General features: G+C 41.1%; 4 protein-coding genes across 6 annotated transcripts in view; all 4 read left to right on the forward strand.

Moving 5' to 3' along the window:
• The first annotated feature begins 11,304 nt into the window (after positions 1–11,304).
• bag4 (BCL2 associated athanogene 4) lies at positions 11,305–31,786 on the forward strand. The gene is made up of 5 exons (XM_061986179.1): positions 11,305–11,609; positions 13,877–13,996; positions 16,607–16,831; positions 16,949–17,218; positions 29,938–31,786. The coding sequence occupies exons 1-5, from the start codon at positions 11,607–11,609 to the stop codon at positions 30,397–30,399; spliced, it is 1,080 nt and encodes a 359-aa protein (XP_061842163.1). The 5' UTR covers positions 11,305–11,606; the 3' UTR covers positions 30,400–31,786.
• A 3,434-nt stretch (positions 31,787–35,220) lies between these two features.
• On the forward strand, positions 35,221–44,694 carry LOC133623142 (dual specificity protein phosphatase 26-like). Its single transcript, XM_061986180.1, has 3 exons — positions 35,221–35,505; positions 41,151–41,362; positions 41,447–44,694. Exons 1-3 carry the CDS (start codon positions 35,327–35,329, stop codon positions 41,641–41,643), a joined length of 588 nt encoding a protein of 195 aa, XP_061842164.1. The 5' UTR covers positions 35,221–35,326; the 3' UTR covers positions 41,644–44,694.
• Positions 44,695–47,066: 2,372 nt separating this feature from the next.
• On the forward strand, positions 47,067–57,895 carry LOC133623143 (serpin A3-5-like). Of its 2 annotated transcripts, none has more exons than XM_061986181.1 (6): positions 47,067–47,120; positions 56,349–56,952; positions 57,028–57,098; positions 57,172–57,365; positions 57,439–57,586; positions 57,658–57,895. In XM_061986181.1, the coding sequence occupies exons 1-6, from the start codon at positions 47,082–47,084 to the stop codon at positions 57,850–57,852; spliced, it is 1,251 nt and encodes a 416-aa protein (XP_061842165.1). In that variant the 5' UTR covers positions 47,067–47,081; the 3' UTR covers positions 57,853–57,895. The 2 variants fall into 2 exon arrangements, with proteins under 2 accessions (XP_061842165.1, XP_061842166.1); XM_061986182.1 differs by lacking the exon at positions 47,067–47,120 and adding an exon at positions 52,445–52,595 and having other exon boundaries at positions 57,658–57,893.
• A 4,680-nt stretch (positions 57,896–62,575) lies between these two features.
• carnmt1 (carnosine N-methyltransferase 1) overlaps positions 62,576–72,089 on the forward strand; it is a 17,532-nt gene continuing 8,018 nt past the window's right edge. The window contains exons 1-6 of one of the 2 annotated variants that reach the window (XM_061986183.1): positions 62,576–62,717; positions 63,173–63,368; positions 63,466–63,600; positions 67,126–67,292; positions 67,425–67,565; positions 67,660–67,838. In XM_061986183.1, the coding sequence (XP_061842167.1) occupies positions 62,581–62,717; positions 63,173–63,368; positions 63,466–63,600; positions 67,126–67,292; positions 67,425–67,565; positions 67,660–67,838 (955 nt within the window). In that variant the 5' untranslated portion in view covers positions 62,576–62,580. The remainder of the gene's footprint in view (positions 62,718–63,172; positions 63,369–63,465; positions 63,601–67,125; positions 67,293–67,424; positions 67,566–67,659; positions 67,839–72,089) is intronic. The other variant, XM_061986184.1, reaches the window with a different exon arrangement.

Raw genomic sequence — 72,089 nt, forward strand, 5'->3', positions numbered from 1 at the left:
CGCGGGGGCAGCAGCCTAAGCAGGGAAGCCCAGACTTCCCTCTCCCCAGCCACTTCGTCCAGCTCCTCCCGGGGGATCCCGAGGCGTTCCCAGGCCAGCCGGGAGACATAGTCTTCCCAACGTGTCCTGGGTCTTCCTCGTGGCCTCCTACCGGTCGGACATGCCCTAAACACCTCCTTAGGGAGGCGCTCGGGTGGCATCCTGACCAGATGCCCGAACCACCTCATCTGGCTCCTCTCGATGCGGAGGAGCAGCGGCTTTACTTTGAGCTCCCCCCGGATGACAGAGCTTCTCACCCTATCTCTAAGGGAGAGCCCCGCCACCCGGCGGAGGAAACTCATTTCGGCCGCTTGTACCCGTGATCTTGTCCTTTCGGTCATAACCCAAAGCTCATGACCATAGGTGAGGATGGGAACGTAGATCGACCGGTAAATTGAAAGCTTTGCCTTCCGGCTCAGCTCCTTCTTCACCACAACGGATCGATACAGCGTCCGCATTACTGAAGACGCCGCACCGATCCGCCTGTCGATCTCACGATCCACTCTTCCCTCACTCGTGAACAAGACTCCGAGGTACTTGAACTCCTCCACTTGGGGCAAGATCTCCTCCCCAACCCGGAGATGGCACTCCACCCTTTTCCGGGCGAGAACCATGGACTCGGACTTGGAGGTGCTGATTCTCATCCCAGTCGCTTCACACTCAGCTGCGAACCGATCCAGTGAGAGCTGAAGATCCTGGCCAGATGAAGCCATCAGGACCAAATCATCTGCAAAAAGCAGAGACCTAATCCTGCAGCCACCAAACCGGATCCCCTCAACGCCTTGACTGCGCCTAGAAATTCTGTCCATAAAAGTTATGAACAGAATCGGTGACAAAGGGCAGCCTTGGCGGAGTCCAACCCTCACCGGAAACGTGTCCGACTTACTGCCAGCAATGCGAACCAAGCTCTGACACTGATCATACAGGGAGCGGACCGCCACAATCAGACAGTCCGAAACCCCATACTCTCTGAGCACTCCCCACAGGACTTCCCGAGGGACACGGTCGAATGCCTTCTCCAAGTCCACAAAGCACATGTAGACTGGTTGGGCAAACTCCCATGCACCCTCAAGGACCCTGCCGAGAGTATAGAGCTGGTCCACAGTTCCACGACCAGGACGAAAACCACACTGTTCCTCCTGAATCCGAGGTTCGACTATCCGGCGTAGCCTCCTCTCCAGTACACCTGAATAGACCTTACCGGGAAGGCTGAGGAGTGTGATCCCACGATAGTTAGAACACACCCTCCGGTTCCCCTTTTTAAAGAGAGGAACCACCACCCCGGTCTGCCAATCCAGAGGTACTGCCCCCGATGTCCACGCGATGCTGCAGAGTCTTGTCAACCAAGACAGCCCTACAGCATCCAGAGCCTTAAGGAACTCCGGGCGGATCTCATCCACCCCCGGGGCCTTGCCACCGAGGAGCTTTTTAACTACCTCAGCAACCTCAGCCCCAGAAATAGGAGAGCCCACCACAGATTCCTCAGGCACTGCTTCCTCATAGGAAGACGTGTTGGTGGGATTGAGGAGGTCTTCGAAGTATTCCCTCCACCGATCCACAACTTCCGCAGTCGAGGTCAGCAGAACACCATCCGCACCATACACGGTGTTGGCACTGCACTGCTTCCCCTTCCTGAGGCGGTGGATGGTGGTCCAGAATCGCTTCGAAGCCGTCCGGAAGTCGTTTTCCATGGCTTCCCCGAACTCCTCCCATGTCCGAGTTTTTGCCTCCGCGACCGCTGAAGCCGCACACCGCTTGGCCTGTCGGTACCTGTCCGCTGCCTCAGGAGTCCCATGAGCCAAAAGAACCCGATAGGACTCCTTCTTCAGCTTGACGGCATCCCTCACCGCCGGTGTCCACCAACGGGTTCTAGGATTACCGCCACGACAGGCACCAACTACCTTGCGGCCACAGCTCCAATCAGCCGCCTCGACAATAGAGGTGCGGAACATGGTCCACTCGGACTCAATGTCCAGCACCTCCCTCGTGACATGTTCAAAGTTCTTCCGGAGGTGGGAATTGAAACTCTCTCTGACAGGAGACTCTGCCAGACGTTCCCAGCAAACCCTCACAATGCGTTTGGGCCTGCCAGGTCTGTCCGGCATCCTCCCCCACCATCGCAGCCAACTCACCACCAGGTGGTGATCGGTAGAAAGCTCCGCCCCTCTCTTCACCCGAGTGTCCAAAACATGAGGCCGCAAATCCGATGACACAACTACAAAGTCGATCATAGAACTGCGGCCTAGGGTGTCCTGGTGCCAAGTGCACATATGGACACCCTTATGCTTGAACATGGTGTTCGTTATGGACAATCCGTGACGGGCACAAAAGTCCAATAACAAAACACCACTTGGGTTCAGATCCGGGCGGCCATTCTTCCCAATCATGCCTCTCCAGGTTTCACTGTCGTTGCCAATATGAGCGTTGAAGTCCCCCAGTAGAACGAGGGAATCACCCGGGGGAGCACTCTCAAGTACTCCCTCGAGTGAATCCAAAAAGGGTGGGTACTCTGAGCTGCTGTTTGGCGCGTAAGCGCAAACAACAGTCAGGACCCGTCCCCCCACCCGAAGGCGGAGGGAAGCTACCCTCTCGTCCACCGGGTTGAACTCCAACATGCAGGCTCTGAGCCGGGGGGCAACAAGAATTGCCACCCCAGCCCGTCGCCTCTCACTGCTGGCAACGCCAGAGTGGAAGAGAGTCCAGCCCCTCTCGAGAGAACTGGTTCCAGAGCCCTTGCTGTGCGTCGAGGTGAGTCCGACTATATCCAACCGGAACTTCTCTACCTCGCGCACTAGCTCAGGCTCCTTCCCCCCCAGCGAGGTGACGTTCCACGTCCCAAGAGCTAGCTTCTGTAGCCGAGGATCGGACCGCCAAGTGCCCTGCCTTCGGCTACCGCCCAGCTCACATTGCACCCGACCTCTATGGCCCCTGCTATGGGTGGTGAGCCCATTGGAGGGGGGACCCACGTTGCCTCTTCGGGCTGTGCCCGGCCGGGCCCCATGGGGACAGGCCCGGCCACCAGGCGCTCGCCATCGTGCCCCAACTCCGGGCCTGGCTCCGGAGGGGGGCCCCGGTGACCCGCGTCCGGGCGAGGGAAATCTGAGTCTCGGTTCTTGCATTTCCATAGAAGTCTTCGAGCTGCTCTTTGTCTGATCCCTCACCTAGGACCTGTTTGTCTTGGGAGACCCTACCAGGGGGCATGGAAGCCCCCGGACAACATAGCTCCTAGGATCATTGGGACACGCAAACTCCTCTACCACGTTAAGGTGGCAGCTCAGAGAGGAGCAACCGATCTATACCGCCCCAAAAAAAAACAATACAAACAATAATTTCCTAAAATGCATGGCTGGTTGTTTGTCTTTGCTGTTGGGTGAGAAAATTAATGTAAACAATAACTCATATATACAAAAGCACTTGTTCTAGGACCTATTTCGGACATTTTCTGAGAATGTTATCAAAACATGTCCATTACTTACATTGCTAACTATGGGATTACGCAACCGGTTGCAATTTTTGCGTGCGTAGTTTCGATGTGGAAAAATTATAATAAGTGGAATTTATGTAGTCTACTGCAGAGATCCCCAACCACCGGTCCGTGACACGTTTGCTACCGGGCCGCACAGAGACATTAAATAATTTATAACCGATCGCATTTCCTCATACTTAACTTTCGCCAGTCCCACCAGACACACCAATAAGCTTGATCATAGATGTATTATACAACTCCTGATACGAAGTCGCCATTTGCTATATTTGTTACATCTTTGTTACATGGGACAGTGCGCATTAATAAACATATACAATCTAAAGGTGCCAAATCGTAGCCAAAAGCTAGGTTCCGTCTGCAGTCCGCAGCAGGTTGATGACCTAAGATTGGGGCAGATCAGGAACAAAGTGACCATAGTAGTTAAAGTGCATAAGGCAGATGGAGAAGTGCTAAATTGTTGCATATAATAATTGTGCTGAAGTTAGAAAATACACATCTTCTTTGGCCTAGTAAGTTAAAGTGCTGCTACTATTGCACGTAGTCCTATTATACAAGTAGTTAGCAATAACAGATATATTTGCGCATGAAAAATTGGACCAAAAAAAGCTAACATTAATGTATCTACCATGACCACCCCCGAACTGTGAACCATCACTGTAGACACTTTTCACCTTTGATCACTAAATACACTTTAACTGCTGCTGTGACAAGGTCACCTCCATATTTATACTGTTGACTGTCAATCAGAATGTGCAATAATGTAATGTTACTTACTGTGCCTTGTATATACATTTTTATTTTTATTTTTATTTTTATTTTAGCTAAGTACTACTTGTTGAAGGGTGGACTAGCAAAGTAAGATTTTCCTTGTACGGCAAACTGTCTGTTTAACTGTGCATATGACAGTAAACAATCTTGAATCTTGAATCTACGTATGAAATATTCAATCAATCAATCAATCAATGTTTATTTATATAGCCCTAAATCACAAGTGTCTCAAAGGGCTGCACAAGCCACAACGACATCCTCGGTACAAAGCCCACATAAGGGCAAGGAAAAACTCACCCCAGTGGGACGTCGATGTGAATGACTATGAGAAACCTTGGAGAGGACCGCATATGTGGGTAACCCCCCCCCTCTAGGGGAGACCGAAAGCAATGGATGTCGAGTGGGTCTGACATAATATTGTGAGAGTCCAGTCCATAGTGGATCCAACATAATAGTAAGAGTCCAGTCCATAGTGGGGCCAGCAGGACACCATCCCGAGCGGAGACGGGTCAGCAGCGCAGAGATGTTCCCAGCCGATGCACAGGCGAGCGGTCCACCCCGGGTCCCGACTCTGGACAGCCAGCACTTCATCCATGGCCACCGGACCTGTGCCCCCCCACCCTCCACAAGGAAGAGGGGAGCAGAGGAGAAAAGAAAAGAAACGGCAGATCAACTGGTCTAACAGTGGGGCTATTTAAAGGCTAGAGTATACAAATGAGTTTTAAGATGGGACTTAAATGCTTCTACTGAGGTAGCATCTCTAATTGTTACCGGGAGGGCATTCCATAGTACTGGAGCCCGAATAGAAAACGCTCTCTAGCCCGCAGACTTTTTTTGGGCTCTGGGAATCACTAATAAGCCGGAGTTCTTTGAACGTAGATTTCTTGCCGGGACATATGGTACAATGCAATCGACAAGATAGGACGGAGCTAGACCGTGTAGTATTTTATACGTAAGTAGTAAAACCTTAAAGTGACATCTTAAGTGCACAGGAAGCCAGTGCAGGTGAGCCAGTATAGGCGTAATATGATCAAACTTTCTTGTTCTTGTCAAAAGTCTAGCAGCCGCATTTTGTACCAATTGTAGTCTTTTAATGCTAGACATAGGGAGACCCGAAAATAATACGTTACAGTAGTCGAGACGAGACGTAACGAACGCATGAATAATGATCTCAGCGTCGCTAGTGGATAAAATAGAACGAATTTTAGCGATATTACGGAGATGAAAGAAGGCCGTTTTAGTAACACTCTTAATGTGTGATTCAAACGAGAGAGTTGGGTCGAAGATAATACCCAGATTCTTTACTGATTCGTTTTGTGTAAATGTTTGGTTGTCAAATGTTAAGGTGGTATTATTAAATAAATGTCGGTGTTTAGCAGGACCGATAATCAGCATTTCCGTTTTTTTGGCGTTGAGTTGCAAGAAGTTAGCGGACATCCATTGTTTAATTTCATTAAGACACGCCTCCAGCTGACTACAATCCGGCGTGTTGGTCAGCTTTAGGGGCATGTAGAGTTGGGTGTCATCAGCATAACAAGGAAAGCTAACACCGTATTTGCGTATGATGAAATACTAAAGTGTGCAGGGCCAAGAACCGAACCCTGAGGAACTCCGCACGTTACCTTAACATAGTCCGAGGTCACATTTATATGGGAGACGCACGCACTGCATCCTGTCAGTAAGATAAGAGTTAAACCACGACAAAGCTAAATCTGACATACCAATACGTGTTTTGATACGCTCTAATAAAATATTATGATCGACGGTATCGAAAGCAGCGCTAAGATCAAGAAGCAGCAACATAGATGACGCATCAGAATCCATCGTTAGCAGTAGATCATTAGTCATTTTTGCGAGGGCTGTCTCCGTAGAGTGATTTGCCCTGAAACCGGATTGAAAAGGTTCACAGAGATTGTTAGACACTAAGTGTTCATTTAGCTGCTGTGCGACAATTTTTTCGAGGATTTTCGAAATAAAGGGAAGGTGGGACACCGGTCGGTAGTTTACCATGAGGTCAGGATCAAGGTTAGGTCTTTTGAGCAGAGGATGAATAACCGCTTTCTTGAATGCTAGGGGAACAGTGCCAGAGGAAAGTGATAAGTTTATAATATTTAGCACTGATGGACCTAATAATACAAAAAGCTCCTTGATAAGTTTCCCAGGAAGTGGGTCAAGTAAACATGTTGTTTGTTTTATCCCACTTACACGCCGTAATAGTTCCTCTAATGTTATTTCATCAAAAAGAGAGAGACTATTTTGTATTGCAGTATCCGTCGTAGATACAGTTGTATCTGTGTTAATAGAACCCAGTTGTAGCTGGGATGCGTTGTCTTTAATCTCCTTTCTAATGAGTTCAATTTTCTTATTAAAGAAATTCATAAAGTAATCTGCCGAGTGGGTGGAGCTATTGGGAGGAGTCCCTTGTTGGGTTAGCGATGCTACTGTACTAAACAAAAATTTAGGGTCGTTTTTGTTGAGGCGGATGAGATTTGAGCAATATTTAGCTTTAGCTAAGGTAAGCATGCGTTTATACGATATTAAACTATCACTCCATGCTTGATGGAAAACCTCAAGCTTGGTCGCGCGCCATTTGCGTTCCAACTTTCTACATGATAATTTATGAGCTCTGGTTTCTTCTGTAAACCATGGGGTGCGCCTTTTAGGGGCCCTTTTTTGTTTTAGCGATGCTATACTATCAATGGTTTTGCGCAGGGCATTGTCAAAGTTGTTAGTTAGGTTATCAATAGAGCCGACATAATTTGGGAATGGTGCCATTACCGAAGGCAGTAGGTCAGCAAGAGTCATCGTTGTGGCGGCATTAATGTTGCGGCTGCTATAGCAGTTATTATTATTATTAGTTTGTTGACAATGAGTCAGAACTTCGAATTTTATAAGGTAATGATCGGACATTACTTTAGTATACGGGAGTACCATAACTTTGGAGATGGTGACACCCCTGACCAGCACTAGATCTATCGTATTACCGTTGCGATGCGTAGGTTCATTTATTATTTGTGTAAGACCACAGCTATCAATTATAGTCTGGAGCGCCACGCACTGAGGGTCCGATGGGGTATTCATATGGATATTAAAGTCCCCCATTATGATTATATTGTCTGCGTGCGTCATTAGATCAGCAACGAACTCTGAGAATTCATTGATAAAGTCCGAGTAGGGCCCTGGGGGGCGGTAGATAACAGCCATATCGAGAGGCAGCGGTGCGACAGACCTTATAGTAAGCACCTCAAATGATTTGTATTTATTATTTAGGTTAGGGGTAAGGTTAAAGTTGTCATTGTATATTAGTGCGACCCCACCACCCCTTTTAAGGGGACGGGCAATATGCGCATTCGTATCGTTAGGAGGAGATGCCTCATTTAGCGCAAAAAAATCGTCTGGTTTGAGCCAGGTTTCGCTAAGACCAATGACGTTAAGATTGTTGTCTCTAATGACCTCATTAACTAATAACGTTTTGGGAGACAATGATCTTATGTTTAAAAAGCCCATATTATAAGTATTGGGCTGTTTTGACGAGTTTTTGTTTAAATTATCCGTAGTAGCAATATTAATAATGTTGCGTTTATTATACGTAGTGCACTTTAAATAGTTTCGACCATATCTAGGAATTGATACGACGGGAATTTTCAGATTGTTTGCTTGATGCTGCGATCGACTGAACGCATCATGATTTGCCACCTCAGTAGAATGCATATCTACCCTTGACACATTCACAACAGAAAACTCATTATGTGAGTTGTGTGTTATTACACCCGTCCATAAATATTGCAAATAAAAATGGAAATAAAAATCCACAGAAATATACTGGAACTAATGGCAAGTATTTCTAGCTTGATTGGCCCTGCGATGAGGTGGCGACTTGGTGGCTGCCCGAATGCAGCTGAGATAGGCTCCAGCACCCCCCGCGATCCCGAAAGGGACAAGTGGTAGAAAATGGATGGATGGATGGATTATACAGTATATCCATGCTTTTGTCCTTGGATGTGATGTATCACCTATAACCCATCAGATACTAAAGCCAAAAAAACCCTACTACGAGCAAAAACGAGTAAAAAAACAAAAGTCAATGGAGAGCTTTTTTGCAAAGGAAAAAGGCCAGGGGATCCCACTAATTCCACTAATGATTTTTTTCATGCATTCATTTTTCATGCACTTATTTGCTATATTTATCTGCCACACATGGAAGGCCGGTCCGTGAAAAATAATGCCTACATTAAACAGGGACCGGTTTAATGTAGGCATTATTGTTGCCTGATTTTCATTTCATTTCTTCATTTTTGTATTTATCTCCTTCATTGATGTGCATCTTTGATCGATAGACAATGAAACCTCAGAAACTAAACACACATTTACACACCAATGCCTGAGAAGGAGCGGGATGAAAAAAAATCTTATATTTTCCTGCCCCCTTCAACATAATACATAGTCTTATTCAATGGATATCATACAAACCAAACAAATATATCCAAATATAATGAAAACAAACAAAAAAAACACAACAAGTGCAAAACTTCATGAAGTACAAACGGAACAAAAAAAAGTAATATACACCTCATGGGATGATACAAAACAAATAAAAAAACAGACAAAAAAACAAGTAAATGAATAAATATTAAGCAAAATGTAAACACTTATGGCTGTCCATATGATCTTATTGTTCTGTCTTTACATATTTTTTTCAATTGGAATATATTTTTACAGTCTTTTATCTCATTGTAAAGAGAATTCCATAGTTTAACCCCCACCACCGATACATACATATGTTTTAAAGTTGTCCTTGAATACTGATGTTTGAAATGACCTTTTCTTCTATGCCAGTGGTTCTTAACCTGGGTTCGATCGAACCCTAGGGGTTCGCTGGAGCCTCCGCCACGGAGGTACAGACACATCCGACTTATCGTGTAAATAAAAACTTCTGCCTATCAGCGTATTATGTATACCCACAAACAATGTTCCCTCTAATTTTCCATCTGATTCGCAGGTTTTTTGATTGATCGATTGAAACTTTTACTAGCAGACTGCAAAGGAAGAGAACACATTATATGAAACAGTACAGTTTACACAGTACAGTACATATTCCGTACAATTGACCACTAAATGGTCAATTGTAAACATAACACCCGAATAAGTTTTTCAACGTGTTTAAGTCGGGGTCCACGTTAATCAATTCATGGTAATGTGTGTAAGGTGTGTAATTTGTTGTGAGTTCATGCACTGTGTTGGTTTTGTTCTTTGAACAAGGTGATGTTCATGCACGGTTCATTTTGTGCACCAATAAAAAAACATATGACTTTTTCATGAATTTGAAAAAAATATATATACATACTTGCCAACCCTCCCAGATTTTCCGGGAGACTCCCGAAATTCAGCACCTCTCCCGAAAACCTCCCGGGACAAATGATCTCCCGAAAATCTACCGAAATTCAGGCGGACTCAGCAGTCACGTTTTGGTCTACCCTAAAGCAGTTCGTCTGCCGTAAACGGCAATGTTGTGACACTCTTAAACAGGACAATACTGCCATCTAGTGCATTTGATGAAAGCACGTTTGTGCGTGCCACACAGCAATGCATCATCATGTTCAGCATGGTTAGAAAAATAGTGACAGAGAATAGAACAAGGATGGACAATTCAACCCTTAACTCAACAAGTATATGTGTAAATAAATGAACACTGAAATTCAAGTATTTCTTATATATATATATATATATATATATATATATATATATATATATACATACAATAAAAGAAATATATATTTATAGCTAGAATTTACTGAAAGTCAAGTATTTCTTATATATATACATATATATATACATATATATATATATATAATAAAATAAATATATATTTATAGCTAGAATTCACTGAAAGTCAAGTATTTCTTATATATATATATATATATATATATATGAAATACTTGACATATGTGTATGTATATATATATATATATATATATATATATATATATATATATATATATATATATATATATATATATATATATATATATATACATATATATATATATATGTATGTGTGGGGAAAAAAATCACAAGACTATTTCATCTCTACAGGCCTGTTTCAACAAGTGCAGCGAAATTGTAACAGCAGTTACAATTTCGCTGCGCTTGTTGAAACAGGCCTGTAGAGATGAAATAGTCTTGTGATTTTATTTCCCACACATACATATATTGCGCTCTACTACGGTATCGAGCACTATTTTTTGGATAACCTTATTAAGACATATATATATATATATATATATATATATATATATATATATATATATATATATATATGAAATACTTGACTTGGTCAATTCTAGCTGTAAATATACTCCTCCCCTCTTAGCCACGCCCCCAACCACCCCCCCACCTCCCGAAATCGGAGGTCTCAAGGTTGGCAAGTATGTATATATATATTATTTTTCACTAAAGAAGGGTTCGGTGAATGCGCATAGGAAACTGGTGGGGTTCGGTACCTCCAACAAGGTTAAGAACCACTGTTCTACGCTTTTCATTCTCAGAAGTGATGACAAACATTTTTTTGTAAATTTGCTGGTAATGTTTTACTATTAGCCTTAAACATAACACATAATGTCTGTAACTTTACTAGCTCCTGTAGTTTCAATAAACCAGAATCAATAAATAATATGTTAGTGTGTTCTAATTAATCTACTTTATGAATAATCCTTATAGCTCTTTTCTTATTATGCATTTATTATTTATTAAATAATAAATGAATATTCAAAGTAGTTATGGCGCGTCACTGGGAAAACAAAGATTGCATATAGTGAAATAATGATAACGTGCCTATTTTTTTCAAACGTGTTGGTATTTAGCCTAAGTTTTAAGGAAATACTATCTAATATATGTACATATATACACACATATACAGTGCTACTAGTTTTGAGAAACAAAAATAAGACGTATATACACATTTTGTTACGATGGAGCGTGTCTTCAAAAACGTCAGAGTGAGCCATCTCAGCCGCCATTCGCGATCTCCACAATGAACACAGTGCAAGCTAAGGCGAGCTCGTAGCCATTCAATCATTTCCTGAAATTCGACCAAGTGTTAAGCTCTCCTTCTGGAAAACAACGCGAACACCGCGGGTGTCAAGTATCCTCCAGGCTGCCGTTATAACAATTTGGGCAGTAGTCAATAAGCATGGCGACGGCCAAGGAGTGCGTTTAAGCGGGTTGAGTCATCTCCGTCAAAATACAGTGAAACCCGCCTGGCCCTTCCTTGACTTGCAACTTGATCGTAACCTCTGGAAACTGCCATAAGAACATGGTGAGTGAAATCGAACCATTTCCACATTGCCTTCATTTAGCCTGTAAGATGTTTATGTCCGCACAAAATGGACTATAGACTCTAATCCAGCCCAACAGCGTAAAGCTCTGTCCATGAGTGGCTAAGGCGCTAGCTGATGTTATGTAATAGCTAGCGCCCTCTGCTCGTTGAGCTTAGTTTGCAGCGTTTAGCTTTACGTGACGACATTGCTACAAATGTTTACCTGGGAGCTGAAAAACGGACGGATTTCTGATGCTAATGGTGTCTAATGGTCTCTGTACGGCCAAGCTACACTCTGTAGATCAGGCCTGGGCAATTATTTTGACTCGGGGGCCAAATTTAGAGAAAAAAAATGTGTCTGGGGGCCGGTATATCTATTCTTAGGAAAACTAATAGAAAACCTCACAATAAAGTCTGATTGAATGCTAAAAATGTTATGACAGACCGTCTTGAAAACGGAATTTTTCAATTTTTCTATGAACGATAAAACCCTGAATATTGACAACATATGAACGTTCCCTCTAAGGTGCGCGCCTGCGCAATTGCGCACTGCTCATGCGTCCTCTGCGCACAGCAAATATATGCAGTGCATTAGGGATGTCCTGATCCAGGTTTTTGCACTTCCGATCCGATACCGATATTGTTTTTGCACTTCCGATCCGATACCGATACCGATACTGGCCTATCCGAGCATGTATTAAAGTTTAAAGTTATTTAGCCTACTTAGTTGTCAGAATCATGTTGAAAAGGGTTTTAGTACTCTTGATAACAACTAGCCAGCTGAATTAAGGGAGTTTGAATAATACACAATGGTTGGTAACAAGAAACTGACCTGTTTATTCAAGGATAAACACAAAATAGACAAAATTATACATGACAAACAGAAATGGCATCATTGAACTAGGGCTGAGCGATATGGCCTTTTTTTAATATTGCGATATTTTAAGGCCATATTGCGATACACGATATATATCTCGATATTTTGCCTTAGCCTTGAATGAACACTTGATGCATATAATCACAGCAGTATGATGATTCTATGTGTTTTGATTGATTGATTGAGACTTTTATTAGTAGGTTGCACATACAATTGACCACTAAATGGTAACACCCGAATAAGTTTTTCAACTTGTTTAAGTCGGGGTCCATGATTCATGATACAGATATATACTATCAGATATATACTATCATCATAATACAGTCATCACACAAGATAATCACATTAAATTATTTACATTATTTATAATCCAGGGTGTGGAGGGGAGCGTTGGATGTAAGTGTCAAAAAGACAGCCAAAAGAGTTTGATATGAGAATAAATCTAAAGTTAAAATATAGGGTAGAAATGCACCCATTTGCAGGAAATGTAGTCTTGATTTTCTAAATTTTCTTTCAAGGCTTGCATGTCTACATTAAAACATTCTTCTTCATACTGCATTAATATATGCTACTTTTAAACTTTCATGCAGAGAAGGAAATCACAACTAAAAAAATCACTAATTTTTCAGACGGTGTTGATCTGGAAATGTTTGCCTCGGCATTTTGATGGTGTGGGCGTGTGGCACCGAATGGAGATAAGCGTCTCGACAGACGTTACAATATTTGAACAATGATGACGAAAACTGTTTTCTCTGTCGTGTCCGTGTGTCGAAAATTGTTATGCGCTTATTTTCTATTTGATTTTGTGCGTGCCATATAATTGCTATGCGCAAAGGACGCTGAGCAGCGCGCAATTGCACAGGCGCACACCGTAGAAGGAAGGTTGCTCGCACGGCTGCGCTAGCATCACAGCTAACGTTAGCCATGCTGCTACGTCTCTGCTGGGAGAGGACGTATACGTGTGTGATGTATTATGTGACGTGTGTAAGAAGGTGCGCTTGCTGTCTGTGAGAGGGAGACACAGGAAAGAGTGAGAAGAGCCTGTCGTGTAATGCCAGCAGCTAAAAGCAACTGCGTGAGAATCCACAGACCTGTGGATGTGTTGAAGGTGTGCTGGAAAATGCGGAACGGAAATTACGGAGCAGCAGAAAAGTGGAATGTATTATTTAAATCGGTGCGTTGGAAAACACGGACCAGAGTTTTTTTTTAAACTGGATCTGGATCGGCATTTTCCCATGCCTTGCCGATACGCATTTTTTGACATCATTGGCGGCCGATCCGATCCAAATATCGGATCGGGACATCCCTAGTGCAATCTACTAATAAAAGTCTCAATCAATCAATCAATGTAGTACCTAAACATATTGCTTGTGTTATTGTGCGTTCTCAGGACACTCCACAGTATCCAGGCTACCCTTCACACTACTGGTACCCCCAGTCCCATTCCACCGGACACTATGCAACTACCTATCCCTCTGGATCTGAAGGCCAGCCACCGTATAATCCACAGGTACACTTCACAATTCCAATGACTATAGAGCCAAAAGTGCAGGAGTCTTTTAAACACAATCCTTTTTGCAGGGGTAGGTGCTTTCAGCACTTATATAAACCTTATAAATTGCTGTCATTAAGCCCCTCTTAAAGAAGAGTAGACCTGATGCCACGGTACTGAACAACTACCGGCCCATATTAAACCTGCCATGTTTGGGCGAACTCCTCGAAAAAGTTGTGCAACAGCTTAGTGTTACTTTCCAATCAGGCTTTAGGCCCCACCACAGCACTGAAACAGCACTGGTCAAGGTGACAAATGATATCCCCCTAAACACAGATATAGGTAAAGTCTCAGGTAGAGATGTCCGATAATATCGGACTGCCAATATTATCGGCCGATAAATGGTTTAAAATGTAATATCGGAAATTATCGGTATCGGTTTCAAATAGTAAAATGTATGACTTTTTAAAACGCTGCGACGTAGAGAAGTACAGAGCGCCAATAAACCGTAAAGGCACTGCCTTTGCATGCCAGCCCAATCTCATAATATCTAAGGCTTTTCACACACGTAAGTGAACGCAAAGCATACTTGGTCAACAGCCATACAGGTCACACTGAGGGTGGCCGTATAAACAACTTTAACACTGTTGCAAATATGCGCCACACTGTGAACCCACACCAAACAAGAATGACAAACACATTTCGGGAGAACATCCGCACGGTAACACATAAACACAACAGAACAAATACCCAGAACCCCTTGCAGCACTAACTCTTCCGGGACGCTACAATTTAACTCATTAAACAAATCATCAAAATACAAATCGAAACTTTTTTTGTACTCAAATTAATCGATTTAATCAATGGATTGTTATAGCCTTATGCAATACCGTCACATTGTCTCTTCCAATAGTAATGAGCCTAACCATTTGAGTGTTGTTTCTGGAAGAAAATCGACAAGCAACTATCCACAACATTTTTCACAACGACATTGAAGATCATTAATCAATAAATCAAAGTTTATTTATATAGCCCTTAATCACAGCTGTCTCAAAGAGCTGCACAAGCCACAACGATGTTACCGCAATTTGTCCTTGGCGGTAAAAACGTGTTACGCCTGTCACCCACACATCAAACCAAGCTATTCTCATTTTGTCTGGCTTGCACCTATAGTGAGTCAGTGTTCATTTTGTAGGTATAATTTGATGTTGTGCTTTTCTGTTTTAGACATTAGTAAATGATAATAGCATTACATTACAGTATTAGATTACCGTATTTTTCGGACTATAAGTCGCAGTTTTTTTCATAGTTTGGCCGAGGGTGCGACTTATACTCAGGAGCGACTTATGTGTGAAATTATTAAGACATTACCGTAAAATATCAAACAATATTATTTAGCTCATTCACGTAAGAGACTAGACGTATAAGGTTTCATGGGATTTAGCGATTAGGAGTGACAGATTGTTTGGTAAACGTATAGCATGTTCTATATGTTATAGTTATTTGAATGACTCTTACCATAATATGTTACGTTAACATACCAGGCACGTTCTCAGTTGGTTATTTATGCCTCATATAACGTACACTTATTCAGCCTGTTGTTCACTATTCTTCATTTATTTTAAATTGCCTTTCAAATGTCTATTCTTGGTGTTGGGTTTTATCAAATAAATTTCCCCAAAAAATGAGACTTGTACTCCAGTGCGACTTGTATATGTTTTTTTCCTTCTTTGTTATGCATTTTTGGCAGGTGCGATTTATACTCCGGTGCGACTTATACTCCGAAAAATACGGTACTATAAGATCCAGTTTGATATTCAAACAATATGGATGTCTGTCAAAGACTACGTGGGACCATGTAAGTTCCACAGCAATTTCAGAGGGTGTCATTTGAACATAAAGCCCATTACGTGTTTTATGCAAAACAGGCAAATGAGGTGTGGCTATACTGAATATCTAGGGATGTCCGATAATGGCTTTTTGCCGATATCCGATATTGTCCAACTCTTTAATTACCGATACCGATATCAACCAATACCGATATCAACCGATATATACAGTCGTGGAATTAACACATTATTATGCCTAATTTGGACAACCAGGTATGGTGAAGATAAGGTACTTTTTAAAAAAAAATTAATAAAATAAGATAAATAAATTAAAAACATTTTCTTGAATAAAAAAGAAAGTAAAACAATATAAAAACAGTTACATAGAAACTAGTAATTAATGAAAATTTGTAAAATTAACTGTTAAAGGTTAGTACTATTAGTGGACCAGCAGCACGCACAATCATGTGTGCTTACGGACTGTATCCCTTGCAGACTGTATTGATATATATTGATATATAATGTAGGAACCAGAATATTAATAACAGAAAGAAACAACCCTTTTGTGTGAATGAGTGTAAATGGGGAAGGGAGGTTTTTTGGGTTGGTGCACTAATTGTAAGTGTATCTTGTGTTTTTTTATGTTGATTTAATAAAAAATAAAAAATACCGATGCCGATGATAAAAAACAAAACAATACCGATAATTTCCGATATTACATTTTAACGCATTTATCGGCCTGCTGATATTATCGGACATCTCTATGAATATCCTAATTATTATGTTTTCCTTTTAAAAGGTACTGCCTGCAGGATATCCGAATGGACATGCCATCTACAGCCCAGCACAGAGTCAGTATCCAGCTAGTGGTTTCCACCTATCCAACCCTTTCTACTGTGCTGACCCTCAGAGAGCACCCCCCGCTCCTTACCCCAACCAGAACTGTCCAGCAGAGCAAAGCAGTGGACCAGCTGCACAGCCACACTCCCAAAACCATCATTATCCTGGCATACATTGTCAAGGGGTAAGAACATTTGAACTCACACTAAGGTCCAACAGACTTTGGATGTTTTTTTTCCTCTTTTTCTTATACAATTTTTTATGTTGGTTTCAAATTTGTGTGTCGTCTTTCTGTGCTCAGGGTCCTGGATATCCTCAAGGACCATATTCTCACTACAGTGAAGGTGGTCATGCAATTCCTCCAAACAACCTTTATCCCTCTGGCCAGTCTCTGCATCCTAACTCTCAGGCAGAAGCTTGGGCACATTCTGGTGCATATACGCCCTCACAACAGCAGTGGCAGCCAGGCCAACAGCCTCCTCCGAACCATTATGGAAATCCTGTTCGTCCACTACACCCTCCAGCGTGGCCGGGGACTGGAACTGGTGCACCGCCACCTTATCAACCTAAGGTATGATGGAAGGGGAATATAATCTTTTTTTACATACAAAACGGCATAGGGGAACGATTTTGTAGACCCATTGCTAGGATGATGCTCGAACCCGGTTTTCCCGGTTGTTCGATAAGGAAAGAACCGAGACCTCGGACTCGAATCCCTTTTTGAGAACCGGTACCCGTTATCGAGACCACTATAGTAAAGAAAAAGAGTTGGTTCTTTATTCGAATCCCTTGGAACGAATCCCGTCCCGACAAGAAATGCCCCGTAGGACATCACAAGAAATGACGTCACGTAGCTCAGTCATTTGTCACGGTGGGGTGCAGCGTGCTACGGTTCGTTCTCCCCAGACGCAAAACTGACGGCTCCGGACGAAATCGTGCAGGTAGGAGATGATTTATTTCTCATAAATCATACACATTACAACACACAGGAACGAAACAAAAGGAAAGCGTGCCGTTCGCACGAGAAGCTAAAGCAAAAACTTACTTAGCACAGGAAAACTAGGAGCTAAGGTAACTTAGCACAGGAATCATGAGCTCGAAAACCAGAATGCCAACGTAACTGTTGCAAATGCAAACAATGTAGCCACGACGAGTGACCGGAAAATGCAGGCTTAAATAGAGTCTCTGATGAGCAACAGGTGCGCGTACAAGGCAGGTGAAAATCATAAGTAACCATGGTGACTAAAACCAACCCCCGAAGTGCACAAAACAACTAAGGAAGTCCAAAACTAACAGAACATAACTAAACAGAACATGATCCGACAAATATATACCGTATTTTCTGGACTATAAGTCGCAGTTTTTTTCATAGTTTGGCCGGGCTCCAGTGCAATTTATATATGTTTTTTTCCTTCTTTATTATGCATTTTCAGCAGGTGCGACTTATACTCAGGTGCGACTTATACTCCGGGAAATACGGTACATCATTTACTGACCTTTTTATAATAAAATATCTGTGAATGAGTATATACAACAGCTTTGTAATATGTAATTAATTAATTCAGTCATTATTAATATACTGAGATGAAGAATATGTTATTTTCAATAAGGTTGAAAGTATTTCTCATAATTCTTCTTTGTACTTTGTAAGCACTATTCATTTGAACAACCTCTTAAACTGGATCATATCAGTACAATGTTTAACTTCTTTACTTAATCCATTCCATCATTTAATTCCACATCAAATCATCTAACTTTAATATTTTTGACTCAATAAATAAAGTGTTTGTATGTTCTCTATATCCAACATTATGTATCAGTCTAATTGATCTTTTTTGTAACACGGTTAACGAATGTAGCGCACATTTGTAGTTATTTCCCCACATTTCTGCACAATAACTCAGATATGGTAATACTATAGTAGCGAGCAGTAGAGAATGTGAAGTGATTTGTTCAACCAAATTTTGTGTTTTTTTTCATATACAACAATCTATCTGGACTCGATAAGAGAATCAATAAGGAATCGGTTCGATAAGAGGATTCGATAATAGGCTCGAACTCGATAATTTCTTATCAAACATCATCCCTACCCATTGCTGCTTTAGTCATCTGAGATTTGTTCATGACTCAAAGCTTGTGACCTGAGGTGAAAATACTTTTTTCTGTTAGTGTCTTAATAGTAGGTCTAAAAAAAAAGATTAACTCGATAATTTTGCTGGCATTGATTAATTGCCGTGTCTGTCGTCTCTCACTTCCAAACAGGGTGCAAGAGGGTTCGCCCTGTGCATCACTTTTAGTACCTGAGCGTGTTTGGTCAATAGCAGAATGAAATGAACAGAGTGAACCCTCCTGTTATCTTTGTTTCTTTGGATGAAGGCGGGGCCGCTAGCTTACACACACAGGATGCACGGACAGCTACTTGCTAGTGAAAAGCACCACAAGGTAACAAAAATTAGGAGGAAAAAAAATTATTGCAAAGTCAAATGTCCAATGTGGGAATATTTCAGCTACAAACTACAAACCGAATGAGCCGCATTTGATGGAAAGTGATGGCAACAAAAAGAAACCACTCGACCCACTTTTTCCAACTCGGGGGGGAAAAAACTGCACTTTAAGATGTTCAATATTATTTGAAGAGCAATTTTTTGCTCACAGAGAATGAGAATATATATATATATATATATATATATATATATATATATATTTTTTTTTTTACTTTTTAAGAATATTTAATTTATTGACCTTCCAATTAGTATTATGGTCAAAATACTAATGAAGAATATATTTATTATGTTTGAAAGGGTTACTTTAATTATTATGATGATTTTATATATATATTTATAAGGGACGGCGTGGGGCAGTGGAAGAATGGCCGTGCGCAACCCGAGGGTCCCTGGTTCAATCCCCACCTAGTACCAACCTCGTCATGTCCGTTGTGTCCTGAGCAAGACACTTCACCCTTGCTCCTGATGGCTGCTGGTTAGCACCTTGCATGGCAGCTCCCTCCATCAGTGTGTGAATGTGTGTGTGAATGGGTAAATGTGGAAGTAGTGTCAAAGCGCTTTGAGTACCTTGAAGGTAGAAAAGCGCTATAAAGTACAACCCATTTATCATTTATTTATTATATTATGATTACACAAGTGGTTACTTTGGTCTCAAAATAATGCTGAGAAAAATATTGTTTATCAGCAATAATTTGCGGGACAATTTATTAACTTGCGAAATTTGTTTTCGGCCCAGGCCTAACTAATACTTAATGTTAATGTTTGCATCTTGTTATTGTGTGGAAATATGGGGAAATAACTACAAAAGTACACTTCATTCACTAACTGTGTTACAAAAAAGGTCAATAAGAATTATACATAATGTTGGATATAGGGAACATTCAAACCCATCCATCCATCCATTTTCTACCGCTTATTCCCTTTGGGGTCGCGGGGGGCGCTGGAGCCTATCTCAGCTACAATCGGGCGGAAGGGAATCCATAATATTGAAATTCAAGAATTTGGTGCACATGCAAACTATAACCTGCTCCCTAAGAATTCTTCTCAACAAAAGAGGATAAATATAACCTTCGTGCAAAATCTAACTTAAAACATTTGTAAGCATGTACAACACTTAAGACCTTTTTAATATATCAATATGTGGAATTAAATTATGAAATGGATTAAGCAAAGAATTCAAACAATGTACTAATATGATCCGGTTTAATAAACTGTTCAAACTCAGTGTTTACAAAGAAGAAGAATCCTGATCAACTTATTGAAAATGAAATAATCTTATTCATCTCATTATGTGAATCACAACTTACTTCACTATTTATTTGTGGGAAATGTATTATTTATTATTCATTGATTTAAATTGTGAACAAACGTGTTAGTAATTGCTATGAAGTGGAAAAGATATACCGTATTTTCCGGAGTATAAGTCGCACCTGCCGAAAATGCATAACAAAGAAGGAAAAAAACATGAAAAGTCGCACTGGAGTACAAGTCGCATTTTTGGGGGAAATGTATTTGATAAAACCCAACACCAAGAATAGACATTTGAAAGGCAATTTAAAATAAATAAAGAATAGTGAACAACAGGCTGAATAAGTGTACGTTATATGTGTTAGGATTTAATCAAGGAGATGATCCCAGGATGCAGAAACTGGAGGCAAGGCTGATTTACAATATGTTTAACAATTTAATACGAGTCCAAAAAGTGTAACAAAAGGAGATGGGGCAAAAAATGCACACCATGAATACATATAAACAAAAGCAGGTCCTTCAGTGGTCGGCAGGGAGAAAAGGCCAGGGCGCACTGAGCTCTACAAAAGGTCCAACAAGATCCTCTTCACCTCAGGAAGGCTAGAAGGCAAATAAAAAGAGGTGAGGAATTTAGATAACAAGAAAAGACAACATACCAGGCAGGACGACTTGAATCATGCGTATGCACGTGGAAGGTGCAGTAGACAATAATCGGCAGGGACCAGCTGTCGGTGACGAGCTTATATACTACTGGGTGGAGATTAGTTGCAGGTGTGTCTCGCTGGGGACTAATTGACTGAAGAAAGAAAACAGACAACAAAAAAGAGAAGGCAGGGAAATGACAAAATGCAACAGTACTCCCCCCCTTAATGGACGCCACCTGGCGGCTTACCTGGCTTCTCCGGAAAACGGTCATAAAATGCAGGTAAAAGTGAAGGGTCTAGTATAAGGGAACGCGGGACCCAAGATCGGTCCTCGGGGCTGTAACCCTCCCAGTCGACCAGGTACTGGAAACCCCTGCCCCTTCTCCTCACGTCGAGAATGGCCTTGACTGTGAACGCTTGGTGGCCATCAATAAGTCTGGGAGGTGGAGGAGGCACCTCTGGAGGACTCAAGGGACTGGAGGACACAGGTTTGAGTAGAGAGACGTGGAAAGAGGGATGTATTTTGAGAGAGTCCGGAAGGCATAGTTGAACAACTGCGGGATTGATGACTCGCTCAATGGGGTACGGCCCAATATATCGTGGTTGCAGTTTCTTAGATACCACCTGGAGAGGTAAGTCACGAGAAGACAGCCATACTTTCTGACCGGGCCTGTAATCTGGTGCTGTGCTGCGATGGCGGTTAGCGAGACGCTAGTTGCGCTCCGAGGTGCGTGACAGTGCAGACCGGGTATTCTGCCAGGCTTGCCGTGCACGGTGCAGGTGGGCAGCCACAGATGGGACGGAGATCTCTGCTTCCAGGGAGGGAAAAGCAGGAGGTTGGTACCCGTAGGCGGAGTGAAATGGAGACATGCCTGTAGCAGAGCTTACGAGTGTATTGTGGGCATACTCGATCCAAGGTAGACCAAGCGCCCAGGAGGCCGGCTGCTGGTGGAAAACGCAGCGGATGGCAGCTTCCAGATCCTGGTTGGTGCGCTCAGTCTGTCCATTAGTCTGCGGGTGGTAACCAGAAGAAAGGCTCGGTGATGCTCCCAACGACTTACAGAAGGCCTTCCAAACCGCAGAGGAAAATTGTGGCCCTCTGTCCGAGACCACATCCATCGGGATTCCATGTAGCCGAAGCACGTGGCGTACCAGCAAATCAGCAGTCTCGAGTGCTGAGGGCAACTTGGGAAGAGCGATGAAATGGGCCATCTTTGAAAAGCGGTCCACCAAAGTTAAAATAACGGTGTTGCCCTTAGATGGTGGAAGTCCTGTGACGAAATCCAAGGCCACATGGGACCACGGGCGGGAAGGGATGGGAAGTGGCCGCAGGAGACCTGCAGGTGCCCGATGTGAAGCTTTATTGCGTGCACAGGTGGAACAGGCGGATACGAATTCTGAAACGTCAGCTCTGAAAGTTGGCCACCAGAAGCGCTGGGATAGGAGAAAGGTAGTACGGTTAATACCTGGGTGGCAGGCGACCTTGGAGTTCAAAACTTCCGGACGGAGCTCTGGGATCACGAACAAGCGCCCCTGAGGACAGTTCTTGGGAGAGGAAATGTTCTTGAGTCCCTCTGTCACGCGAACCTCGAATGTCCCACTGTAGCGCTCCCAGCACTTGTGATGGAGGGATGATGGTCTCGGTCTTTACCTCTTCCTCCGGGCAGGCATACATCCTAGATAAGGCGTCTGGTTTACCATTCTGGGAACCGGGGCGGAAGGTCATGGTGAAGTTGAATCGGGCAAGGAATAGTGCCCACCTAGCTTGTCTTGGGTTGAGCCGTTGGGCCGTGCGAATGTAGGCCAGATTTTTGTGGTCCGTGTACACCACAAATGGGGTCTCCGAGCCCTCCAGCCAGTGCCTCCATTCTTGCAGCGCTAATACCACGGCGAGTAGCTCTCTATTGCCAATGTCATAGTTGCGTTCCGCAGGAGTCAGGCGGCGTGAGAAGAAGGCACAGGGGTGCAGCCTCTGGTCGGAGGTGGAGCGCTGGGAGAGAACAGCTCCCACGCCGGAGTCGGACGCGTCAACCTCAACAAAAAATTGAGAGGAAACGTTAGGGTGAACAAGTACTGGTGCAGAAGTAAACAGCAACTTAAGTTTATTAAATGAAATTTGTGTCTCAGAAGTCCACAAAAAGGGTAGTTTGGTGGAAGTAAGTCTGGTTAATGGTTCAGCTACCTGACTAAAATTGCGGATAAAACGGCGATAAAAATTAGCAAAACCTAGAAACCTCTGGAGGTGTTTTCTAGAAGTGGGTGTGGGCCAATCAACCACCGACTTTATCTTCGCGGGATCCGCTCGGAGTTGACCCCTTTCCACAATAAAACCCAAGAATTGAACTGACTCTGAGTGAAACACGCACTTCTCGGCTTTGACATAAAGACGATTCTCAAGAAGGCGTTGGAGAACCAAGCGAACATGCTGGACATGAAGTTCGAGAGTAGGAGAGAAAACGAGGATATCGTCCAAGTAGACGACCACAAAGCGGTCAAGCATGTCGCGCAAAACATCATTAATTAACCTTTGAAAAACGGCCGGTGCGTTGGTGAGGCCAAAAGGCATGACCTGATATTCGAAATGTCCAAGTGGAGTGTTAAATGCAGTCTTCCATTCGTCTCCTTGCTTAATTCTAATTAAATGATATGCGTTGCGGAGGTCCAGTTTGGTGAAGTATCTAGCAGTGTATAATGGGTTGAAAGTGGAGTTGAGAAGCGGGAGAGGATATTTATTTTTAACAGTAATAATATTAAGGGCGCGGTAATCGATGCAGGGACGGAGTGTCTTATCCTTCTTCTCCACAAAGAAAAAACCGGCGGCTAGAGGTGAGTTGGAGGGACGAATGAGACCAGATGCGAGTGACGTGGTAATATATTCCTCTAGTGCATCTCTTTCATGCTTAGAAATGTTATAAAGACGCGATGAAGGGAGTGTGGAACCAGGGAGGATATTAATGCAGCAATCATAGGGACGGTGTGGAGGTAACGACAACGCGCGGTCCTTGCTAAAGACTTCCTTAAGGACGTGGTAAGCAGTTGGCACGACCGACAAATCAATGACCTCCTGGGTTACAACACGTGCGGGACCTGTGCGAGGGCAAGCGGACAGAAAACCCCCAATTAATAATAAAAGTCTTGGCCCAGTCAATATGGGGATTATGTTTAGCTAGCCAGGTAAGCCCAAGCACAACAGGAGCCGAACGAGAGGGAATGACGAGAAAATTGATAGTCTCAAAATGGTTACCAGATAATTTAAGAATTAGCGGCTGGGTCTGATGGGTGACGCTCGCCAGGTGGCCACCGTCGAGGGATTGGACTGTTCTAGGTCTGTGTAATCTAACAACGGGTATAGAAAAACGCTTAATGACAGAATCATCAATAAAATTGTCATCAGAACCTGAGTCAATTAGAGCCATAATGTCCAAACTTTGATGCTTATCCCAGGAGAGCACGCCAGTGAGTTGAAGCCTTGACAGTGTCTGACCTGAAGATGGCAGTAGAGGAGCCGGATCGGTCGCTGGAGGATGTGCAGCTGGGGTGCGGCGAGGGGGTGGAGCTTGAGTGCGACGAGGAGGAGAAACTAGAGTACGACGAGGAGGTGGAGCTTGAGTGCGACGAGGAGGAGAAGCTTGAGTGTGACGAGGAGGAGAAGCTTGAGTGCGACGGTGGGCAGGACGATGAGGACAGTGGGTGACGCGATGCTCAGCCTCTCCGCAATATAGGCAAAGATGAAGTCTACGGCGACGATCCCTCTCAGCTTGAGTGAGACGATTCCCTCCAAGCTGCATTGGTTCATCTTCCCATGATATCGGCCCAGCATCGACAATGGGTATCGGGGCAGACGTAGCTGGATGAGCTCCCTGGCCACGCCCACTATATGTCGAGGTGCGCGGTCCTTGCCGTCTAAGTTTCTCTCTCTCCCAGTCTATGAGGCGATTTTCAATTTCCACCGCCAAAGCGATGAGCTCATCGAGGTTATCAGGAGTCTTGAGCGGGATCATCTGCTTCCGGATTCGATCGGCCAAGCCGAGGGAGAAGACGTCCACCAATGCGGAAGTGGGCCATCCGCTTTCAGCAGCCAGCCTTCTAAATTCGATGGCGAAGTCTGTGACGCTGCGCTGACCTTGCTGCAGACGTAGTAATGATCGTGCTGCCTCCCGTCCTGGCATCTCGCGTTGAAAGATGTTTTCCATGGCTTTGGAAAACGCGGCGTAGGAGGCACACACGGGAGATTGACGCCCCCATTCTGCGGTGGCCCAAGCGGAAGCCCGACCACTCATATGGGACATAACGAAAGCCACGCGAGCTCTTTCAGTGTGAAAGGACGCGGGTAATAGTTCAAAATAAACTTCACACTGGGTGAGGAAGGGGCGCACGTCACCTGACTCGCCGGAGAAGCGCTCAGGCTTGGAGAGTGGGGGACAAGGGGCAGGAGGAGTGTCGCTAGGCAACGGAACATCTGCGGGAAGTGGACGTCTCTGCTGGATTGATGGGTCGGCCGTAGGGGAAGTCATCGCCTGCAGTGCGGTGAGTACGCTTCCTAGTTGTCTCTCCAATGCGTCAAGACGGGCGTCTTGGCGTTCCGCCATGGCGTTGACACAAGCCCCAAGAACGCCAAACTGTTCCTCCTGTTGTCCCAGTCGATTAGCCTGTTGTTGTAGCGCCCTCTTTACCGGGTCAGTCTCTGCGGGATCCATGATATGGCCGATTATTTTGTTAGGATTTAATCAAGGAGATGATCCCAGGATGCAGAAACTGGAGGCAAGGCTGATTTACAATATGTTTAACAATTTAATACGAGTCCAAAAAGTGTAACAAAAGGAGATGGGGCAAAAAATGCACACCATGAATATATATAAACAAAAGCAGGTCCTTCAGTGGTCGGCAGGGAGAAAAGGCCAGGGCGCACTGAGCTCTACAAAAGGTCCAACAAGATCCTCTTCACCTCAGGAAGGCTAGAAGGCAAATAAAAAGAGGTGAGGAATTTAGATAACAAGAAAAGACAACATACCAGGCAGGACGACTTGAATCATGCGTATGCACGTGGAAGGTGCAGTAGACAATAATCGGCAGGGACCAGCTGTCGGTGACGAGCTTGTATACTACTGGGTGGAGATTAGTTGCAGGTGTGTCTCGCTGGGGACTAATTGACTGAAGAAAGAAAACAGACAACAAAAAAGAGAAGGCAGGGAAATGACAAAATGCAACAATATGAGGCATAAATAACCAACTGAGAACGTGCCTGGTATGTTAACGTAACATATTATGGTAAGAGTCATTCAAATAACTATAACATATAGAACATGCTATACGTTTACCAAACAATCTGTCACTCCTAATCGCTAAATCCCATGAAATCTTATACGTCTAGTCTCTTACGTGAATGAGCTAAATAATATTATTTGATATTTTACGGTAATGTGTTAATAATTTCACACATAAGTCGCTCCTGAGTATAAGTCGCACCCTCGGCCAAACTATGAAAAAAAACTGCGACTTATAGTCCGCAAAATACAGTAGGTATAAATAAAAGCGCTGCTTCTTCCTACTCTTCGGACATGTTGTAATGTGTAAATGGAAAAATGTGATGTGTATCACATTGCAACTGTATGCATATTTGAAATAAACTTAAACAGTGAGAAGTTTGTTCAAATGTGAATTAAATAAATTCATATATTAAGGGCTGATAGACAATATCCAATGTTGGATACAAATCTACTAGACAAAAAATTATATATGTAGGCCACCCCAACCCTGGTGCGGCCTGTTTAAGAAGTGTTGGTGCTTACCATGCTTATATTTGGTACCCTTCCCTGGTGCTCGGCAACCTACAAATGCAGGGTTGGTCAACCTGAACATGACATATCATCAATACGGTTGTTCCGCCTGCTAGTTATGAACGGTAACCACTACCTTGCACAATAGTAATAAATGGAACAAATAGAACTAGGTGCTGCGCAGTGTGAGTGCTGGCCAACAGAGGACAAGAAAGAGAATAAATATGCCAAATAATACAATAGGACTGCACAAGGTACGGATAAAAAAACTACACTCATCGAGTCAACATAAGCTTGAATGTCATCATTCATTTTCGGATGGTATTTATGTATTTGTACTCTTGTGATTTGGATAACATCAGACTGTCCCGCAGGATGAATTTTGAGGATCAATCATAGACAATTTAGAGCAGTGGTTCTTAACCTGGGTTCGATCGAACCCTAGGGGTTCGGTGAGTCGGCCTCAGGGGTTCGGCGGAGGTCAAAACACACCCGACTCATCGTGTAAATAAAAACTTCTCCCTATCGGCGTATTACGGATACGGCAACAGTAGAAGTCAGACTGATTTGCAGGTGTGTAATTTGTTGTGAGTTTATGCACTGTGTTGGTTTTGTTCTTTGAACAAGGTGACGTTTATGCACGGTTCATTTTGTGCACCAGTAAAAAAAACATGGTAACACTTAAGTATGGGGAACATATTCACCATTAATTAGTTGCTTATTAACATGCAAATTAGTAACATATTGGCTCTTAACTAGTCATTATTAAGTACTTATTAATGCCTTATTCGGCATGGCCTTATTATAACCCTAACCCGGGCCCTAACCCTTTTAAATTAAGTCTTTGTTACTTAGTATATGTTCCCCATACTAAAGTGTTACCAAAAACATATAACTTAGTCTTGAATTTGAAAAAAAACATTTTATTTTTCACTAAAGAAGGGTTCGGTGAATGTGCTTATGAAACTGGTGGGGTTCGGTACCTCCAACAAGGTTAAGAACCACTGATTTAGAGTGAAAAGCACTTTTTTTTTTCTCACTCGTTTACAAAACATTCTAACTTGGATTGTTTCCCTGGCTTCGAGACTCTCCCAAAGGACAGTGTGGCAAAGACACAACAAACTCCCTTCTTGTCTCTCATGGACACACACCCGTTGTTGTTGACTTTGGACTAGCGACTGCACGACATCAAGGCCGCGGAGTAGAGACACGCGGCAGGCTTACACACACACACACACACACATATACGCCACACACACATACCCTACACCCACATCCAACGCCATTGACGCGTATCCCTTAGGGGTGATGGACGGCTGGGCAGCGCCTGAAGAGCTGCAGCCTGCCACCGTGGCCTCCACTCCCTCCCCTCTGTTGCTAGTCTCGAGATGTTGTAATATGTATATGGAGGTTTTTTTCCCTCTCCAGACTGGGCCCCCTTAGGAGCCCAGTCTAAATTGTATTTTCTTACTCATCCTCCCCCAGCGTTGACCTTTTTCCCATCTTTTATGGGGCGCTGTCACGCCAAATTTCCTCCCCCTACAATCCCCCCATTTACTTCCGGGGTCATTTCCTCTTACGTCATTTCCTCTTACTTTGTAGTGAAATGGTTTCAACAATAATGTTGATTTAAAGTACAGACATTTAACAGTATTATATATTAATTAATATTAGTGAAATTGTTTTAACAATAATGTTGATTTAAAGTACAGACATTTAACAGTATTATATATTAATTAATATTAGTGAAATGGTTTTAACAATAATGTTGATTTAAAGTACAGACATTTAACAGTATTATATATTAATTAATATTAGTGAAATGGTTTTAACAATCCTCACCTATGGTCATGAGCTTTGGGTTATGACCGAAAGGACAAGATCACGGGTACAAGTGGCCGAAATGAGTTTCCTCCGCCGGGTGGCGGGGCTCTCCCTTAGAGATAGGGTGAGAAGCTCTGCCATCCGGGGGGAGCTCAAAGTAAAGCCGCTGCTCCTCCACATCGAGAGGAGCCAGATGAGGTGGTTCGGGCATCTGGTCAGGATGCCACCCGAACGCCTCCCTAGGGAGGTGTTTAGGGCACGTCCGACCGGTAGGAGGCCGCGGGGAAGACCCAGGACACGTTGGGAAGACTATGTCTCCCGGCTGGCCTGGGAACGCCTCGGGGTCCCACAGGAAGAGCTGGACGAAGTGGCTGGGGAGAGGGAAGTCTGGGCTTCCTTGCTTAGGCTGCTGCCCCCGCGACCCGACCTCGGATAAGCGGAAGAAGATGGATGGATGGATGGATGGATGGGTTTTAACAATAATGTTGATTTAAAGTACAGACATTTAACAGTATTATATATTAATTAATATTAGTGAAATGGTTTTAAAAATAATGTTGATTTAAAGTACAGACATTTAACAGTATTAAATATGAATTAATATTTTTTGCACGTTACCACGAAGACAGAAGTTCCCAGCTGCGGCCCTAACCTCTCGCCTGAAATGTTCCCTAACACTCCGCCTGGAATTTTTCGAAGCCTGCTGGTGTTTGACATAAGTCCCCTGGGAAAGATAAAGACAAATGTCATTCAGTGACACCACCATTTTCAGGAGATTTGGATTCTATCGATCGCTGTCAATGACGTAAGAGGAAATGACATAAGTAAGAGGAAATGACCCCGGAAGTAAATGGGGGGGGGGGGGGGGGTTGTAGGGGGAAGAAATTTGGCGTGACAGCGCCTTGTGGCGACCCATCAGCATGCCTGTTCTGTAACCCTGTACACTGTTTATCTAATCTTGAACGGGTTTGTGCTGAAAACAAAGTTCCGTTGTACTTGTGCAATGACAATAAAGACCTACCTACCTACCTACCTACCTACCAACCTATTTAAACCGGTATTTTTCTGGGGTGGAATGACTCATAATACAACAAACATCAGTGATTGGTAAAAAACTTGGGTGTATTTGTTAGAATTTATTTAGGATTTTCTGTAGTTTGTTGGATCAACCAATACGCCAACAAACTTGGTGAAGATCTGACAAGTAATGATTTCAATAATTTCAAGTTTTCAGTAAGGAAGTGCAATGTTTGTAAAATGTGTAATAAACTGTTTTGTGTTTTGGCGTTGCAGGACCAGCAGCACCAGCGTGCTACACAAGTTGGACCAAAGCCCAGGCTGACATTATCCCCAAATCGCATTGGGAAACCGTCAGAAATCAGTTCACCCCCACAGATATACAACATAACAGGGAGAAGTGATCCCAATCCCTCACAAAACGAGTATCCATCCCCCGCGCCGAACCAATCTCAAGCTCCAGCCAACGCTGGGCCTCAGCCCCTGAGCGACAACCCCAGTTTAGCTCGGGTCCAACAAGTAATGTTTAGAGTGCTTCTACTTCAGGAAGACGTCGATGAGTTTGTGGGCAAAAAAACAGACAGGAGCTATAGGTACCTGGAGGAACTTCTGACCAAAGAGCTGCTGGAGCTAGACTCTGTGGAGACTCAGGGACTTGAAATTGTCCGTCAAGCCCGGAAGGAGGCTGTACAAAGGATCCAGGCCATTTTGGACTGGCTAGAGAAGAAAGCCTTCTAAAGTGGCTCCTGTATCAGTTTGTCAGTCCTCATTTCCTGACAGCTTCCTTGACTTGGAGTCTTCTAAACAAATTGCCAAGAAAGGACACAGTGCCAAAAGATCAACAAAGCGAGGGTTTTACATTTCATTTGGGACCTTCAGCTCAGTTGGGGATTGAAATATAAACAGGAAGAGGGCATTCTTCATTGTCTTCATCCTGTTTTTTTTCTTTTTTGTTTAGTTTTAACCTGGTCTTCTGCCTCTTAGAACATGCACATGCCTTAACTGCCCATTGGTGTATGTCATAGTCCTGTTGCATGGTCACACTCTCTTAACACCACTTTCACAGTACTAGTTTGTTTTTCATAGTGCTCCCTGTCTTGCATGCTCACAATACCTTCATCAGTAATTTGACCTTAAACAAAAGAAACATGTTAAAGGAAAAAAAAAAAAAAAAAAAGCTCTGAAAAATAACTGAATTATTTGTCCGGAAATCTGTGATAGATTAATTGTGCAACTTTATTTAAAATATATCAAACCATTCCTTTTCCCCCTCATTCCTCAAGCAATGAAATGGTATTTTTCCAAAAACAAATTTTAATGTAATTGACGTTTTTCTGTTTGTTGAATCTTTACCACGTTCAAAATGCCCCACAATCCGTATAGCAATAAAACATGTTCCCTTAACATTCATGTGTTGATTAATACTGAAAGACATATATTGGGATGTTAACAATATGCAGGTGGTAAAAAAAAGATTGCAGGCATTGCATGAAAAGTAATCATCTGTCTAATGTGTTCATTTTCTTGTGCTTTACATAGAGCCCAACTGTAAAAAAACAAAACAAAAAAAAACCTGTCAGGTGTGATGCATGTTTCCAACACAAGATGGGAATATTTGCCTGATTTAAGAGACAAAAAAAATCAAATTGAGAATAATAAATGGTGAGTATATTTTTTAACTCTATTGCTACCTGTCTTGTTTGTTAATGTTTTTATTGGTGTAATAGGAAATTGAATGGAGGTGGGAATCTTTGGGCAGCTCACGATTCAATTCCGAACTATTGGGGTGACAATTCAATTTGGAATCGATTTCTCAATTTAAAACGACTATTTTAATATAATTATGTGGTGCATTAATTATAATAAAACCTTTTAGCTGCTGATGTACAACTTATACGTGCAGTGTTGGCCTAAAAAACATATTTTTAAATATTTAATTTACAAAATTCACGGAATAGTAATCAATATACTAAAAGGAGATAGAGCAACTCAAACCCAATCCCGGTTCTACAATACTTAGGATACAAATTTGCCAAGCAATTGAGAAGACACACAAATATGATACTTTTTAAACCTACAATACTTTAAAAAAAGGAAAGCCAAAAATGTATAGAAGCAACAGTATCAGTTAGAATATTGATAGTTGCCTGTTTTTAATCCTAAAATTGATTCTCAAAAAATGCTAATAAAAGCAAACTTTTTTTAAATTAATTCTCAAAAAGTATGAACATTTAGAATCTGAATAAATTAAGGTGGCAATTTGGGTGTGAATCAATGTTTTTGAGCACTCCTATATTAGAATATAATACAAATTGATTCAATTTATATAGCGCTTTTTTCCCCTATCTACTAGATACTCAAATTGCTCGCAGAGAAGTGACAACCCATTATTCATTCACTCCACATTCACACAATGGTGATGGTAAGCTACATTTTGTAGCCACAGCTGCCCCGGGGTAGACTGACGGAAGCGTGGCTGCCAATTTGCGCCTACGGTCCCTCCGACCACCACCTCTATCATTCATTCATTCACCAGTGTGAGCCGCACTGGGAGCAAGGGTGAAGTGTCTTGCCCAAGGACACAACGGCAGTGACTTGAATGGCCAGAAACAGGGATCGAACCTGGAACCCTCAGGTTGCTGATAATACCATAATAATACAATTCCAAAACCAAACCCGGCCCAGCAACATTCAGAATAGCAATCAACAGAGCAATTGAGAGGACACACAAACATGACACAAAACAATCCAAAAGTAGTCAAACAAAAATTAATAATATCAACAACAGTATTAATATTAATACGAATTCCAAAATAGCAGTGATTAGAAATCCCTCATTGACATTATCATCACAGCCATTCATACAAAAAAAATAAAAACATTTAAAAAATGAACACAGTGGCTTACTCTTGCATCGCATCCCATAAGCTTGACAACACATTGTGTCCAATATTTTCCACAAAGATAAAATATGTCATATTTTAGGTTCATGTAATAGTTAAAACAAATTTTAATATAGGATCCCATTTTCCAGTATATGACTCATTATCTAAACTAAATGCAGTTTTTTCTACGGATATCATCTCCATAGCTTGTGTTTACCAGTCAGTATGAATTGGACTATCAACATCTATCCATTTTTTTAGTATTACCCTTTGTAGAAGTCGCTGCCGAGCGCTTCCACTGATATACGCGTCACCACAGACAGGCGTGCAAAGTGGACAAAGGTTTTATGTTTTTGACAAGATCATTCAAAAATGCTTTTCAGCAGGTCGTGACTTTGCAGTCACTCCCAATCCTTTCTCCTCTACCGCTGCTGTTAAAGACAACGAGTGATTAGATAACTCGTACCACCTGGGAGATCTAATCACCTGTTCAGCTGTGTCTCGCCGTCGGCGCTGCCACGCCCCCGTCTGATGGTGCTCTGTCCTCAGCACCATGGACAGAGGCGGTGACCTCCGCTCCTGCAGGCAGCGCTGGCCACACCTCCCTCCACACCCTTTTTGTTATGATGCATCTAGAAAGAAATGCATTTTTACTCTTTGATGACACTTTCTTTTGTTTTTTAGTTTTAATAAGTTTGCAATTTAAAAAAAAACATTTTCACTTTGTCAGTATGGTACGGAGCCCCTAAAGGGACATGGGGGAAATGTTTTTATTTATAATTTGATTAGATTTTTAATTTTTTTTAGACATGTATCTCGTGAAACTTTCTTGTGTGCACGAGAAACTTTTTATGAAGTTATAAAAAAAATTTTTTTTTTAATAATTATAACTTGTATTTTTTTTAATTGTTTTTAGACATGTATCTCGTGCGCACGAGATAGTTTCTCGTGCGCACGAGATACATGTCTAAAAAAAAAAGTTTAAATGTTTATTTTTTATAACTTTATAAAACGTTTCTCGTGCACACGAGAAACTTTTTATGAAGTTATAAAAAAAACCTGAAAAAAATAATTATAATTTTTTTTTTTTTTTTAGACATGTATCTCGTGCGCACGAGATACATGTCTAAAAGAAAAACAATTATTACATTTATATTTTTTATAACTTTTAATGAAGTTATAAAAAAAATTTTTTTTAATAATTATAATTTTTTATTTTTTTTAGACATGTATCTCGTGCGCACGAGATAGCTTCTCGTGCGCACGAGATACATGTCTAAAAAAAAAATCATTAAATTTTTATTTTTATTTTTTATAACTATATAAAAAGTTTCTCATGCGCACGAGAAAGTTTCTCGTGCGCATGTTTCTCGTGCGCACGAGATACATGTCTAAAAAAAAAAAATTATCAAATTTTTATTTTTATTTTTTATAACTTTATAAAAAGTTTCTCATGCTTTTTAAAAAGTTATAAAAAATAAAAAAAAAGTTTTATAAAGTTATAAAAAATAAAAATGTAATAATTTTTTCTAATAATTTATCTTGTGCGCACGAGATACATGTCTAAAAAAAATAAAAAATAATAATAAAAAAAATAAAAATTTTTTATAACTTCATAAAAAGTTTCTCGTGCGCACGAGAAACTTTTTATAAAGTTATAAAAAATAAAAATAAAAATTTAATAATTTTTTTTTTTTAGACATGTATCTCGTGCGCACCAGAAACTATCTCGTGCGCACGAGATACATATAAATACAAATAAAAAAATTATAATTTAAAAAAAAAAATTTTTTTTTATAGCTTCATAAAAAGTTTCTCGTGCGCACGAGAAACTTTCTTGTGCGCACGAGATAGTTTCTCGTGCGCACGAGATAGTTTCTCGTGCGCACGAGATACATGTCTAAAAAAAATTCAAAATAAAATCAAATTATAAATAAAAACATTTCCCCCATATCCCTTTAGGGGCTCCGTACCATACTGACAAAGTGAAAATGTTTTTTTTTAAATTGCAAACTTATTAAAACTAAAAAAAAAAGAAAGTGTCATCAAAGAGTTAAAAATAAAAAAATAAGTAAAAAAAAATAATTCCCCCATGTCCCTTTAGGGGCTCCGTAGTACGAGGTATTGTCGGTAGAAAAATTAATGTATTCCATTTTGGAATAAGGCTGTAACATAAAATGTGGAAAAAGTGAAGCGCTGTGAGTACTTTCTGTATGCACCGTAGCACTTTTTATGCACAGGCCGGTTGCAACAAAATTTCTTCACACACAAAAAAACAAGAAATAAAACACATGCATGCACTCATTGACAATAACAATACATGCATGGCACATCACAGATGTAAAACATAAATACAACAGAACATAGTGAGCTTAATAGTATTAATAATAGCAATAAATAAAATATTTTTTTACAAATAACACTTTAAACCTTTTTTTTTGTTTTAATAACATTCTTTTTTTTAGTGTTTACCAAAAGACAAATGTATGCTGTATTCTTGTGCAAACTGCTGCATGGCCCTCTGCAGTGTGCATTGCCAGCAAGCATTCAGCTCTTTAAATAGGCTGCTATTTTCATGCAAAAGCATAACAGCAGCTCTCCAAGCGACGGGGGGGGGGGCTAGATTTGATGCAAGGGTCCGATGCTCACAACACTGTGTGTGTGAGCTGCAGTGAGAGAATCTGAGACTGTGCTGGGTGCACACTTGCTTGGAAATTACCATAAGGAAATAACTCGCGTTTTGCCTGAAAGGACTACTTGGATCCAGCACTGGGAAAGTGATGGCGTACACATCAAAACTTCCCGCGTCCTGGAATGACAGACCCCCTCCGAGGAACGTGGACATTGACCTTAGTTCCCCTGGTTTGGCCGTGTTTGAGCTGGAACGCCTCCTGTTTACTGGCAAAGCCATCATCAGCCATGCAGATGAGGTGTGGCCAGGGGTCTACATTGGTGATCAGTAAGTAAATACACATCTAAAGAAATAGACTAACCAGTATTCTTTCGAATTGACTTTATTTACAAGTAACTTAAGTGTTTCACTGAGTCCACACCCATGCAGAGATAAATCTCAAGTACTCAACGGGTAATTCTACACCCCTCAAGTTACATTCCAAATTGTGACAGCTGTTCCTTGTGAGTGTTTCCACTAATGGCTTTTCTTAAGTCTGTTTAACATTTGCCATTTAGTCAAAACCCAAATCACTCTGATGGACTATGTTTGAAGTTTTGAACAGGGGTGTATTCCAGGTAGAAGGTTTGACAAACTCAAGTCTGAGTTGATTTGCCCTAAGATGGGAAACTCTGCGTGTTAGGGTCCAAAATAGTTGATCTGACTTTTTCTTTACCAAGCTGAAACTAATAGTGCTAATGAGTGTTTATGCCAAGTGTGAATGCTTTTTAGAACGAAAAATGATCAAGTAAAACAGTATTAGCCTGAAGTGACAGCAGATAATTACATTCAGAGTCAATGCATATGTAGCACTTTCAAAAAATATGGAATAAAAATCAAATTTGAATTCTTGTGCAATCACACCGGTGCAAAATGCACATGGAGGCAATGGAAAATAATATGTTTGTTTTAAATATATTTGGCATGTTAAGTCAATGCAAATGCAAAGTAAATATTGAGTGGTTATATATATAGTGCAGCTAATATAGGCTCCATGGACGGATGGATGGATGGGTTGTACGTATAATATATATATATATATATATATATATAATTTTTTATTTATTTATTATTATTATTATTAGTATTATTTATTATTATTATTATTATTATTATTTTTTGTGTTTTAATTTTTTTAATTTATGTATTTGTTTGTTTATTTGTTTTTTTCAATTTTTATCCAGACACTTTGTGTTAGGCTAATTTCCTCATCATAACTATAAAGTGCTAAAATATAAGATATATTTCTTGAAATAAAAAAATTTATCTTAATCAGGTCATTGTATTTATTTTAAGTAATAGCTCATATATTAATTATATTTGCAATAATGAAATACCCCATCTTTTATAATAATCTTCTAACTGGATTATGTCTAACATAGAATGAAAACATCTGAAATATACGTAAAAAAAAATGTTGCTATAGATAGTTGTTTCTTATTAATTCACTTTATGTTGGTAATAATTTAAATACTATCTTCTGAGAAGGCGCAACCTCCGCAGTGGACATTTTTGCATTAGTTTGGCAGTGCACCAATTTTCTTTTTCTTCATTCTAACAAATCCAACCAATATTAAATATCTAAAATGACATATATTTTTTTTAATTGACTAATTGTATTTTAAATAGCAGTCTTATAAAAGGATTGTACATTTAACTAACCATGGCCTCAAAATCCTCTCTCGGCATAAATGTTCAGTAATTAATTTTGTTAGGCCATCACTGTAAAAAATTACCAGGATTTCACAGCATTAAACAGTATAATACAATAATGCAGTGGTTCTCAAACTGTGGTGAACAGGCTCCATCTAGTGGTACACCAAATAATCTCTTAATCAAATATTCAAGCACAGTGTTACTGTTCAAACTGTGTGTAATGTTACAGTGGCCAAAAATATTAGATATACTTAAATATATAGATAATGAAAATTTACTGTAACATTAATACAAATGACTGTAAAAATTACAATATCCTTAGATTTCACAGCAATTAACTGTTATTTTAAATAATGATGTAAAATACGATAATCATAGTCCCCTGTGATATCACAACAAATTACTGTATATTTTAAACTGATTTGTCAGTTTTGGGGTTCCGGTTGCACACTCTTGCACAGTAGGTGGCGGTAGACTGTTAAACCAGAAGAGTAATAAACAACTAAATTACAATTGTAAAGTTACAGCATTTAGTTGTCACTTTATTGTAATTAACTGTAAAATCGGTTCGCAGCCGAGTGTGAAGCGACTGGGATGAGAATCAGCACCTCCAAGTCCGAGTGCATGGTTCTCGCCTGGAAAAGGGTGGAGTGCCATCTCCGGGTTACGGGTTACGGGAGGAGTTCAAGTACCTCGGAGTCTTGTTCACGAGTGAGGGAAGAGTGGATCGTGAGGTCGACAGGCGGATTGCTGCAGCGTCTTCAGTAATTTAAGTGAAAGTTAAACTACCAATGATTGTCACACACACACTATTATTCTCTGCATTTGACCCATCACCCTTGATCACCCCCTGGGAGGTGAGGGGAGCAGTGAGCATGCGCCCGGGAATCACTTTGGTGATTTAACCCCCAATTCCAACCCTTGAGGCTGAGTGCCAAGCAAGGAGGTAATGGGTCCCATTTTTATAGTCTTTGGTATGACTCAGCCGGGGTTTGAACTCACAACCTACCAATCTCAGAGCGGACACTCTAACCACTAGACCAATGGTCGGCAACCCAAAATGTTGAAAGAGCCATATTGGACCAAAAATACAAAAAACAATTTTGTCTGGAGCCGCAAAAAATGAAAAGCCATATTACATACAGATAGTGTGTCATGAGATATACATTGAATTAAGAGGACTTAAAGGAAACTAAATTAGCTCAAATATACCTTCAAAAGAGGCATAATGATGCAATATGTACATATGGCCTAGTGGTTAGAGTGTCCGCCCTGAGATCGGTAGGTTGTGAGTTCAAACCCCGGCCGAGTCATACCAAAGACTATAAAAATGGGACCCATTACCTCCCTGCTTGGCACTCAGCATCAAGGGTTGGAATTGGGGGTTAAATCACCAAAATGATTCCCGGGCGCGGCCACCGCTGCTGCCCACTGCTCCCCTCACCTCCTAGGGGGTGATCAAGGGTGATGGGTCAAATGCAGAGAATAATCTCGCCACACCTAGTGTGTGTGTGACAATCATTGGTACTTTAACTTTAACTTTAACTTTATATAGCTAGCCTAAATAGCATGTTAGCATCGATTAGCTTGCAGTCATGCAGTGACCAAATATGTCTGATTAGCACTCCACACAAGTCAATAACATCAACAAAACTCACCTTTGTGCGTCCAAGCACAACGTTTAAAGTTTGGTGGACACAATGAGACAGAAAAAGAAGTGGCATAAAACACGTCCGAGAAAGTCGGAGAAAATTATACATTGTAAACAAACTACGGTGAGTTCAAGGACCGCCAAAATTAGTAGGACAAAACGGCGCTCGCCAAATACTCGAATCAGTGAAGCATGTTTAATATAAACAGTGTGATTTACAACAATTAGGGAGCTTTGTGTCATGGTTGTCCTCCTACAGAAACCATATTAAAACAAAAAATATATTTTTCCCCCCTCATGTTTTTCGATTTTTCATACATTTTTGAAAAAGTTCCAGAGAGCCACTGGGGCGGCGCACTGTAAAATCGGTTCGCAGCCGAGTGTGAAGCGACTGGGATGAGAATCAGCACCTCCAAGTCCGAGTCCATGGTTCTCGCCCGGAAAAGGGTGGAGTGCCATCTCCGGGTTGGGGAGGAGATCTTGCCCCAAGTGGAGGAGTTCAAGTACCTCGGAGTCTTGTTCACGAGTGAGGGAAGAGTGGATCGTGAGATCGACAGGCGGATCGGTGCGGCGTCTTCAGTAATGCGGACGCTGTATCGATCCGTTGTGGTGAAGAAGTAGCTGAGTCGGAAGGCAAAGCTCTCAATTTACCGGTCAATCTACGTTCCCATCCTCACCTATGGTCATGAGCTTTGGGTTTTGACCAAAAGGACAAGATCACGGGTACAAGCGAACAAAATGAGTTTCCTCCGTCGGGTGGCGGGGCTCTCCCTTAGAGATAGGGTGAGAAGCTCTGCCATCCGGGAGGAGCTCAACGTAAAGCCGCTGCTCCTCCACATCGAGAGAGCCAGATGAGGTGGTTCGGGCATCTGGTCAGGATGCCACCTGAACGCCTCCCTATGGAGGTGTTTAGGGCACGTCCGACCAGTAGGAGGCCACAGGGTAGACCCAGGACACGTTGGGAAGATTACTGTATGTCTCCCAGCTGGCCTGGGAACTCCTGGGGATCCCCCGGGAGGAGCTGGACGAAGTGGCTGGGGAGAGGGAAGTCTGGACTTCCCTGCTTAGGCTGCTGCCTCGGATAAGTGGAAGAAGATGGATGGATGGATGGAACTGTAAAATCGCGGCTCTGCAGACTAGGACACTGATGTAATTGTTCATGTGAAAGTAACTCAATCGATAGAATGAACAATTTTACAGTGAAGTTTCTAACTTTGAATTTGACGTACCGCTCTCTTTTCACTTAAAGGGGAACATTATCACCAGACCTATGTAAGCGTCAATATATACCTTGATGTTGCAGAAAAAAGACCATATATTTTTTTAACCGATTTCCGAACTCTAAATGGGTGAATTTTGGCGAATTAAACGCCTTTCTAATATTCGCTCTCGGAGCGATGACGCGTCGCATCGGGAAGCAATCCGCCATTTTCTCAAACACCGGGTCAAAACAGCTCTGTTATTTTCCGTTTTTTCGACTGTTTTCCGTACCTTGGAGACATCATGCCTCGTCGGTGTGTTGTCGGAGGGTGTAACAACACGAACAGGGACGGATTCAAGTTGCACCAGTGGCCCAAAGATGCGAAAGTGGCAAGAAATTGGACGTTTGTTCCGCACACTTTACTGACGAAAGCTATGCTACGACAGAGATGGCAAGAATGTGTGGATATCCTGCGACACTCAAAGCAGATGCATTTCCAACGATAAAGTCAAAGAAATCTGCCGCCAGACCCCCATTGAATCTGCCGGAGTGTGTGAGCAATTCAGGGACAAAGGACCTCGGGAGCACGGCAAGCAATGGCGGCAGTTTGTTCCCGCAGACGAGCGAGCTAAACCCCCTGGATGTCTTGGCTCACACCGTCCCTTATGCCACCGAAGATGATCAAGAGAAGAATATCGACCCTAGCTTCCCTGGCCTGCTGACATCAACTCCAAAACTGGACAGATCAGCTTTCAGGAAAAGAGAGCGGATGAGGGTATGTCTACAGAATATATTAATTGATGAAAATTGGGCTGTCTGCACTCTCAAAGTGCATGTTGTTGCCAAATGTATTTCATATGCTGTAAACCTAGTTCATAGTTGTTAGTTTCCTTTAATGCCAAACAAACACATATCAATCGTTGGTTAGAAGGCGATCGCCGAATTCCTCCTCGCTTTCTCCCGTGTCGCTGGCTGTCGTGTCGTTTTCGCTTGCATACGGTTCAAACCGATATGGCTCAATAGCTTCAGTTTCTTCTTCAATTTCGTTTTCGCTACCTGCCTCCACACTACAACCATCCGTTTCAATACATTCGTAATCTGTTCAATCGCTTAAGCCGCTGAAATCCGAGTCTGAATCCGAGCTAATGTCGCTATAGCTTGCTGTTCTATGCGCCATGTTTGTTTGTGTTGGCTTCACTATGTGACGTCACAGGAAAATGGTCGGGTGGTTAAAATCAGGCACTTTGAAGCTTTTTTTAGGGATATTGCGTGATGGGTAAAATTTTGAAAAAAACTTCGAAAAATATAATAAGCCACTGGGAACTGATTTTTAATGGTTTTAACAATTCTGAAATTGTGATAATGTTCCCCTTTAAACTCATTTGTGGAATACCCCCCACTGCACAGCTTTGTGTTTTCCCACAGACACAGTGCAGAGAACCGCAATGATCTATGCAAGCATGGCATCACTCATATCCTGAATGCGGCTCACAGCAAACGACAAAGCTGCCCTGAGATCTACCAGGGAATGAAGATCGTCTATAAGGGCGTGGAGGCACAGGACTCGTGTGGCTTTGACATGAGCGTGAACTTTCAGGCAGCTGCCGACTTTATCAGCATGGCTCTGAGCAGGGGAGGTGAGATGGGGCAAAGACGTCTCCAGTTCTGGTGCTTCAATGACAGTGACGGTTGGTTTGACGTCCTCTCTCGTGTTTCTTAAGGCAAAGTCCTGGTGCACTGCCAGGTCGGAGTCAGCCGCTCTGCCACCTTGGTTCTGGCGTACTTGATGCTGAAGCAGAGGCTCACCCTTGTGGAGGCTATTTGTGCTGTGAAAGAGAACAGGGGGGTCATACCCAACCGAGGTTTTCTCCGACAACTTATTCATCTGGATTGGCAACTTTTTGGCAAACATTACTGAAACCAGAAAAATACTAAAGCTTTCTCAGGAATATTCCATCCAACTTGTTAATACAGTACCTTCTCAAGAAACAATACTATGAAATTAATTAAATCTGTGTACAGCTTGTATAGCAGCATAGATTTACTATGCACTGAAAAGAACTCAACAGGCAATCTTTATTTTTTTAATATTTATAGAGGTTTATTTGAAATAGGGACAGATACAAAAACATAGACATCTGAAACAGTTATCCAATATATGCATCATAGTGTTTGTAGCCAAAGCTAATTTACAACACTTGTCCCCAACAACAACAACAACAACACAGATCCAACATCATTAAAATGGGAAAATAAAAAATAGAATAAGGCAAAGATGAGTCGATAATAATGATAATAGGAATAATGCAGACAAAGTGCAAACTAGATAAAAGCCAATAATAATAACACAGACAAAGTGCAGACTCGATAAAAACCAATTACCGTACTTTTCGGAGTATAAGTCGCACCGGAGTATAAGTCGCACCTGCCGAAAATGCATAATAAAGAAGGAAAAAAACATATATAAGTCGCACTGGAGCCCGACCAAACTATGAAAAAAACTGCAACTTATAGTCCGAAAAAAACGGTAGTAAAAATGAGTAAAAACTAAACATGGGAACACGATTGTTGCTCAACTAGCCATACTTTTGTTTGATTTTTGAAAGTGACAAGTGCAGGTATACTTTTCAAAGTGTCCGGTAGAGAGTTCCATAGTTGTGGTCCTTTTATTGAAAAGGCAGTCTGGGCAAAAGATATTGTTTACAATGCTGCATGTCGGCTGTTGTCGTGATCCCAGGATGCAGAGAAGGCAGGCGTCGTGCAGGCAGAGGGTCGTTTAATTAGGGAACCAGGCAGAAGAAATGTAACACGGGTCTTAGCAGGAAACTAGAAGGCAGCAGAACACTTGGGCATACATTAGATCAGTTTTCCCATTGTTGGGCGACAAGCGCCCCCTAGAGGGCTGCCAAAAAATATCCGTTTCTCAGCTGCAGTCTGTATGGGCCGTATACTCCGCTGTATTACACTTTATACGCCACTTGCGGCAGTAATGACGATATCAAACAAATCAGCAAAAGTCTAGCGCTAAAGAATCCAATCCAATCCAATCCACTTTATTTATATAGCACATTTAAACAACAAAATGTTTCCAAAGTGCTGCACAACAATATTAAACACAATTAAAAACAATATAAAATAAATATGATTAAAAACGATTTTAAAGGACAAAACCAATTAAAACAGTAAATAGAAATCAAAATTTTAAAAACACAGAGGACCACACAACTCACGTAAAGAAGGTCTTTTAAGGCGAAGGAGCGATGTACAGTGACTACTCTGTTATTGTCATGTTTCTTTTTTCTAGTATTGTCTCTCGGGAACACGTGATAACATTGCTGAAAGGATCATACTCACTTTGTGAGATACTGCACATACAGTCATGGTCAAAAGTTGACATACACTTGTAAAGAACATAATGTCATGGCTGTCTTGAGTTTCCAAACATTTCTACAAATCTTATTTTTTGATTGGAGCACATACTTGTTGGTCACAAAAAACATTCATGAAGTTTGGTTCTTTTATGAATTTATTATGGGTCTACTGAAAATGTGACCAAATCTGCTGGGTCAAAAGTATACATACAGCAATGTTAATATTTGGTTACATGTCCCTTGGCAAGTTTCACTGCAATAAGGCGCTTTTGGTAGCCATCCACAAGCTTCTGGTTGAATTTTTGACCACTCCTATTGACAAAATTGGTGCAGTTCAGCTAAATGTGTTGGTTTTCTGACATGGACTTGTTTCTTCAGCATTGTCCACATGTTTAAGTCGGGACTTTGGGAAGGCCATTCTAAAACTTTAATTCCAGCCTGACTTAGCCATTCCTTTACCACTTTTCTCGTGTGTTTGGGGTCATTGTTCTGTTGGAACACCCAAGACCCAATCTCCGGGCTGATGATTTTAGGTTGTCCTGAAGAATTTGGAGGTAATTCTCCTTTTCTATTGTCCAATTTACTCTCTGTAAAACACCAGTTCCATTGGCAGCAAAACAGGCCCAGAGCATAATACTACCACCACCATACTTGACGATAAGCATGGTGTTCCTGGGATTAAAGGCCTCACCTTTTCTCCTCCAAACATATTGCTGGGTATTGTTGCCAAACAGCTGACATCACATGGACAAAGATAAGACCTTCTGGAGGAAAGTTATGTGGTAGTGTATGTAAACTTTTGACCACGACTGTGTTCACTTTTAACAAAGCAATGTGAAGAGGCAGAGCTTCACAAAAATCTCATTACAGTAAGCATATGAAAAATGAATATTTGAAATGTGTGTGAAGTGAATTAATTAACTCATTATGCTTTGCATACGGTGAATGTTTATATTCATCTGGGAGAAAGCAAACCACCAGTAAGTATTTCAGTTTGGGCACATAATAACACAGGGCCCTTTAGTACTGACATTTGTGTGTGGATTGGATTACTTAAGTTAAAGTACCAATGATTGTCACACACACACTAGGTGTGGCGAAATTATTCTCTGCATTTGACCCATCACCCTTGATCACCCCCTGGGAGGTGAGGGGAGCAGTGAGCAGCAGCTGTGGCCGCGCCCGGGAATCATTTTTTGGTGATTTAACCCCCAATTCCAACCCTTGATGCTGAGTGCCAAGCAGGGAGGTAATGGGTCCCGTTTTTATAGTCTTTGGTATGACTCGAGGCAATACAATTTGACCTTGGTATGCAAAGGTGATGGCCCTATTTGTGAGAAGAGACTACATGTTTAGCCAAATGACAGTATCCAAGATACGACCTTCATCTGTTGTCTTTTCAGTCACTTACACACAAACATCCCCTTTATGGCCAGGATGCGCTTTCCTGACCCAGCACACACACACACACACAGACAGGAGGTAGGAATATAAAACTGATGGTTTGGCTTCTCCAAGTTAGGAGTGCTTCATTTTTGACTTGACCTCCTCCAGGATCTGCAGTCCTGTACAATGACGCTCACTTGTAATAAAGCAACTTTCGGTTCAGTAAAGCGTCTCCGACGTCTCTTTTGATCCAGCCGCACCGCCGTATCATCCTTCTGTCCGGACGAGCATGACAAGACCATAAATACACGTCATGTGGATGTGTATTCCAGGCTACATTTGCATACCGGATTTTGCATTAGTTTCTTCAGATTTTCTTGCATTTTATAAATCAGACCTGGGCAAATTAAGGCCCGGGGGGCCACATGCGGTTGAGCTTTTCAATCTGGCCCGCCGGACATTCCCAAATAATTTTTTTAGATCTTTAAGACGGAAACTGTAGCTGCCATTATGATGTGCAGTCATGTTTTCTAATAAGTAAGTCTTCAACTATACAAAGTATTTCAATGGTTGGAATCTGCGCTTATGGATGATATACCAGTTACTATTGTAATCTAATTAGTTACTATGGTAATCTAATTAGTTACTATGGTCATTTAATTAGTTACTATGGTAATCTACATCAGTGGTCCTCAACCACCAGGCCGCGGCCCGGTACCGGTCCGTGGATCGATTGGTACCGGGCCGCACATGAAATAAAAAAAATAAAATTATTTTTTATTTTTTTTTATTTTTATTGAATCAACATAAAAAGCACAAGATACACTTACAATTAGTCCACCAACCCAAAAAACCTCCCTCCCCCATTTACACTCATTCACACTCATTCACACAAAAGGGTTGTTTCTGTCACGACTAGGACTGTGGCGAGGTTTGTTCTCCCGAGGTGCAAAAGATTTGGACCATATGTGGCGTGAGGGGGAGTACATGATTTATTTAAACACTATAACTACAAAAAAAGGAAGCAAACAAAAGGCGCGCACAAGGGTGGAAGTACAAAACTTGACTATAAATACAAAACTTGCACAACAGCAGAAACTATGAACAAAGAAACAAAACTTGCAAACTATGGCATGAATAAAGAAAACTTACTTGGACATGGCATGAAGTGCGCAGAGGTTAACAGAGTGTGACGGGGGTATGAAGAGCATAAATGCGGGATGTCGCCAGGAAGACAAACTGAAAACAATGAACTTAAATACTACAGACATGATTAACGAAAACAGGTGCGTGACTCAAAACGTGAAACAGGTGCGTGACGTGACAGGTGAAAACTATTGGGTTGCTATGGTGACAAACAAGAGTGCACAATGAGTCCAAACGTGGAACAGGTGAAACTAATGGGTAACCATGGAAACAAGACAAGGGAGTGAAAAGCTAGACACTAAAGAGTCCAATAACTAAACAAAACAAAACATGACTAATACAAAACATGGTCACACAGACATGACAGTTTCTTTCTGTTATTAATATTTCTGGTTCCTACATTATACATCAATATAGATCAATACAGTCTGCAGGGATACAGTCCGTAAGCACACATGATTGTATTTCTTTATGACAAAAACCCCCCCAAAAAAACCATACCAAACCCCCCCGGTCCGTGGGAAAAATTTTCAAGCGTTGACCGGTCCGCAGCTACAAAAAGGTTGGGGACCACTGATCTACGTCACAGCAGCTCAGACGAGGCACCAAGCAGTGTGGGCGGGAAGCGTTTCCACAGACGCGGAAGGAGATTTTCACAACAAAGTTCTAAAGCTTAGTGATATATAGAATAGAATAGAATAGAATAGAAAGTACTTAATTGATCCCTGGGGGAAATTCAGCAATTATCAGATTGTAGGTGGAGTTTTTTTTGCACCCTTCGCGTTCATATTTGTTGCATTTTTGTTGCGTTTCACTTGATTGTCAAATATGTTGATTCGAAGGTGGTGTAACGTTCATATTTTGTCAATATTCAGTGTTTTATCGTTCATAGAAACATTTTAAATTCCATTACGTTTTTTAAGGCGGTCTGTCATAACGTTTTTAGCATTCAATCAGACATTATTGTGAGGTTTTGTATTAGTGTTCCAGAAAATAGATATACCGGCCCCCAGACACATTTTTTTCTCTAAAATGTGGCCCCCGAGTCAAAATAATTGCCCAGGTCTGTTATAAAGGCATAACTGTATAACAAAAATAATATTTTGCAAAGGTATTGCATGCGCAATCTTTTTTAGTTGTCACAGTTGCAGCCAGACAGCACACATTGCATAAAGTCTTAAAGCAACATGGTTGCTAGAGCATGCAAACAGAGGAGTACACACACCAAAGTTCATGGTTTTAAACTGACGACAATGTATGAACCTGGCCGCGCGGCGGTTAGCTCGTTGGCCTCGCTGTCAAAAGGTTGAGGGTTCAAAATTCTGTTTGAGCATCTCTGTGTAGAGCTCCTCCCTGTGCTTGCATATAAGCACATTCAAAAAGTCTCAAAAAAACAAGATAAAACCCATAAAAACAAGAGGAAAATAATAAAGAAAACAAAGGACACAAGCTAATGCAACCAGCTGAACCATTTCTACATACAGCTACAAAGGTAACACACATTGAAAAACCAAAAAAATAGCAATAAGTAATACATATTGCACACATATGATTGCATCATGCATAGACAAACATCCATCCATCTTCTTCCGCTTATCCGAGGTCGGGTCGCGGGGGCAGCAGCCTAAGCAGGGAAGCCCAGACTTCCCTCTCCCCATCCACTTCGTCCAGCTCTTCCTGGGGGATCCCGAGGCGTTCCCAGGCCAGCCGGGAGACATAGTCTTCCCAACGTGTCCTGGGTCTTCCCCGTGGCCTCCTACCGGTCGGACGTGCCCTAAACACCTCCCTAGGTAGGCGATCGGGTGGCATCCTGACCAGATGCCCGAACCACCTCATCTGGCTCCTCTCGATGTGGAGGAGCAGCGGCTTTACTTTGAGCTCCCCCTGGATGACAGAGCTTCTCATCCTATCTCTAAGGGAGAGCCCCGCCACCCGGCGGAGGAAACTCATTTCGGCCGCTTGTACCCGTGATCTTGTCCTTTCGGTCATAACCCAAAGCTCATGACCATAGGTGAGGATGGGAACGTAGATCGACCGGTAAATCGAGAGCTTTGCCTTCCGGCTCAGCTCCTTCTTCACCACAACGGATCGATACAGCGTCCGCATTACTGAATACGCCGCACCGATCCGCCTGTCGATCTCACGATCCACTCTTCCCTCACTCGTGAACAAGACTCCGAGGTACTTGAACTCCTCCACTTGGGGCAGGGTCTCCTCCGCAACCCGGAGATGGCACTCCACCCTTTTCCGGGCGAGAACCATGGACTCGGACTTGGAGGTGCTGATTCTCATCCCAGTCGCTTCACACTCAGCTGCGAACCAATCCAGTAAGAGCTGAAGATCCTGGCCAGATGAAGCCATCAGGACCACATCATCTGCAAAAAGCAGAGACCTAATCCTGCAGCCACCAAACCGGATCCCCTCAACGCCTTGACTGCGCCTAGAAATTCTGTCCATAAAAGTTATGAACAGAATCGGTGACAAAGGGCAGCCTTGGCGGAGTCCAACCCTCACTGGAAACGTGTCCGACTTACTGCCGGCAATGCGGACCAAGCTCTGACACTGATCATACAGGGAGCAGACCGCCACAATCAGACAGTCCGATACCCCATACTCTCTGAGCACTCCCCACAGGACTTCCCGAGGGACACGGTCGAATGCCTTCTCCAAGTCCACAAAGCACATGTAGACTGGTTGGGCAAACTCCCATGCACCCTCAAGGACCCTGCCAAGAGTATAGAGCTGGTCCACAGTTCTACGACCAGAACGAAAACCACACTGTTCCTCCTGAATCCGAGGTTCAACTATCCGGCGTAGCCTCCTCTCCAGTACACCTGAATAGACCTTACCGGGAAGGCTGAGGAGTGTGATCCCACGATAGTTAGAACATTCCGGGTGTGCATAGACAAACAACAAAACTAAACAAAAACACCATTGCAACACTCACACTGTGGTGAGCGCTGTGGTGCTTCTCGTCTGCTGGGGAGGGGGCAGCATGCCAACCAATGTCCGGTCTGCGCCTATGAGCGAGAATCGGTCCAAGGAGACAGTAATGTTTGATACATGCTCATCCAGCCAGGACTCCATGAAGCTCGTTCATCCCGGCGCTCAACGCAAGCTTCGCATTCTCTTCCTCCGCGTATTCTTTGGTCTTTCCTCCGGTCTACCCAAGCGGACTCCGGTGTGGCAGAGAAAAAGCACAAAGGAGGACACACAAGAAAAGCCCTTGCAACCAGTAGCCACTACAGCGGCGCCATCCTTGGAGACCTAATTGTGTGTATGTGTATATGTGAATGGGTGTTTGTCTAAGCCAGGGGTAGGGAACCTATGGCTCTAGAGCCAGATGTGGCTCTTTTGATGACTGCATCTGGCTCTCAGATAAATCTTAGCTGACGTTGCTTAACACGATAAGTAATGAAGAATTCTGCTGGTAATCACAGTGTTAAAAATAACGTTCAAAATATAAAACATTCTCATGCATTTTAATCCATCCATCCGTTTTCGACCGCACCTGTTCAAGAAGTCGCATTAATGGTAAAAAGTATTTAATTTATTATTGGTTAGCTTCAGAATAACAATGTTATTAAAGGGGAACATTATCACAATTTCAGAAGGGTTAAAACCATTAAAAATCAGTTCCCAGTGGCTTATTTTATTTTTCGAAGTTTTTTTCAAAATTTTACCCATCACGCAATATCCCTAAAAAAAGCTTCAAAGTGCCTGATTTTAACCATCGTTATATACACCGTCCATTTTCCTGTGACGTCACACAGTGAAACCAACACAAACAAACATGGCGGAAAGAACAGCAAGCTATAGCGACATTAGCTCGGATTCAGACTCGGATTTCAGCGGCTTAAGCGATTCAACAGATTACGCATGTATTGAAACGGATGGTTGTAGTGTGGAGGCAGGTAGCGAAAACAAAATTGAAGAAGAAACTGAAGCTATTGAGCCATATCGGTTTGAACCGTATGCAAGCGAAACCGACGAAAACGACACGACAGCCAGCGACACGGGAGAAAGCGAGGACAAATTCGGCGATCGCCTTCTAACCAACGATTGGTATGTGTTTGTTTGGCATTAAAGGAAACTAACAACTATGAACTAGGTTTACAGCATATGAAATACATTTGGCAACAACATGCACTTTGAGAGTGCAGACAGCCCAGTTTTCATCAATTAATATATTCTGTAGACATACCCTCATCCGCTCTCTTTTTCTGAAAGCTGATCTGTCCAGTTTTGGAGTTGATGTCAGCAGGCCAGGGAAGCTAGGGTCGATATTCTTCTCTTGATCATCTTCGGTGGCATAAGGGACGGTGTGAGCCAAGACATCCAGGGGGTTTAGCTCGCTCGTCTGCGGGGACAAACTGCCGCCATCGCTTGCCGTGCTACCGAGGTCTTTTGTCCCTGAATTGCTCACACACTCCGGCAGATTCAATGGGGGTCTGGCGGCAGATTTCTTTGACTTTATCGTTGGAAATGCATCTGCTTTGAGTGTCGCAGGATATCCACACATTCTTGCCATCTCTGTCATAGCATAGCTTTCGTCAGTAAAGTGTGCGGAACAAACGTCCAATTTCTTGCCACTTTCGCATCTTTGGGCCACTGGTGCAACTTGAATCCGTCCCTGTTCGTGTTGTTACACCCTCCGACAACACACCGACGAGGCATGATGTCTCCAAGGTACGGAAAACAGTCGAAAAAACGGAAAATAACAGAGCTGATTTGACTCAGTGTTTGAGAAAATGGCGGATTGCTTCCCGATGCGACGTCACATTGTGACGTCATCGCTCCGAGAGCGAATATTAGAAAGGCATTTATTTCGCCAAAATTCACCCATTTAGAGTTCGGAAATCGGTTAAAAAAATATATGGTCTTTTTTCTGCAACATCAAGGTATATATTGACGCTTACATAGGTCTGGTGATAATGTTCCCCTTTAAAAAGAATAAGAAACGTATTTAAGTAAGACCAACATTTTGGTCTTACTTAAATGCATTTAAAATATTTGGCTTTCATGGCTCTCTCAGCCAAAAAGATTCCTGACCCCTGGTCTAAGCACTCTGCCAGTGGCTACCAAGCAGTCCAGCGCACCTGTGACTGTATAAGGCAGGCCTGGGCAATTATTTTGACTAGGGGGCCACATTTAGAGGAAAAAAATGTGTCTGGGGGCCGGTATATCTATTTGTAGGAACACTAATACAAACCCTGTTTCCATATGAGTTGGGAAATTGCGTTAGATGTAAATATAAACGGAATACAATGATTTGCAAATCATTGTATTCCGTTTATATTTACATCTAACGCAATTTCCCAACTCTGAGCACTCCGCTCCCTGTATGCTCAGTGCCAGAGCTTGGTCCGCATTGCCGGCAGTAAGTCGGACACGTTTCCAGTGAGGGTTGGACTCCGCCAAGGCTGCCCTTTGTCACCGATTCTGTTCATAACTTTTATGGACAGAATTTCTAGGCGCAGTCAAGGCGTTGAGGGGATCCGGTTTGGTGGCTGCAGGATTAGGTCTCTGCTTTTTGCAGATGATGTGGTCCTGATGGCTTCATCTGGCCAGGATCTTCAGCTCTCGCTGGATCGGTTCGCAGCCGAGTGTGAAGCGACTGGGATGAGAATCAGCACCTCCAAGTCCGAGTCCATGGTTCTCACCCGGAAAAGGGTGGAATGCCATCTTTGGGTTGGGGAGGAGACCCTGCCCCAAGTGGAGGAGTTCAAGTACCTCGGAGTCTTGTTCACGAGTGAGGGAAGAGTGGATCGTGAGATCGACAGGCGGATCGGTGCGGCATCTTCAGTAATGCGGACGCTGTATCGATCCGTTGTGGTGAAGAAGGAGCTGAGCCGGAAGGCAAAGCTCTCAATTTACCGGTCGATCTACGTTCCCATCCTCACCTATGGTCATGAGCTTTGGGTTATGACCGAAAGGACAAGATCACGGGTACAAGCGGCCGAAATGAGTTTCCTCCGCCGGGTGGCAGGGCGCTCCCTTAGAGATAGGGTGAGAAGCTCTGTCATCGGAGGGGAGCTCAAAGTAAAGCCGCTGCTCCCCCACATCGAGAGGAGCCAGATGAGGTGGTTTGGGCATCTGGTCAGGATGCCACCTGATCGCCTCCCTAGGGAGGTGTTTAGGGCACGTCCGACCGGTAGGAGGCCACGGGGAAGACCCAGGACACGTTGGGAAGACTATGTCTCCCGGCTGGCCTGGGAACGCCTCGGGATCCCCCGGGAGGAGCTGGACGAAGTGGCTGGGGGAGAGGGAGGTCTGGGCTTCCCTGCTTAGGCTGCTGCCCCCGCGACCCGACCTCGGATAAGCGGAAGAAGATGGATGGATGGATGGAATTTCCCAACTCATCAATTGTGTTAGATGTAAATATAATTGGAATACAATGATTTGCAAATCATTGTAGTCCGTTTATATTTACATTTAACGCAATTTCCCAACTCATATGGAAACGGGGTTTGTACATCAACAATATGATTTGCCTGAGTAGCTGGACAGGACAAAAAAAAAAAAAAAACACCCACACAGTCACCTGTACAAGCCACAAACCTTGAAGTGCAATATGGCAATGGATGACTGTATTACTCACTCGACTGCAGTCAACCCTCTAACCCCTAGTGTTACACAAGTGACATTAAAGTCCGATGGGGCCACATAAAAAAATCGCAAAATGCCCTGCTGTAATGTAAGGGAATGTGTTCGGTCAGTGGCGTATGACAAATTCTGAAATGGGGTGTGCATATCAACTGCCCAAGTTAGTCAAATGTGGCCAATTATTACAGAAGGTGGACATCTTTTGCATGATGGACCCTATCTGTATGGGAACATGGGAGGAGTTAAGAGGATACATCAATACATCCCCACTCACAACGTGGTATAAAGAGGACACTTCCCTCTGTCCTGCCTGTGCTTCTGGTGGCTCCGCTTTTTGAAGACAAGCGAACCTGAAAGATTGGTAAGTTGTTCGGATATTTAGATGTTTTTGTGGCTTTTTCATTTTCCAACTCTATGATACTAATTAGTACATATTTCTACAACTTGCGTTGATTGCATAACAATCAATTAAAACTTCTTCTTTTTTTTGCAAAGTTATGAAGTAAGTAAAGAGGAGTGGGAAAAAAATTCATAAAAATCAGATTGCATAATGACAATCTTTTAGGATAATTCAAAATAAATGGAAGATGTTGTTATATGTATTTATTATTTAGAAAAAAAAATTAAGTCACTGGAAAACTATGTTAGGGCGTATCGAATGATTCAATTGAATCAACATACCAATTCGACAAAGTTGATATGAAGAACAAGAGTTGTAATTTTGTACTCAGTAGATAACAGAATAAACTACTAAAATGATTACAACAAGAGAAGATTATCCGTGGTTCTAAGATACCGGTAAATACTGACTTATTTATATAAATACTGATTGTCATTTTCTAAGATTTGAACAATATTTATTGTCTCTTTGATTTAATGTAACAAACTAACCTGACCTGTAAAAAGTTGAGGTGCGAAATAACAAACACAAGAAAAGTTCAGTTAAAGCGTTCTCTAACATCTTCTCCGCTTTTTCAAGGCGAGCTCAAGTCCAAATGAACAAACACAATTCACTGAACAAAAAAGATAAAAGGCCTATTTCTATCAAATGTAGCTGACAAATCGTTAGTCAGTACTTTTCCTTTCACAATCCATCCACCTCACAGGTATGGAATATCAAGTTGCTCCACTGTAAAAAAGAAAAAAAAAGTAATGTTTTCATATTTAGGTGTTATTTCCGTTATTTGCGCTCTTATTTTTAGTCATCATTTCCTGTTTCATTGACTGCCCTGATTGGAAACCAGGACAAATCCTGTTCCTGATTGCCAATCAGAGCCCTTCTTTGTATACAGGGCAGGATCGTTGCTGAGTTGTTTTACACATTTGAACTGGGGTTGTCAAAAACAACAAGTTAACTCATGCGATAAAATATTGCATTAATCATGTATGTGTAAGGTGAATTCATATAAAACATCTAAAATATATTCCTGTATGACATTCTGACAATAAAAGGTAACCTCTTGTTATATGTTTCTTTTAGTGTGTTTTAATGTTCTGTTATTTTTGTTTTGTTTTTGTCTTTTTATTTGTACTTTGGTATTTGTTGGTTTATTTCTGCTAACTGCCCGGGCACAACAGATGAAAATTAACAGTTGTGCTATAATCTGACACACACATATATATATATATATATATATATATATATATATATATATATATATATATATACATATACACACACACATATATATATATATATATATATATATATATATATATATATATATATATATATATATATATGCACATATATATATATATATATATATATATATATATATGTATATATATATATATATATATATATATATATATATATATATATATATATACATATATACATATATACATATATATAGCTATATTGTTCATCATTGAGCTCATGCCGAGTTGTCCCTGAGCAAGACATTAAAACCCTTAACTGCTCCTGATGGGTCGTGGTGAGCGCCTTGCATGGCAGCTTCCACCATCCGTGTGTGAATGTGTGAATGTGAATGTGTGAATGTGTAGGTAAGTGTGATGCATAATGTAAAGCGCTGTTGACATCATTCCAGGTATAGTAAAGCGCTAAATAAATACAGACCATTTACCATTAATATGCACTGTTCCAAACATATAAATAAATACAATAAATCAATATCAGGGTCTTTTTTTAAGGATTTTTTAAATATGTATGCGAGTAATAACCTGTTAATAATCATGATTATCAGAATTCAAAAGTGTGATTAATCTAAACAAATGGCCTTCAAAAGGGGTCAAAATAATCAAAAAATACAATACAATTTTTTTAGTTTTTTTTTGTTTAAGTTTATGAAAACATTTTGTGCAGAAGAAGTAAAACCCATTTCGAATCAAAAATATTTTTACGCCCTGCAAAAAATTCAGACTTTTATATCCTGTTTGGCTTTAAAGATAATAAACATCGAATATCCCCAGAAAACATGTTGCACAAAATACATTAGCAGGGTTAAAATGACTTGCCATGATGCCTTTTACAAGTACTTGAACTTTATCAGCCCTAAAAATGTACTGGCATATTTATCAGGTCGATATTTAGTCATGCAGTAATATACATTGTAGTCTATGGGGTATGGTGTATTGCAGTGACGTGCAGTCACTAGAGGCAGGTGAGGTGGGGCCTCACCTGCCATCATGGAAAGAAAAAAAATGTAAAAAGAAAAAAAATAATTAAATTGTTATATGTATCCAGTGATTATACTATAAAGTTATTTTCCATTTAACTTCACCAGTTTTAGATTATTTTTATTCAAAATCGCTGAATTTTCACATTTGCCGTTCAAATACTGAGAAGAGACGGTGCGGTGATCAGCAGCCAGTTGAGGCACGTCACTCAGTGCTTCAACATGGATTCCGGACTCGGCTAACTGCTGGCCTGCAGTGCAGTGAGACCGTATTGCTATATGAACTATATTATACATTTCCATAGTTTAGTTAGCTGAGGTATATAATGTACAGTGTATTTTGTCAACAACTGTATGTGTGTAACGTATTTCTTGTGCTGAGCGATCATAAAACGGCTGCAAAAGACGCACTGACTGAGGCTCCAGTAGCCCCGCCTCGTGCACCCCCGCCGTAGAATTGTTATATCAACTAAAGCCCACACTTAAACTTTCCACGTGCAAGATTGAATCTATTTAAAAAAGTTATTTCATAAGAAGCCAAAAAGTGCAAAAACAATAATGTTCGTGTTGGAGGAGTTGTGAATGACTGCAGGGCCACAACATTAGGTACACCTGCAGACTGCAGGTGTACCTAATTCACAACTCCTCCAACACGAACATTATTGTTTTTGCACTTTTTGGCTTCTTATTAAATAACTTTTGTAACCTATTTTCATGGGCTTTCCTCTTTGTGATGTTAAGTTCCTGTTATGCGTTGTTATACAGTATATGCCTTGAGCTCTTATTTTGAAGGCGCTAAGAATGGAAGTGATGTCACGGAGTGGAGCGGAGGTTTTTGAAAGAAGGTAAATAAAGTGGTCCACGTGTAAACTGGAGCCTCCGTGTTTGTTATTTTGTAGTTTCATACAGTATAGGCGACATTTATAAACCCTCGGTTACACTTTTTTAAATAGATTCAATCTTGCACGTGGAAAGTTTAAGTGAGGGCTTTAGTTGCGGCGCATGGACTTCATTTAGTAAAGGTAAGACTATATAGGTGTAATGAAATTTGTCCTCTGCATTCGACCCATCCCCTTGATCACCCCCTGGGAGGTGAGGGGAGCAGTGGGCAGTAGCCGCGTCGCGCCCGGGAATCATTTTTGGTGATTTAACCCCCAATTCCAAGCCTTGATGCTGAGTGCCAAGCAGGGAAGAATGCTGGTATGAGCTTTTAAACATAACCCGTTAACTGCTGCCTATCAAATGGTGAATAAGATACTCTATAGGGTTCATATGTTTCTAAATCTGACTGTGATGAAGTCAGTGCCTCACCAGCCATCAACCTCACCGCACGTCACTGGTGTATTGTTTGATTGTTTATTAAGAAACTGGGGTTAAAGGGCCTTTGATAAGTGGATTATCTTGTGTGTTTTCCTAAGCAAATATTGTGTAAGCAGAAGATCAATGTTGCACTTCTGAACTGTTTTCCATAGTCCGCCATGATGCATGCAGCCCTGGGTGTCTGGGTCTTATCAGCCTTGATCTGTTTGGGAAGAGGCGACCACCACGAAGGCCACGCCAATGGCGGCCTCGACCAAGTGACTTCGGGAAACAAGGACTTTGCCTTCCAACTGTACAGGAAGTTGGCAGCTCACGCTGACACGCAAGGCAAGAACATTTTCTACTCCCCGAGCAGCATGTCCGTCGCCTTGGCTGCGTTGTCGGTCGGAGCCCGGGGCGACACCCACCAACAGCTGTTCAGCGGTCTGGGTTACAACAGCACCCAAGTTACGCAGACAGATGTCAATCAGGCTTTCGGAGAGCTCATCAAAAGGCAAGACCAGTCACCGGACATCAGCGAAGGGACCGCCGTGTTTCTGGATAACACCTTCCAGCCAAAACCCGAGTTCATGAAGGTTTTGAAAGAGTCCTTCTACGCAGACGGGTTCAACGTGGACTACAAACAAAAAACCAAAGAAAGTGCTGATACCATCAATAAGTATGTCAACGATAAGACACATGGCAAAATTGAAAAGTTGTTGGAGGAAGTGGAGCCAAACACAGTCATGTATCTCATCAGCTACATCTACTTCAAAGGTAGAAATATGCCATATTTGTGTAGCGTCCAACGTACTGCATGTTGCCTCATTTCTACTCATCCCTGTCACACAGGAATATGGGCCTCTCCTTTCGAACCCAAGTACACCAAGGAAGACAATTTTACTGTTGATGAGAATACCAAGGTTCAAATCAATGTTATCATGCTAATGATATTAAAAGACATGCCCTGCAAGCTCATTTTGAATCGTTTTCCAGGTTCCTGTCCAGATGATGAATAACGAGGACAACTTTGATATCTATCATGACCTGGCAATCAACACAACCATCCTCCGCCTGCCTTTCAACAGTTCTTACTCCATGCTTCTGATGCTGCCTGAAAACATGGCGGAACTAGAGAAGGAAATTTGTCCGCAACATGTTGCTAAATGGTCGAAATGGATGAAACCTAGGTTGGAGAAAATGTCAACAGAAGAATGACAGACTCTCTTTTACAGTCCGATAACTGTTTGCCCGTGTCTTTAGGAACTACGATGTATTTGTACCGAAGTTCTCCATCAAGACATCCTATACTCTGAATGACGTGTTGGCTGACATGGGAATGTCTCACATGTTTGATGATCGAGCAGATTTGAGTGGAATTGCAGAGGGGCCGAAACTAGCGGTCTCCAAGGTAAAATGGCACCAATGTCCTACTCATCTTTCAGTCTAGTCCGTCTAACACTGTTGCCATTTTCACTCCAGGTTGTGCACCAAGCGGCCCTTGATGTGGACGAGGCTGGCGCCACCGCTGCGGCTGCTACAGGCATCGGCATCACTCTGATGTCCTTGCAATTCGTCCCTGTGCTGAAGTTCAACCGTCCGTTCATGGTTCTCATCACCGAAAACACCACAGATAACATCCTCTTTATGGGGAAGATCTTGAACCCCAATATGTGATGGGCAACAGTTGGTACATCATAATAAAATAAAGAAAAAAGGTCATGTCTTTTTTTTCTTTTTTTAATTTATTTATTTATTTACAGACAGACATAGTTTTGTATTTCAATATTGTTTCTTTTGTTAATATCAGAGTCCGTTCTGCAAAAAGGTCATCCCTAGAAGCACACAGCTTATGGACAGAGACCCACAATTGAAATATACATCATCGTATAATATACAAAATACAATACAATACAATAGGTTTCAAAATCTACCCACCAAATACCCATTTACAATTTCATTTATAAATAAAATAAGAATCTTTAAATCCACCAAATCAGTCTCAATATCCTATTATTCAAATTCAATTAAAAGGTTGCATCTTGAGGATCTGCAATAATCTCATCATACTGTGGAGAACGCATATATGTTTAAGAGTTATTTCTTTATTCATAGCCATGTTTAGATCAACTAGTACTTTTCCTTTGTACATTCTGTATACCAGTTTCTCTTTGTCTACATACGTCTGTTTAGTGTCTTAGACATTGGAATGTGAAGTTAAGTTAAAGTTAAAGTACCAATGATTGTCACACACACACACTAGGTGTGGTGAAATTTGTCCTTTGCATTTGACCCATCCCCTTGATGACCCCCTGGGAGGTGAGGAGAGCAGTGGGCAGCAGCGGTGCCGCGCCCGGGAATCATTTTTGGTGATTTAACCCCCACTTCCAACCCTTGATGCTGAGTCCCAAGCAGAGAGGCAATGGGTCCCATTTTTTTATAGTCTTTGGTATGACTCGGCCGGGGTTTGAACCCACAACCTACCGATCTCAGGGCGAACACTCTAACCACTAGGCCACTGAAGAAAGTACTTCCCCCCTCCTTGCCTTATCGGTGTTGGGAAAGGGAGAGGCATTCCTTTTCTGAGGGAGGAGGGGCTGCTTACTTCTTTAAAGAGTAGTTTTTTTCCGTTTGAATGTTAGAACAACTTAAGAAGCCGGTATGAATGTATTGGTCTAGGTGGTTCTCCTGAAGCTTCAGTAAAACCTGATAATATTCTTATTCTGTCTTGATGGTCCTTCTTACTCAGTTTATATGTCAATGAAAGAACTTGGGATTGACCAGTGACTTAAATTCCCTGGGAGGAAGAGCTGGTTGACGCAACAATACATACAGAGGTCAAGACCAAAATTATGCAACTAATGAATTCCTCAACCATATCTCTTGTCTTCATAATTAATCTGGATTAATTTCAGTTCTATTGTTCAATACATACAGTGTACACATACTGTACATACAGGCAGGGGGTGCCCCAACACAACTGTTTCACTTCTGATATGATAATGGAGCCTTGAGTATTGGTCAATACCGATATCTTTTCGACCAGCGTGAGTCATACATACTGCTTTTACTTTTGTACTTTGTAGTGTGTAATGTTAGAAAAGGTTTGATTACGTAAAATAACACAGAGAACAATGTTAGATAGCAAAAACACTAACCTTATGACAGATTTATGCTGTCTTTAAGTTGAAGTGGAGCGGTAATTTGTGTTTTTTGTCGACGCTTAGTGGTCACAAAAACTCTTTAAATTAAGGGCATCACGCAGGAAGTTGAATGATGCTGACATGTTTCTGTCAAGACTAGGACTATGGTGTGGTTTGTTTTCCCGTGGTGCAAATCGACTGGACCGGACATAGCCTGAAGGTAAATACATGTTTAATTTTACTCAAAAAAAAGAAACAAACAAAAGGCGCTCACAAGGCGGAGGTACAAACTTAGCGTATAAACATAAACTAGCACAAAGGCAGAACTATGGACATAAAACCAAGAAAACACTTACTGTGATGTGAACAGGGCAGCATGAACTATGAAATTGCATGAAGCAAGAGTGTCAGGGGTACAGAGCATGAATGTGCAATGTCACCAGGCTCACTGCCTGGCAACTACAGGCTTAAATCGTGGTGACGTGATTAACAACAGGTGCGTGAGTCCAAATGAATCAGGTGCGTGACATGAGGACAGGTGAAAACTAATGGGTTGTCATGGAAACAAAAACAAACAAGAGTGCACAAAGAGTCCAAAAACCAAACCGAACATAACCAAAACAAAACATGATCACACAGACATAACAGTTTCTTACTGGATACCTTCTAATACGCTTCTGCCTTGGACACTATGTATGTGTAAGTTGTATGCAACGACAGTGGTACCTCAACTTAATAGTGCCCCAGTTTAAGAGCGGTTTGAGGTCAAATTTAAGAATTTCAGATTTTTTAGTGATACTGAAGGATAAACTGTATAGTCAGCAGGCTTCAGCCTGCTTGATGCGCCTATGTGGCGGCCACCTTTGTGGCGGCAACGTTTTCATTAAAATTGTGATATATGTCATGTCTCAAGCGACTTTTATACTGTTAAATTTATTGTCAAGGTCAAAAAAAAAAATTGATGAACACAGAACATCCATCCACCCATCCATTTTCTACCGCTTGTCTTGGATTTAAAAATATTGTTGTCTTACCTATATCCTTGTTTCAATCATAGTGTTCCTCGGGCCAACAAATAATTTGTATTCAATATATGTGGTCCTGGGTTCAATCCTGGGCTCGGAATCTTTCTGTGTGGAGTTTGCATGTTCTCCCGGTGACTGCGTGGGTTCTCTCCAGGTACCCCGGCTTCCTCCCACCTCCAAAGACATGCACTTGATAGGTTGATAGGCAACACTAAATTGGCCCTAGTGTGTGAATGTGTGTGTGAATGTTGTCTATCTAACTGTGTTGGCCCTGCGATGAGGTGGCGACTTGTCCAGGGTGTGCCCCGCTTACCGCCCGAATGCAGCTGGGATAGGCTCTAGCACCCACCCCAAAAGGGACAAGCGGTAGAAAATGGATGGATGTAAAAAATACAGACATTTAGAAATATATTTGTTCTTTCATAGCACTAATCCTGCATATAGCTGAGGTTGTTCTTTGGTTTATAATTGTATATTTTGAGCAAGCTGCAAAAGGGGCTATCCCTTTAAAGCAGTGGTCCGTGACGCATTTGCTACCGGGTCGCACAGAAACAATAATGGATTTATAAATTACCGCATTTTCTCCAACTTAACTTTCGCCTGTCCCACTAAACACAACAATAAGCTTGTTAATAGATGTATGTTGCAACTCATTTGTTATAGTACATGGGACAGTGCAAATTCATTGACATATAAAATGTTGATATGCCAGATGGTAGCCAAAGGCAAATTTTTTATGCTCATTTTTTTTTCTGTTTTTATCTGCCACACGTAGAAAGCTGGTCTGTGAAAAAAGGTTGAGGAACCCTGCCTTAAAGTGCATATAGTCTCTTTGCTCATTTAAAATGAAATGCATTTGTTAAATAGAACCTCAGGTACCTAAAACTCTGGAGGGACAAATAGGACACCATTTAATAAAGACATAAATATTTCAATAAATAATTACGATTTCAATTGAATACATAAATGTGTATTATTAAATATTCATCAATGACAAGGGCCAAATGGGATACATCTAGATGACTAAATCTATCTTAAAATGATTACTTATGTGTCATTAACTAAATAAATCATGAAAAAAATAATTGAAATATGGATTAGTGAAATCAAGAATTAATCAAATGATCAAATATTTAAATGATAATTAGTTACACATTTATTAATACATTCATGTATTTTATTCCAATTACAATTAATTATTGACAGATTGAAGTAATTATTTAAAAGATGTATTTATTTATTTCATTTGGTCTTAAATCAATTAAATTGTTAGATGGTTAAATAAAAAAACATTTAAATGATCAAATATTTAAATGTATTTTGCATTAGATAAATGTATGACACATTTATTAACCCATTCATATATTTTATTCCAATTGTAATTAATTACTGATACATTTAAGTAGCTTTATTAAAGATGTATTTATTTATTAACCTAATGTTGCCCAATTTGGCCCCCATACAAAACATGGACTGCTTTATATACACAAGTCAAGCGCTGTTTAAGGTAAATAAACGAACCATCAATAAAAATAAAAAAATTAAAAAATTAAATTTGTTTATTAAATGAACCTAAAATATGACTAATTTTATCTTTGTGGAAAATATTGGACACGATGTGTTGTCAAGCTTATGAGATGTGACGCAAGTGTACTGCATGTGACACTATTGTTTTAATTTTTTTTAAATAAATGGCTGTAATGATAACGTCAATAAGGGATTTCTAATTACTGCTATGTTGGAATTGTTATTAATATTGATACTGTTGTTGATGTTATTCATTTTTGTTTGACTACTTTTGGATTGTTTTGTGTCATGTTTGTGTGTCCTATCAATTGCTCTGTCGATTGCTATTCTGAATGTTGCTGGGCCGGGTTTGGTTTTGGAATTGGAATTGTATTATTATTGTATTAGTGTGTATTATTTTGTTGAATTGATTAATTAATAAAATAAAATAATGTTTTTAAATAAAATTAAAAAAACAACAACAACAATTTTAGTTATTTATTGAAGATATTGTATTGAGACACAATTATTTATAAATTATACACACGCTGACCACAATTAAACGCCGTGTTTTACAGTAAATCATTACGGCCATGGAAATAACAAATGCTGCAAAATCAATATCTGACTGTAGATGGCAGCACCACGTGAAGGGCACGTCGTGCTGCAGATAGCGAATCAAACGAAGAAGAGGTTCGAGCTCCTCCTATTCGATGTTGGCCATTACAAACATGGCGGAAACAACACTGGAGGCTCCGTTTGCCGAAGAATATTTTCCCAAGGAAAGAAAAACGTTCACCCCCGAGGAAGAATCCAGGCTAGAAAAACAACATTTTTGGAGGATAATTGACTCTTTTAGATTTTACAGGTGAAAATGAAATATTACTCAAATACGCCTTGTGTGACTGGTTACCAAAGACTGGCAGCTTTGTACACAAATAAAGTGCCCATTTATCTCTATTAATTTACTGTAGTTGGTATTTAGTAATATGTCTGCTGTTTAATCGCGCAATTTGACTCAGGGCATTTTCAACTGAATTTCCAATCATAACGTTAAACGTTAAAACGTTACCTCACTCTTTGAAGAGGATCCATCCATCCATTTCCTACCGCTTGTCCCTTTCGGGGACATGGATGTTTTGTTTAAAAAAACAACTAATTCGGATGAATGGATAGGAATGTTCAGGTTTTCATTTCTATGGAAGTATTTTTTTTTTCATATACAATATTTGGATTTGTAACTGATCTCTAATCTTACAGCAAACAATAGAGCTGTTTGTCTTGACCCAAACACACACATATACTGAACGTTTGTTGTTTTAGGTCCCATGTACAGGAGCAAGTAAATCGAGCCGAACGTCAGTTTCTTAGGCTACCTCAACGCCACCAAGACTTACTGCCATCTGTACTACCCAACCTGACTTGCATTCGCCAGTGTGCAGACCACAACCATGAGGTCCTGCAAGCTATAGTCCAGCACAGCATCCATATGTTTGAGAACATTGAGTATGGCGAGAGGGTAAGGCTCGTTCGTTTTGTATGGCAAATACGTTTTCTCTGTACATGTGAAGGATTGGGTTTCTCCAGGTTACTCTGACTTCTATCTGTCATTAAAGGTGCCAGATGTAGGAATGTGTCCAGAAATGGTACTGCAATCACGGTCAAATTTCTGTAGTCCCCTCCCACTCTCCATGACTGAGGTTGCCAGATACGCAGCCGAATCCGAATCCTACTCCAAGGAACTTCAAATGGTAATCGGCGAGTCCTGCGCTTTAGGTTTCTCTTGTTTATGCTTCTTGCGAGATGGTTTACTAAGTAATTAAGACACACTTTTACTGATGTCGATTAGCCAAATGTATTTAAAGTTAAAGTGCCAATGATTGTCACAGTGGCCTATTGGCACTCCCCTCACCTCCCAGGGGGGGATCAAGGGTGATTGGTTAGAATGCAGAAAATAATTTCGCCACACCTAGTGTGTGTGTGACAATCATTGGTACTTTAACTTTTTAACTTTTAAATTTGTAAAGTTATGCAGCAATATTTTCGTCGGGACTCGGGACAGATTGTTGGCATTACCCTGCTAAAATGTCTAACGGACCGCCATGGAAATAATTTTGATGGCAAGCCAAGGTCATTAGTAAAATTACCGCCACATTTCGTTCAGCATAACTCCATGGTGCATCCAACCTGACGCACTGCATTCTCTTCCATGTACGCAATTCTATGCGCCAACCCACGTTACGCCTTAATTATATAGCCTACTACCGTGTCAATACACAAAGTAGAAAATCATTACATGTAATGCATTATATTGTGCCAAGCAAATACCACCCCATATGTACCAGAAACCGCAATTAGCTGTGCTAATGTTGGAACTAGGGATGTCCGATAATGGCTTTTTGCCGATATCCGATATTCCGATATTGTCCAACTCTTTAATTACCGATACCGATATCAACCGATATATGCAGTCGTGGAATTAACACATTATTATGCCTAATTTGGACAACCAGGTATGGTGAAGATATGGTACTTTTTAAAAAAAATTAATAAGATAAATAAATTAAAAACATTTTCTTGAATAAAAAAAGAAAGTAAAACAATATAAAAACAGTTACATAGAAACAAATAATTAATGAAAATTAGTAAAATTAACTGTTAAAGGTTAGTACTATTAGTGGACCAGCAGCACGCACAATCATGTGTGCTTATGGACTGTATCCCTTGCAGACTGTATTGATATATATTGATATATAATGTAGGAACCAGAATATTGATAACAGAAAGAAACAACCCTTTTGTGTGAATGAGTGTAAATGGGGGAGGGAGGTTTTTTGGGTTGGTGCACTAATTGTTAGTGTATCTTGTGTTTTTTATGTTGATTTAATAAAAAAAATAAAAAAAACCTGTTACCGATAATTTCCGATATTACATTTTAACGCATTTATCGGCCGATAATATCGGCAGGCCGATATTATCGGACATCCCTAATTGGAATGCATTTCATCAGCGTATCAGCATATTGAGAACGAAATAGGCACTGACTCTACCCATATCCACATAAGTTTATTTGTCAAAAATATATTTTTCCCTGTCAGTTGAGAGACTCATCGACATACAGGCTAACGGGTATATATTCCCCCGTTAGCCTATATGTCGATGTGTCATTGACCGGGCTAGCATGCTATCTAAGCATTAAACTAGGAGGTGAGCATCACACTATCAGCATTCGTTGCACGAACATACTAGCTTTGTTAGACAAGATCATAGACTGTATTGGACAATATAGTTCACATACGAAATGTCCATTTCCATTTATTACAAGTAATAAGAAAACACAAATGCCTTACTTCCCTATGAAGGAGGAAATTAGCAAGTTTGGCGTCAGATGAAAAAAGTATTTTCAGCCTTCAATCGTCTCTATCTTTCAAAGGCATCCCCGATACAAATCCTCATTTTGTTCCTGGCTTTGTCATGAATAAAGTTGAGCATCGTAACGATGCATTTTAGATTTACTAAGGTCTGACATGTTTAGTGACTTTACCAGTGGCAGTAGCCAGACGAAGAGGGCGGTGCGTAACTGGCAACCTGGATGTGACACACTCACGGACTTTCTAATTGGTCAAATGGTGGAGGGCGGGGCATCGAAATGACAACAATAAAACAATTTTGGGGCTGTAAATCAAATTTTTAAATGAGCATATCCCGGCTTAACTACCGTTATCAGTTATAAAGGTATTCGAAAATACCATGATTTATTAATGCCTTTTGACATATCAGGGCCATTTAATGATGACTTGACATTAAATGATTACATATGGCACCTTTGAAACTGTAAATGGTAGGGGTGTAACAATTTGTTTTAATGATTTGATTAGATTCAGAATTTGTGGTTGTGATACAATTCAGGGATGATATTTTTTTCTCAGATATATACGATACAAAACGATTAAGTGAGTTGCAATCGATTTGGTAACTATTTACATAAAAAAATATCAACCAGTAAGACTGTCAAATAAATAATGGTCCCTGGACACTGCAGATGAAGTTTTCTATATTCCTGTTATTTAATGTAAGGTAATTGTGTATAAATGAATAATGGATACAAACAAGTAAGTACACATCAATTAATGACCAATGCATTCACATCTCATATGAATAAAGTGCAACCACCACTTTAGGTTGATTTAACAAGAGGAAACACGTTCTGTTCTAATTTTCAATATTAAAGAATTTTTTAATAAAAGTACAGTAACAAAAATTTTAACAGTAGAATAACTTGCTCTTTTGTTTTTGTTTTTCAATACAAAATAATACAATATACCAGCTGGTTTTACTGTTGTTTTTTGATGTACAAATGATACAAATAGAAAATAAATTGATATAAAAAATTCAGTGCAACCAAATCCTTTAAGGTTAAGGTTGTTACTCTCATTTTAATTAACAGCCACTGAGAAAAGTCTCAACACATTAACATGAAGCCACAACACAACGATTTTCAGCTACAGCACGATTGCAAAAGCCACCACAAATACAAATGCCACCCACAACACAATAATAAAAAGCCACAATGCACAACAATACAAAAACAGAACGGAAGTGACAGTAGAAAAGTTTCACCGACTTCTTGAGACGGAAGGTTGAAAACGATGTAATGAGCGAAGTAGAAAAAAGAAGTGTCGTGTGACCACTCTTCGTCACAACTTTTTTTTTTTCAAGAATACTAATTAATATACTATGTTCAGGAAGTCGTTCCGTCGCTGTAACTTGCGCAGCTGTCACTTCCGTTGTGTCCTTTTGGCTTAAAGTTGTGTTGTGGCTTTTTATTATTGCGTTGTGGCGTTTGTATTTGTTGTGGCTGTTGTGACCTTTCTCAGCCACCGTAGCTGTTTGCCACTCTGGTTTTGCCGACTGATGGCAATGACGCCACAGAAGGCCAGCCAGACTTGAGTAACGTTAAAAACGTCCTTATCATCAAAAGTGTTAAACTTCACATGAAGTCTGCCGTTCTTAAAGCCAGTGTTTTCCCTTTTCTAGTATAGATCAAATAAATCAATTTCCTTTTATAATGATGTCGGAACGATACCTATCTTCCGAAAGGCATTGCCAAGCACAGATCGATGTATAAATCGATATATCGATTAATCGTTAGAAACCTAGTAAATGGTTATGTAATCTGTCAGTCTTTTCTCAGTGAAATGGCATAGGCTCCAACTTTGGGGGGGAAAAAAAAGATGGATGGATATAGTATAAATGTATTTTCATTTCCTATGTAGGAGGATCCGAGGAAGGTGCAGCCCTCCTCAACATTTGACATGGACAAACTAAAGTCCACCATAAAGCAGTTTGTCAGAGACTGGAGTGAGTCGGGTCAAGCTGAGCGGGACACATGTTATCAGCCCATCATCCGGGAGATCCAAAGACTATTCCCAAGTGACAAATAGTAGGAAGCACACATGTTCACACACTGTTGCATGCCAACATACAACACATTGTGCTATATGACAGTATGTTTGTCATAGTTGTGGTTAAACTAGTGAGTTTCCCATGTGCTATGTGCGTTTTATCATGTCAGTGATATGTCCAAGGTTAGTGTGTTGGTCCCGGGGGCTGGTCTTGGTCGGCTAGCCTGGGAAATTGCTCGTCTGGGTTATGTATGCCAGGGCAACGAATGGAGCTTCTTCATGCTTTTCTCTTCCAACTTTGTTCTCAACAGGTACATTATATAAACAGCTGTAAATCCTACATGTTTGTTTACCTGTTGATTACCCCCCCTTGTAACCATTGTTATTGTGGACTGTTTCACTCAGGTGTGAACAGCTGAATTGTCTGACACTGTACCCCTGGATTCACCAGCTTAGCAACAATAAGAAGTCGTCAGATCAGACACGGCCAATCAGATTTCCCGATGTGAACCCTCAGAGCCTACCGCTGAATTCAGACTTCTCCATGGTGGCAGGGGATTTTCTGGAGGTCTACACTGATGCAGGTCAGTAACAAATGCTTTGAATACCAGATACTTGGGGTGTAACAAATGCATGTACCGTCTAACCTCGATTTACAAACTTTTGTTGGATCTTGAACAAAATCTCACGGTATGATATCACGGTATTAAGGCCAAGATACGATATTATTGTGGTATGCGTCAACTTAAAAATGTTATACTGTGTAAAATATAGTGGCAGTACTGTTTTGGATAAACACACTTACTGTAGTTAAACACAAATATGCTGAAATGTTCTAATCATATTTACTACTACAAACATGTATTTTTAGGTGCAAAGAATTGTGCGGCAACATCCACTGTTCAAGCAAATATTACATCCATCCATCCATTTACTACCGCTTGTCCCCCTGGGTCGCTTGGGGGAGGGGGGGGGGGAGGGGGGGGAACAAAAAAATACAGTTGAGTGTCTTTAAAGGGGAACTGCAATTTTTTAGGGATTTTGCCAATCATTGACAATCCTTATGTAAGACAAGAACACATATTTTTTTATTTTTTTAATGCATTCTAAATTGTAAATAAATACGATCAAAAGTCTGCTTACAATAGAGCCTGTGACAGTCGCTGTATTCTTTAAAGGGGAACTGCAATTTTTTAGGGATTTTGCCAATCATTGACAATCCTTATGTAAGACAAGAACACATATTTTTTTATTTTTTTAATGCATTCTAAATTGTAAATAAATACGATCAAAAGTCTGCTTACAATAGAGCCTGTGACAGTCGCTGTATTCTGCCAACAAGGCTCTTAAAAAAACATCCGAACACCTCCTTTAAAGGTGCTGTTTGCAACTTCCTCACAGTAACAATATAATAAGAACACCACCGGCTAGCTTATATTACCATTAGTGGTTTAACAGAACACATTTGTTTGACAATTGTCTATATTTTTCACAATTACAAAGTTTATCTAATAACATTTTTTTTACCGGTCTGAATAAAATGATTGGTGTTTACGGCTTTCACTCACCCGGTCTTGTCAGCGTGTATGCGCAGGGAGCATGTGCACTCATACAAACAAACATAATAAAACATCACTTACTGTGCAATGTCTGCTGTCATTAGGATGCCGACTGATATAATCTTCTTATAGTCCTGTTTAGATGAAGAATGAGTCATAATCCTCACGAAGGAAAGGGGGGTGGAACCAAGCGTCTTTTCGTGTCGTTCTCACCATTCCGGATCTAAATTGGCTGTCAAAGTGTACCCACTTGTCGGATTAGATCCTCGCCCTTCTACTATCCAGGTGAGAGGCATTATTTATGATCTACAATAAACTTCCACAAGCAGAGAAGCGAGGAAACCGCTCACCACTCGATGATGTACACATTGGCACACACGCTTCTGATCACGCCACTATAAATGGTTCATCTTCTTTAGAGCTTATAATAACAATATAACTAATATTTGGTTAATATTCAAGTCACAAAATGTAAATGGTGTATTGTTGGCGCTTTTTGGATGTTTTTGTATTGGATCTCATGGACGGAATAGAGGACCTCCCACTGGCTCTGTTGTAAGCTGACTTTTATATACGTTTATTTAAGAGTTAGAATGCATAAAAAAAAAAAAAAAAACAGCCGCTGTCACGTCTTTCATAAGGATTGTGAAAGGATAGGCAAAAAGTGTAGTTTGCCTTTGAAGTAACAGTGTAAATATTGTATGGTAACAAGTGATAAAACAATAATGTTGAATTAAATGCTATTTGTCAGAAAAGGTAACTGATCATTTTTTCATTTAATAATTTAAGCACCTTTATCAGGTAGCTTCTCATATTACTTGTAATTCCCACGGTGTGCAGTGTCCGCGCTCCCACCGGCAGTTTCCCACTCTGCGGTGCGCTGTCGGCTTGGAAACACTGGAGAAGAAGGTGACGCGCTTTGTTTTGCAGTAGAGCTGTGAATGTGTGGGCACTACACGATTTGATTCTATTCTTGGCAGTAACGATTTGATTCAGAAATGATTCTCGATTCAAAATCAATACTTTTCTAATAACATTGTGGGCCAGTTCTATGATTAACTACAATCCTCCTTAAAATAGACAAACAGCTCTGTTAAATTTTACTTACCGGTAATATAAAACTGGTTTTGTTTAATAAAATTCTACTCAAACATTTGATAAAGAAGAGAAGCTTCCACACTTCTCTTTTCTTAAGTACCGTAAATCTATATAGCAGATATGGCCATCTTCATCAACAATATGATTTGCCTGAGTGCCTGGACAGGCCATAAAACGTAAAATAAAAATTTGGATTTAGATTTTTTTAATTGATTAAGAATAGTTACAATAAATAAGAATAGCGATTCATTCGACAATCGATTTTTTTGACACCCCACCTTTGCAGTATGCAGACTTTATTACCTCTGCCAAAAAGGTTATGTTTTCACCAGGTTTTGTTTGTCTCCTTGTTAGCAACATAGCTTAAAATGTTACGGAAATATTTTGAAAAAAACACTTCTTCCACGTGCTGCCTCTTTTCCTCCCCTCTACGGTGTTCCACGCCCCCACATTGCTGGATTTTGGGTAATATAGTTTATTTTCAGACCGGTCAAAGCAAATGCACCAGAAAAAGCTACACTTACCAGGTTTTTATATGACACCGTCACGCGTCACAACATTATTGTGAGGATTTTGAAATGGCAATATCTACAATACCGTTACATCCTTAGTATCGGATTATTTCCGTGAAAAAGTATGTGATTGATTAATGTTTTTGAATGCTGATCACACAAGCGGTTAGCGCCAAATTGTCATACAAAGTGCGTAGCCGCTCCCCTAAGTTTTTAAGCATCACCTCCATTGCAGAAAATAAACTACATTTCTCACACGTATCATTATCACCGGAAGACTAGGCTAAACATGTTACACTATAAAAGCAAGCAGAAGCAGACAAAAAAACATGCTGATTGATAGTCGCTGCTAATCTAGTTTAAAACAACACAATAAATATGTGCTTAGTAAACTTTAGGATGTGTAGATGGAAGTGCGTTAGAACAGAAAGCAGCTATTAACAGGAAATTTACAAGTAGATTAAAAGTACCGGTAGTCTAGAGAGAATATAATATGACAGTACTCTGTTGGGGAATGGATACAAAATATAATATGACAGTACTCTGTTGGGGAATGGATACAAAATATGTTGATATTGTTACACAGTCAATAGCACTTACTATGAGTACATTAAAAAATGTAGTTAATACATGAGATTATTTAAATGGCAGCATGTTTTTGGCGATATATTCAACCACACTTTCTTTGAGCGCACACCATTTTGCACTGTTTTGTTTACACTGACTCGGATTGTTCACCGAGTGCGAAGTGAGTTTAGACTGTCGAGTGGTTGTGTTTCAAGTGGCTGTGCAGGTTTGTTGAGGTCGCACACTTTCGGAAAACTGGCTTTTTCGGTGTTGATAGTCTCATCTTGTTCAAAAGGTTTAAACTGAAACTTTCCCACATTGGTGCGGTGGAATTTGGTTTTGGAATCTTTTTGTCAATGTTAGCTGCTACATGCTGACTAGTTGCGCTGTGTGATGCTTGAAAGCCAGCAGCACAGCGTCGCTGCACAAAAGAGTCAAAGACGCTTAATGAGGACAAGAACATTTACACCCATATTTTCATTCCGCTATGGTACAATTGTGCGTAGCCGCGAAAAGCGAAAAAAGCGTGAATGATCTTGAAGCATGCACATAGCAATTTATCGACGCCGCAAAAATTAGCAACATTAATTTTCATTTATCGTCGGTTAACTAACTTATCCAATATCGGCCCAGGCCTAATGACCTTACTTATGGGTGATTAGAATCGGCAACAAAAAACTGTGATCGGAACACCCTTAGTTACACCCCAACTGTCACAATGCATTACAAGACGATAAATATCGATTAGCAAATGTTCAAAATAGATTACAGTGAAATAATATAGACAGAACCGCAGCACCCGGAAGTTGGCCAGAAAGTGAAAAGAGTAATACATGGACGGACTGTATTCTAGCGGCTACCGTAACATTAACGATACAGAGGCAGCAGGCGATCAACAATCACTTCATTCCAAAACTGGCTACTGTCGGCCATAACCACGCCAAAGCTACAACGGCGACAAAATATATATATATATTTTTTCCTCCACACTTAACTGTCGTCTCTCACTGGCCCCAACACACACTGAGCCACTGACAGTCGGACAGTCAGACTACAACACTACCGTGTTTTTCGGAGTATAAGTCGCACCGGAGTATAA

The sequence above is a fragment of the Nerophis lumbriciformis genome, linkage group LG12 (genome assembly GCF_033978685.3).
Source record: "Nerophis lumbriciformis linkage group LG12, RoL_Nlum_v2.1, whole genome shotgun sequence".
Classification (NCBI taxonomy): Eukaryota; Metazoa; Chordata; class Actinopteri; order Syngnathiformes; family Syngnathidae; genus Nerophis; species Nerophis lumbriciformis.

Excerpts from the sequence above, each read along its gene's own strand:
- bag4 (XM_061986179.1), top strand. Across the intron at positions 16,832-16,948 it reads CTGGCATACATTGTCAAGGG|GGTCCTGGATATCCTCAAGG; the intron begins GTAAGAACATTT and ends TTCTGTGCTCAG. Across the intron at positions 17,219-29,937 it reads CGCCACCTTATCAACCTAAG|GACCAGCAGCACCAGCGTGC; the intron begins GTATGATGGAAG and ends TTGGCGTTGCAG.
- LOC133623142 (XM_061986180.1), top strand. The coding sequence starts at position 35,327 with ATGGCGTACACATCAAAACTTCCCGCGTCCTGGAATGACAGACCCCCT. Across the intron at positions 35,506-41,150 it reads GGGGTCTACATTGGTGATCA|ACACAGTGCAGAGAACCGCA; the intron begins GTAAGTAAATAC and ends GTTTTCCCACAG. Across the intron at positions 41,363-41,446 it reads CATGGCTCTGAGCAGGGGAG|GCAAAGTCCTGGTGCACTGC; the intron begins GTGAGATGGGGC and ends GTGTTTCTTAAG.
- LOC133623143 (XM_061986181.1), top strand. The coding sequence starts at position 47,082 with ATGCAACCAGCTGAACCATTTCTACATACAGCTACAAAG. Across the intron at positions 47,121-56,348 it reads TTCTACATACAGCTACAAAG|TCCGCCATGATGCATGCAGC; the intron begins GTAACACACATT and ends TGTTTTCCATAG. Across the intron at positions 57,587-57,657 it reads CGAAACTAGCGGTCTCCAAG|GTTGTGCACCAAGCGGCCCT; the intron begins GTAAAATGGCAC and ends TTTTCACTCCAG.